The sequence below is a fragment of the Pleurodeles waltl genome, chromosome 1_1 (genome assembly GCF_031143425.1).
Source record: "Pleurodeles waltl isolate 20211129_DDA chromosome 1_1, aPleWal1.hap1.20221129, whole genome shotgun sequence".
NCBI classification, from domain to species: domain Eukaryota; kingdom Metazoa; phylum Chordata; class Amphibia; order Caudata; family Salamandridae; genus Pleurodeles; species Pleurodeles waltl.
The window spans coordinates 726959069-727031157 of NC_090436.1; positions in this window are offsets into that span (position 1 = coordinate 726959069).

Below are 72089 nucleotides of genomic sequence, written 5' to 3' on the forward strand. Positions count from 1 at the left end.
CAATAGCTGAGGACCACACCTATTACACACATACATGTAGGAAACATGGTTCATCGCAGCAGATGGCACACAACTAAAACACTATCACTCAACTAGGGGAAAACAGGCCTCATACATCAGGCAGGTGACATGCTTTTGCTTCAGGAACAGGAATGTATTACCAGACTCTTGGCAGCAGTAATTCCAACTACATACAATCTTTGCAATGACTATCTGTCACTAGAGTTACACATAAGCAGAACATACACAGTACAAGTGCCACACATATGACAAGCATCCAGCACATCACATCCCATCTACATGTCAGCCCTTTTCTAAAAACCTTACACACCCATGCGCCTGGTCAGACCCCACCTGTCTGAAGAGGTCCCTGGAATGCTGATATGTGTACCCTGAAATTCCCTCATCTACATACACACACTCACAAGAGTCATCCAGTGTGCCACACCCTTTCCTATGCCTACCATTGTCATAGTACCATCTCACTGCATGGAACTCAGCTCATATAATACACTGGCTTGGAGTTTTTAAGGCCTGGTATCACCTGTAGATTGATTCTCGGTTGAAAGGTACTGTAGGCCATTTTAAAGCAAATATCATCCGACAGGACTAGTGAGACACTGATGGAGGCCACACCAGTGATCCCCCCCATGCACACCACCCAAATTTACATGCCCCGTCCCTGCTGATGCCTCCTACAGCATAGATGTAGACATTTGGGCAATTACACCATTAAGCATTGCTACTAATGTTGCCGTGTAACACTTTATCAGGGTTCATGTGTCACCTTTAAAACAACACAGGACATACACAGTGTGACATGTCAACTGTCTACTCCTCCCTCTGACCAGTCCTAGTCAGACCAAAGTACCTGGCCCTCTGTACCATGTACCTATCTGTCACAAATGTGTCATGACCACATAGGCTGTTTGACAGGTCATGCAGTCCTCAAGTAACCAGCTTTTGGATGTCTCTCTTGGATGCACATGATGAGATGAATACACACCTATATTGTTGCTGCACACTAATGGAGGTGCATGTTTGCCATCACATGACAGTCCGGGCCACTGCATGTGTGTAGAAGTGTGTGTAACTGTAGCAGGAGACCCATCCTATGTAAATGTTGCACAGGAATTATTCCATGCAGTATGAGCATGTCTGAAAGTGTTTCATTACTCATGTCAGATTATTACATTGTGTTTGTATTTGAAATTGTTTGTCAGTGCACGGATTCTGAGCATATTCTTCCTTCCATGCTTTACAGGTAGACCTGCACCGTACACAGTGGGAGAGGTGGCTCGTTTTGAGGACCCCGACACCTACAGTGAGTGTTGACATGTGTGGTATGTTTTGTGTTTGCTGGTGATGTGTGATGGACTACTGTGTGTTGAACAGAATGCAAGGTGTGATGCGCTGCCCAATCATTAGTCTTGTTCCATTAGTGGGATTTCAGTTATTACTTTATTTTGAGTTGACCAATGCTTATCCATTTGTCTGATCTTGGGTCTGTAGGCCAGTCCTGTAGGGCCCTCTATGGGAAATGGGGTGAGTCATGTGGAATACACTAGTTACATTAAGAGTTGCACTGGGACTTTTCTCGGACTGAGTCTGCATGTCAGACTGACATTCTCCCAGATAGCTTCAGCAAATGGCTTGTCTGAAAACTGCTGCTTCCCTATTAACCGATGTACTGAGTACACTGTAGGTTGGATCTTCCGGGAGCATGTACTTCCACAAGTTGTACTAGAAGTGTGTGGGAGTAGAGTGCAACGGCCTAGGTGTGCATGCTATTCATGATCATGGGTGTTCTTGCTCCTCTGTGTCTTTTGAAAAATATGCCTCACTGGAAGTATGTGATGTTGGCCTAGGTCAGTACTTTTTGACATGTGTTGACCTTGGATAGGACAAGGTTTAGCTGACTCCAATTTGTTGATAGCCCTTACTGGTGGTGTGTGTGTGGAGGCAAAAACATGTTGAGCTTTCTATACACTCCTGGGTGTGCATCTATTTTGGGATTGTGTGTTGTTCTTCCCACCCCCCCCTCAAAGACAGGCATGGTTTTGTGAATAGGGTACCTAGGACTGAAGCAACCAGTATGTTACACATACTTGTGATTATATGAAATATGGTTTTGAACCTAGTGTACACACTTAGTTATGGCACATGAGTTCTATACTAGCAAATCCTATTACAAATTGCAGACCTTGAAGTTTGTGATTGTTATCACATACACTGACATATGCAGTCCAGGCAATAGGCGGAGGAGGTGCAGCATGATTGTTAGCTGCAACTGTAAGTACTTGGATGACAAGTTATTGCCAGTTGTTACCCATCATGTAGATTATTGTATATGCTATGTGTGAGATGACCTTTGTATGCAGGCTTCCCATGTACTTCCTCTGAGACTTTCTATGATCTGTATGGTGATATGAGCTGTTACAAGTACAGTAAATGTATTGTCAGATTGACCACTTGTGCTATTCCACACAATGCAGTTCCTATGGTAAATAGTTGCCCTTTGTCTTCACAGCTGCAAACATGAGTGCCGCACAGAGGCATGAATTTGAGAGGCGGGCCATGAGGTACCGACACATCCTGCAGGTGCAGTCGGGGTTCCGACGGTTGGCCCGTAAATGTCAGTCGGATCGGGCCTCCGGAGCATGGTGGGCTTCACCACAGGGTGGCCCAAGGTTGCCCACTACAACCACCACCACCACAACCACCGGTTCTCCCCAAGTGGCCCCAGCCAGAGCGGGGACAGTTGTCCCTGCCTCTGCAGCACACCCAGGCCCCAGCAGTGTGACAGCTGCAGGACAGTCCAGTGGGCTAGACTCAACACGCACACAGAGCACCTCTGCCGGGACCCAAACTGCAGCAGCACCTCCAATCGACCATGCGGCATTCCAGGCTTTGGAACGCAAAATGGACAAATTTATAAGGAAGGTGGACAAGCTTAGCCAGGATGTGGCCTACATCAAGAAGCGGGTCAGGTCTATCAGGCGGACCCTCCGGAGGGCCAACCTCTAGGACTGATATATTCAATGGACATAATTCCCTCCCTCCTCTTTCCTTGTTTTCATGATTAGTGGGCTTGCGGGATTAGTGTTAGGTTAGTATAGGTTGTTAGCTTAGTTAGTGTTAGGGAGGAGGGTGGGGGTCCTGATTCTTTCTACTTTTCCTTATTAAGTGTTTGGGTGGGTGTTTGGGGGTCAATGTTGGGGTTCCTGGGTGTTTAAAAAATATATATATATATATATATATTTAAAAAAAAAAAAATATATATATATGATTGTTTAGGATAGTATAGTATGTGTGTAGGTTAGTATGTGTTGTCCTGCATGTGTCCTGTCTCATAATGGTGGGTGGGGGGTTGATGTTTAGATCGATGCGTTATATGTGACGAGTAAGTTTAGCTTAGGTTAGTTAGGGACAGTTGTGGGTAATGAGTAGTCAGGTTAGATTAGTGTAGGTATGACTTTTCCCTTAGTTGCCTCTGGTGTGATTAGTTATGAATAAATATATAGATAACCCTTTGCATTATGTGTTAACTGCTACTTGATCATGGCCTTGCCATCAGTGTAGATAATTGTTGTTCTATGACATTTGTGTCCTATGCTACAAACAAAAACAAACTGAGGTGTAAAATGGCAGCTACCCCTGTGCTACCTTGGTAAGTATCCACCATTTGTTAGAACCACCAATCGGAGTTGACATGGATCACAAAGGATTTGTGTCGATGAGTATGTTTTCTACGTCACAAAGTGTGCTTCCAGACTTGGTATTGTGGGGACATTTTTAGGTCGGAATGCAGTGTGATGTTCAGGGACATCTTTGAAGATGAGGTCTTGTTAACAATCTTGTCTTCTTGTCTTCATAACTGACATTGATCATTTGTGCTAAATTTCAGCATGATTACCTATTTGGATGTTTACTCAGGAAGGTTGATTGATGCTGTGTTTTGTAGTGTTTGCTTAGATTAGACTGCATAGTTCAATGTGTTAGTATTGCATGGTGACAACATTTATCAGCCACTATTAGTTGACTTTGATTTCCCTTGATAAAGCATTATTCTGTACGACACAGCATGATGGTGTGTGGTTTCTCCCTTCATCAGTTATTCTCCTCAGGATGGGCAGGCTATGATGCAATCCTGGCCACTGCACAGATGTATCTGACTACATGATGTCAGGACAGTTGTATTGACAAGCAACATGATTGTCACACAGGCACATTTGTGTTATCTACTGCACAGTTGATGTGTCAAATTACACAGAGACATATTTGGTGTGCAAGTGCAATTTATTGATAAGTGCTGTAGTGCAATATGTACATTGTCCATGTTTGCTGAGTTCGTTCTAGTGCAATCTTACATGGTGATCCTACAGAAGGGGTGTGGATAATGCTCCTGACATGCTGGGGTGATGTTACAGACAGTGCAGAGGGACAGGATTTGCCGATTAGTAGGAGAGAGACATTCACTGGCAATGCTGACAAGTTATACAGTGGGTAGCAGAACAGTCATTGAGTATAGTTGTTGTAAGACTGGCATTTGACAAAACGTAGGACCTTGGTCAAAGTAGGCCATGGTGCAGGGACTAGTGCTTCCGGGTACTCTTCCGTGTGAATGTGATCTGTTCTATGTCTTCTTCTTCTGATGTGTGTGTTGCCTGCTTCGTCCTTGTTGTTGTTGGTTGTGAAGGGGCAACACACACCTCAGTGTTAGAAGACGTGGAGTCAGACATCCCGGTCGCTGCTCCCTGTGAAGGTCTTAAGGGCAGTACTGCAGCAAGGAGGGTCTGCTGGTTTTTGAGAATAGCAGCCACATCACAATGGTAGGCAGCCAGGTCGGCCCTGAGGGAGTCATGATTGCATTCGTGCATGCAGTGGAATGTTTGGGGTGCGAGGTGTTGTGGCAACTCCCTTACTGCAGTGGTGAATTCCTTGACAGTTTCTTGTAGTCCTTGCAGTATGGATGTTAGGGCTTGCATAGCTGCTGCCTGATCTGCAGATGACATCATGCACGAGCGCACCCCCTCAAGGCTGGCTGCCATAGTTTGCATCCCCACCCGCACCTCCTTGGCCAGCTCCCGCTGTACTCCAACTACAGTTCTTTCAAAGCTGGTGCCAGTGTCGTCAGAGTCCTCAGCTGTATTGGAGCTGGCAGGTCTTGCAATTGGGGTGGTGGGTGGTTCCTCTGCGCTGGCTGCTTGTTCTGTGCTCCTCCTTGTGACTGAAGGTGGGGTCTGGAGGGTTTCAAGGACCTTTTGGATGGTCTCCTGGGGAATGTTTATGGGCTCGTCATCCATGTCATCAGGGAAATCTGGGACAGGCTTTTCGGCAGGAGATCCATCTTCCTCTGCAATGAAACAGGGTACAATTGGTGTGTCTGTGTTGTGACAATTTTGACGTGACGTGCCTGCCTTTTGATGAATTCACTTTGTGATCTTGTTTTGTATTGATATCTGCTGTCCTTCAGATGGGCATTGTTATAGGCCTATGGCCCACCTGTGTGTCACATGTATGTTATTGAGTTATCATACTTGTCAGCCTCATCGCCTCTAGGTGTTGCTTTATGCCAAATAGAGAATAGCCACCATTTTGTCCTACTCGACCCTCCGTGTATATCCATTCTCATGGTGAGACCTTTCACTGGCTGTGGGTGTTCTGATGGTCCTGGCAGCACACTTGACTCTCAGGACCTGCCCCAATCCCTGATCGTTCACATTGACTTAATTGTAATTGACATGTAGCATATCCTATGCATGGCAATGTTATGATGTGATATGGATGTTGATATTGTTAATGTGTCCTGCTGATGTTGGGTAATGTGTGTTACATTGGATTGCCCTGATAGTCGTATCAGTGTCCTATTTCCCCCTCTGACTGTGCAGGTGTATTTCAGTGACCAGTTCCATGTGTCCCCTCCTCAATGCTGTTGTCTGAGCATTATGACTTTTGTGATGTTGCCTTGTTTGCCAAGCACGGGAAGGACCGTGACATATGCAGCATGGGTGTGTCCTTCGTGCTGTGTCACTCCTATTGTTGTTTACATTGGCTGATGTTTGTGACACCTATGGGCATTGACATTTGCGTGTACTGGGGCCTTTGTCTTGTTTCAGGAGATTGTTGCAGATGTCATCCTCACCCCCTAATTTAGGTATGTATGTTCCATGGGGAGGTTACTGCCATTGGCTACTTGAGCTGCACACAGATCAGAGGTGGTAGTGTCTCAACTGTTGTGGCAGTTACATTGCAGTTGTCGGTTTGGCTAGAGGATTGCTAATAAGGCCCTAGTTAATGTAGGAGATATGTTGGCTGACGAGTGCCAGGATGTAAGTTTGACGTAGTGGCCTTCCCTCCTGTCGAGGCTTTCCCTTTGCTCCATTGTTGGCATGACAGCATGCCCCCAAAGGACTGTTATTGGTGTAGTGTAATGTTGTGCCCCAGCTTCTGTCTGTGCAGGCCATGCCCCCCTGCCGTGCCCCTTTACCCATGCCACTCCATGTATATGATGACTTACATGCAATGTGTAGTAGGTATTTCCCCACCTGCTTACAGTCAACATTATTGTATTTTAATTCCCCATGCGACTTACCCTGCATGTGTGTTGTCTTGTGGTAGTCTGCGCTGTCCTGTCCTTGAATCCCTGTGACAATCTCCTCAGGGATGACGGCTGCGACCATCTCCTCCATGTGGTCCAGGGCCTCCTGGTGTGCTGGACTCCCACCTCCAGTCTGCAGTGCTGCCTTCCTGTTCCTGGCCATTTTTTCCTTTGTCCTGCGTTTGCAGTCATGCCAGCGTTTCTTACACTCGGTGACTGTTCTGCGTACTTCAGCCACACTGTTAATCTTGTCAACAATTTGTTGCCATATGGCCTCTCTCCAACTGATTGGCAACTTTGAGGTGATAAACAGTTGGTGCTGGTGTTCCGTCACCTCTTTAACCAGGATTTCCTGCTCCTCTGCACTGAAGAGACACTTTCTTTTCTTTCTATAAATGTCCTGGTTCTTGTATGGATCGTCCTGGCTGGTTCCTGGTCTGCTGTCATCTTCCTGGGGTCTGTAGTGGCATCCTGGATCCATTTTGGCTCTACTCTGGTGCACTTGCAGTGTTCGCAGGTTTTTTTGACGCTATTGCGTCAAAAAACGGCGCATATCCGGGTTGCGGTGTCATAAATCGACCCACAGTCATTTCCGCCACGTTAACGTCGTTTTCCTTTACGATTTGACGCCGCGATGTGCATCAAAAATAATGACTCCCACCTGTTGATTGCGCCGCCGCGCGTCAAAGTATAAATTTGACGCCCGCACGGCGCTACGAAATGGCGTTAGCCGGCGGTACATTTTTTGACGCAAAACTGCGGCGGCGCAGTTTTGTGTCAAAAAGTATAAATATGGCCCTTAGGTCTTTGTGAATTTCTCCCAGTCACACAGTCACAGCAGAGTCTGAATGGGCTATTAACTGGCTTGGCCGGGGAAGAGATAAACACAGCCCCACTTACACCTGAAGAGGCTGGTCTCTGCTTCCACACAATAGGCTTAATGATCCAGTATTGTCAGTGGAGCCAGCGAGGTGCCAGGGCAGGGGAGAGAGGAAACTCCCTGAACTTCAAAGAATTCTTCTAGAAATGTCTCCCAATTTCTAGGAGCAGGTCAACAGTGTATAAAAATAGGGCTCTCAGACCCACTCTTCATTTCACTACTGACCCTGAGGAAGGACTCTCAAAGCACTGCCCGCAGCTGTGACCTGCTGTGCACTCCCCAGACTGCTGCTGTACCTGGAAGGACTGCTTTGCTGCCTGGAGCCTCACTTGAACCTTCTGAGGCCAGCCCTGCTGTGGATACCTGCATCTTCTCCTGCACCCAGGACTTCAGAAATGACTCCATGGGCTGGTTTAGCTGGCCTCCTGTTCAAAGCCACAGGAACATAACAGACTCCCACCATCTTGAACACGCACCTGAGCCCATCCCTGAGTTAGTCCCTACCCCCCAAAGTGGTCTACTTCCACTCCTGGACCCTTGGTTGTCGTGATAAAGGTGACTAGATGGCCATTTTCTAAAACTGAGGACTTGGTATTTTGAACTTTAAATTTTAAACTTTGAAAAATCATAACTCTGGCTCTACAAATTGGATTTTGATGGATTTTGTGTCAAATAATTGTTTAAAATGTTCTCTATATTTCTGGTGTGGGATTTCTCTCACGTTGCGTTATCACTTTATCACTGTTTGTGCTGCATAGATACTTTATGAATTGCCTGTAAGGGGCACATTTATATCTTTGTTAGTGCCGAAGTTGCATCATTTTGTTTACGCAAATTCGGTGCAAACCTAATTCAATATTTATATTTTTATGTTAGACACGTTTAAAGTCAAAATATAGGAGTTTGCACCATTTTTTGGATGCATGCACCTACCTTGCATCAATGAGATGCAAGATGGGTGTTCTCATCCAAAAATTGTGCTACCCCATAGCCCCATATTTATCCCCTGTGCTAAAATGATGCACGGGTGGGAGGAGGGGCTAAATAATGGTGCAAAGCTTGCTGGGTCAGACCAGGCATTAGGGGACCTGTGGACCCATTTCCATGGTTAAACACAATGGAATGGGCCCACAGGTGCCCTCCCAAAACCCCAGGAACACCTGTACCCTCACCAGAGGGACACCAGAGGATAGGGGACCCCATCCCAGGTAAGTAGGGTAAGTATTTTTTATTTATTTTTTGCCTCCCTGCATGGCACAGAGTGCAATGGCCATGCCCTGGGGAAACTTGTCCCCTGTGCTGGCCATTCGGGTGGTGGGCATGACTCCTGCCTTTCTGTCTTACTAAAATATTTTTTTCCATATTACCATTGTCCGTCTATTATCAAATTAAGCTATAGGCTTGATTCACAAAAGTTCAATGTACCCGTGTATATGCACTGGGGTATATATTTACCCCTACCCCCAAGGGTACTTCTTTTTGCTATATACGAAGTGGAGTTACTTCTGTGTGTAAGCTTGCATATCTCCACTCCCTCACATGAGAGGGAGGAGCCTCCTACAACATAACTTCTGAGTGTAAAGCTACTGCTAGTATCTTTTCAGCTCTTGTTGGAGATTACATAGGGGGTTCTCCCTATTGGAAAATATAGGGAAATGTAATAATGTTTATTATTATTTCTTTTTAATAATTAAACATATTTTATTTCAGAAAATAAATGCAAATTATTTAAAATATGTGTTATTATCCTGGAAATCCTAGCATAAAATGTTACATCCCTAAATCACTAAAATAGCAATTTAATTTAATTTATAAATCATAAGTTTTAAAAAACAATTTTATGAAAATTACTTTCTATCACTAACATGTTTACTTTTAAATAATATTCATTAAGCTTTGTTAAAAGATTAATTAAGCATCCCTTTTACATCACTACATATATCTATCTGTGTAATATATATATATCTATATATATATATATATATATAGATATATATATATACATATATATATACATATACATATATATATAAAGCATTCTGATGGCAAAGTGATTTTCATTTAGAGAGGTACTGTAAGGGTGTTCCAAGCTGAGCTGTGGAGTGTGTTTTTAATGGATAGTTAAAAAAAAATGTTTGCAGTAGGTGTAATCTGAATAATATTGAAATCTATACTTTAAAAGCACTTTTTATCTTTAACCTAAATAAATGTATATGCACATTTTGCAGCTGCCTATATTATGTTGTGCGTAATGCATGTTTAAAATGATGACTTACACATTCACAATGCTTTCAGTGTCCTCTGGACCTCATAGTACTAACAAGCATTGATAATAAGTCTTGTTTATGAAAGAGCTATTGGCTTTGCCAATATGTTTCAGCCACGTTGTACAGCAGAGTGGCTGCTACTCAGCATGGCAAAAAGTTAGTGGCATAGAGGAGAGTGGTGCTGAGTGTCATAGAGTGGAATGGTGAAGAATGGAGTAGAGTGTTGTGGAGTGGCAGAGAGTGTCCTGTTTAGGAGTGGCATAATGTGGAGTTGTGTAGAGTGGCATACAGTAGAGTACTCTGGTGTACAGTGCATTGGTGGAGAGAGTTGCAGTGTATAGTGATGTAGAGTGCAGTGGCATTGAGTGCAGTGGCATAGAATTCAGCGGCATAGAAGGCAGCGTTGTAGAATGCAGAGGCATAGAGTTGTGAATAGTAGAGTTCAGTGGTGCAGAGTTGAATAGCGCAGAGTAGAGTTGCATAGTGTACAGTGACATAGAGTACAGTGGTGCAAGTTGGTGTAGAGTGCAGTGGCAAGTGGTGCAGTGCAGAGTGGACTATAGTACTGTAAAGTGCAGTTTCCTAGAGAGGAGTGATGTAGAGTAGAGTGGCATAGAATGCTGTGGTGTAGAACATATTGGCATAGAATGCAGTAATACAGAGTAGAGAGGCATAGAGTTTAGTGGCAGAGAGTGCAGTGTTGCAGATAGAGTGTCATAGAGTGCAATGGTGTAGAATGGCATATACAAAAGTGGCATACAGCACAGTGGTGCAGGGTAGAGTGCAGTGACATACAGTGCAGTTGTATGGTGTGCATTGGCATACAGTGCAGTGGTGTAGAGTGCAGTGGCATAATGGGGAGTGGGACCGATTTGAGTAGAGTGGCATAAAGTGCAGCAACACAGAGTAGATTGTTTCACAGTACAGTGAAGTGGCATAGAGTGGAGTGGTGCAGGGTAGAGTGTAGTTACATACAGTGGCATAAAGTGTAATGACATAGAGTAAAATGATGAGTGCAGTGGTGCAGAGTAGATTATAGTGATGTACAGTGGATTGGTGTAGACATGAGGGGCTCTGTTTCTCTGTAGAGTTATAGGGAATTGTGCATTGGCATAGAGTGTATTGGCATAGAGTGCAGTGGCATTGGGTGCAGTGGTGTAAAGTGCAGTGTTGCAGTGGTACAGTGTGGCGTACAGCAGAGTTGTGCTGAGTAGATTGGGGTGGCCTAGACATGAGTGATGTAGCGTATAGAAGCAGAGAGTGCAGTGAAATAGAGTAGAGTGACATAGAGTGCAATGGCAAAGAGTAGAGTGGTACAGAGTAGAGTGGCATAGCATGAAGTGTCATAGAGTGCAGTGATATACAGTGGAGTGGTTCAGAGTGGAGTACAGTGCAGTGGCACAGAATGCAGTAGCATGGAGTGGTGTAAAGTGGAGTGGTGCAGAGTATAGTGCAGTGGTGTGGAGTGGTGTAGAGTACATTGGCATAGAGTGTAGTGGTACAGAGTAGAGTAAAGAGGCATAGCGTGAAGTGGCATAGATTGCATTGGCATAGAGTGGAGTGGTTCACAGTGGAGTATAGTGCAGTTGTACAGGCTGCAGTGGTATGGAGTGGTGTAAAGTTGAGTGGTGCAGAGTAGTGTGCAGTGGTTTGGAGTGGTGTAGAGTGGAGTGGTGCAGAGCATGCATGGTGTAGTAGCACACTGCCATTACAGGCTACACATTTTTTATTGCAATGGTCGTTTCACTTTTGCAGACATACAGTTTTATTAATACAACTATAAAGTGCACAGAAGGTGTGTGAGAATTGCATCACCTAGTGTAATGACTTTTCTTTTTCATATTAAAGTATTAGTTTATAAAACAGTCCAGAATTAACAAACATTTTCTTCATTTGTGCTCCTAGTTCTGATATATTCTGAAATACTTGCACAATTCATTTTAATGCTGTCATGTAATAAAAAACATCTTTCCTACCTCCATCATCTAACAAGATTGTCACATGAACCCTCTCACTTTGAAGTCAAAGAAAGAAAAGTAAACACCAAGCTTCCACCGAAGACAGAGCCTGAGATTTGACTTTGTTCGTTGAATGCACTGCAAATGTGACCAGATTAGAACAAGATTTACTGGCCTATTTACAAAAAGGAAGCACTCGGAAGCAAAAATGTAAACATGGTTTGGGCATGGGAAGGGACAAACTCAAGTTGGACAGCCTAAAACAAACAAAGCTAGCAAATTGAAAGCAGGTAAATGTGAGTTACAAACCACAAAGCCAATGAGAAACAAAAGGCCTAATGCATTCCGAGGGAAGTTCTCTGAATATACTTAAAACTCCAGCTGCAGGACACTTTGTGAACATAGCTCAGTATTTTAGCTCAGTCCGTATCTTGCAGAGGTTTGGCCATGCCAGTCTCTCATGTAGTATAGAGAGAAATCTTCGAGTAGTCTCTATGTTGCAGGAAAGGTCTTTACACCCATCTTGTCAGTTTGGCACCAGTCACCATAGTATAGAACTCCTGGCACACCACATGTGGAGTTAGTGCTCAGTGGTGGCATTTTATGATTGTTTAAAGTGTTTGTAAGTAAGAAGTTGACCCAGGTGTAGATTGTAGTTTGCCACAAGGGATTGGAAATCTAGTAGCTCACCATTAACAAACAAATTCCCCAATTCTAAGATGCCTACAGCATGCCTCTGGCAGAGTTGTCCTGGGTGCAGGTGTCCTGTGTGAGTGGGAAGGCCTAGCAAAGGTAGTGCAGAAACATAGGGTTTCTTTGTGTTAGTGAGTTTATAGGTTCTAAATCTGTGCAGGATATCCCCGGATGGCATTTGGTAGAATAATCATTAGGAAGCACTGAGTAGTGCAGTAAGCCCTCCTTAAAGTCCTTACACATAAACCCCATCTTATGCAGGGGCAGCCAGACAGGCAGCAAGCGACCTGGTGGAGCTGTACAACGAAATAATAGCATTTTAAGTACAAAAGTGCTAATCCACCTGCAGTCACGGGTAGATTTAGAGTGGAAAGAGCTCCCCAATGGTGCCCCAGCACCAGCCAAATCAGATGTGTGGCATTTAAGAAGGAATGACCGATGATCAGGGAAAGGTTTTCAATAAAATACAATAATCAGGGTAACACGCCATTTTCACTAGTTCCACGTGGCCCACTACAGAAGGCGGAAGAGAAGACCAAAAAGCAGACTGAGCTCAGAGGGACCGTGTCACTCTGCCCAGCTTTCCATTGTGGAGACCAGAGAGGAAATGGTAGATAATAATCCCTACTTGTTCCCAGTTCAATTTTAGGTCTAATTGCATGTAAAGTGGAAAACACTACCATATGGTAAATAAAAGCTAATTGCATTTTAAAATCTCTCTGATGTTTTTACATTTTGTTTGTGCAATTTACATCCCAAATATTTTGAAGATTCTATGTGTGCTTTTAAACTTAGGGATTAGTCAGATCATTAGTTTGGTCTTGGCTCAATTGCAAAACCATTCAAAGACATGGACAAAGTGGTCAGTTGCCCAGCAGTACCTTGCAAGGGGTCTGGTCCCTGCTCACCCTGCAAAAGCACAAACAGCAGACCATTGAACCAGAAGAGTTTGCCAGAGTGTGTGGGTGCTGCTTGTTCAACCATTTGGCAGTGCCTCTTCTGTTTCTCTTATCTCTGCTGAGACAACTTTATAGGTGCGCAATTCTTTCTGATATTCTTGGTGGGCCTATCTTGTCTGATGTTCGGAACTTTCCCACCTTGTTTTTCTCTTCCTTATTTATCCACTTATTAACAGTAACCCGTTGAATAAGTTGCTATGGATCTCCCATCTAATCTAGATTTCATCCTCCTCTTTCCTTCTCTTTGATTGGTAGTATGGGCTCCCAGCTCTGAGATAAGTGTAGAGACCCGACGTACACTCTAGTGCTGTGAGACTACAGACAAGTTGTGGGTACCCCACATTCTGACATTAGGTGTGAGACTGTTGCCCACACTATCTGCTACGACCTCACTAATTGTTTTTGTAGCTTTAAAGTCCACCTGGGTTTGAGGCGAACCAGATGCTTTTGTTCAGCTTGTTTTAACTAGCATAATGTTACTTACCTTAATGTTGCCCAAACTGTTTGCAATGGGTTTTAACATTTCTCGAAACATGAACAGTTTGTTGCTGTTGCTTTCACTCCAAACATGATTAGGTAGATTTGGGTAGGGGTGATGGCCTTGGCCCGTGCTCTAAGGCTTCAATTTACTACTGAACAAGGATGTAATGTGCCACTTGACTGTAGCATACTACAGAGTGCTATGTAGAAAATAGTAAATAAATGCACTGATAATGGAGTAATGTATGGCATCTCCTTAGATGTGTCTGTAATTTGACATTTGTTCTTGTATTTTTGACCTGATTTTTAACCCTTGGTCCTGAATTTTTATCCTGAATTTTGACATTTTGTCCTGAATTGTTTACAGTCCTGTCCAGAATTTGCTTCCATGCCATGCACCCTAGATGGAAATAAGAAAACAAAGCTCTGCTAATTTGGGAAGATAGAGAAAAAGAAAGATCCAGGTAGAAGCCCAGGTTTCTATCTGAGGACACCAGTGTAAAAGCATTGGCCAGATCTGCAGGCCACCAATCAGTGGACTAGACTGTAATAATTGTTATGATGTACAATTAGAACAAATATACCGAAGCTACATCCTCCTCCTTCATGTTGCAAGCACTATCCAATGCAGAATATCTCTCTTCCCATACCAACTTCTTGTCAACACCAGGGCAGTGCGCGCTCTATTGGCGACTAGAATGCAAAAACCCAGCACTCTCAAAACAATGCAATTTATGCATTGTACTGATATGTTGTTGTTTAACCTTTTACATTACAGAGTTTAATCCTGAAGACTTATTTTTAATGTGTTTACAAATACTGTTCATTTGCAATGTATTGCTGCAGCCTTTCAGAGTGTGTTAGGGTGTGGTCCCTTTTCAGGGCCTTCCAGAGACTTTCCCTGCAGCATGTCTGGGTGTGGTTGTGAGCTGGGCCAAGACTCTATAAAAAGGAGCCAGCCCAGCTCCAAGTGCTCACTATTCAGCGGTCCCGGTGCAGAGCAGCAGCTACTTCCTGAGCTCCTGTCCCGGTGGCCTATTTGATCTTCCAGGACTCTGCCCTTCATTCTTCATTGGTGGTCCTTGTTCTGGGCGGTAAGACGGTGGTTGGGCTGACCTCCCGATGCCGTTATCGATAACTTTCATATTATTGGCCTAATTCTTTAATGATTAACAGATTACTTTGCGTGCTACCATTTCTTGACATTTGCATGGTGGCTTGCGAATCAGCAAGACGCACGATTCATTTCATGCTGATTTGATCTTGTTATTCATTGCGCACTACCATTTCTTGACATTTGCATGGTGGCTTAAGAATCGGCAAAAGACGCGCAATTCGTTCCATGGTGCTTTAATCTTGTTATTCATTGCGCGCTGTTATTTTTTGGCATTTACACCATGGCTTACGAATCGACAAGACGCCTGATTCATTTAATGGTGATTTAACCTTGATATTCATTCCGTGCTACCATTTCTTGACATTTTACATGGTGGCACTCGAATCGGCAAGACGCACGATTCTCTCTTCGAGCTTAATTCATGTTGTTCATTGTATGCCATTTATTCTAAGACATTTATTAGGTAATATTCGAGTTGACAAGTTGTGTGATTTGTTTCCTGAATCCATATTGTGTTATTCATGGTGCACAATCCTTTTATGGTGTTTACTATATATATGAAAATCTGCAATGTGCGCAATTCGTGTTGAAACATTTCAAGAGAACACAGAAGACCCAAGTTTCTAGATGCAATATTGCATGGTCCTAGTATGCATTCTCAAAAAAGGATTCATATGACTGGTTTAGAACTTATTCAGAATGTTTTTCCTGATTCTCATGTAAAGAAAAGTACTTGAATTTGAAAGTTTCATTTAATCCATCTTGATTCCCTTAAAGGTATCCGGTCATCTTGAAACTTAGTCATTTTAAGCCTAATTCTTAGGTTGCTCATGTTTTCAGAATGACTAGGCTTAGAGTCATAGTCTAGTATTGATTTCATGAGATGTAATTTTCATATTGTGTGTTTTAACCTTTTTCTTACTACAGGTCTCCTTCCCAGCTGTTCCCTTCCTAATCCCCTCTTCCCCTCTTGAACTCTCTTAGCCTCTGTGATTTATCTATCAGAGTCTTGGAGCTGTTCAGTGGTGGAAATGTTGAGAACTTGCGCAGGCCCCAAGGATCTGGTGACTCTGACACTTCTGTTGTAACCATCTATAGGGACTGATGTTGCGTTCTCCAGCCCTCTCTCACTGTCACTGTCAGTGTGTGTCCAAACATTCCATCACAGACCTGTGCACAAATATTCTTTCCTTTTTGTCTTCATCCTGCCCTGTGTGCCAGCAGGGTGGTCAATTATCCCTCCTAACTATACCTCTGTTTTTGGAGACATTCCTGCTCTTCTGACACTGCCTCTCACTCTCACAAAGACCTGCTGCTCTTCTGTCATCTCAGTTACAGCAACAGAGAAAGGTACTGTTCGCTCACCCCATTACCTCATCTCTCTGAAGCTACTTTTGCCTCTGCAGGTTTTAAATCATATTTTTTGCATTGTCCTCTTTTCTTTCTTCTACCCATCTGCGAGAGAGATGAACTGCTCTGCACACTGTTGTAAGACACTTCTGTAGAGAGACTGTGTTTCTTGTCTGCAGTCTTTCACCCTAGAGGCGTGCTTCTTTTTTTCTGCCTTATAGAATCGTGCTACAGATAAGTGACCACTGCATGCTTGGTCCTCTGTCTCCATTTCTACTCTGCTGCCTACTGTCATATCAAAAATATTTTGCAGATGTTGCAACTGCACAATAAGAACTATGGGCCTGATTACAAGTTTGGTGGTCCGTGAACCGCCAATGTGGTAGCATCAGTTCAACTGCATTGGGCTTGGTAGCCGGACCACTGTATTACCATTCATGAGGTCCCATAGAGGAAAGACCGCCGCAGTACTACCAGCACCGTCAGGCAGGCGCAGACTGCTGCAATGGAGAGAGAGGCTAATGAGGTCATTTGGAGAAACTGTTTCCGAGGGCATATTGTGATTTTGACTTCCGCTAATGTGACTGTGGAGATCCAACCACCATGTCACAGCTGGTGGAAATGGAGAGATTAAAGGAAGGAACCCACCTGCAGGTAGCAGTCCTGAGCTGCCATGGAGCCAATCACACACATACTGCCACAGCTGCTGCTCATAGATGGAGCCCAAAACCCCAGCTGCAACCAATAGTAAAACCATACACCTACCCGTGTTCCAAAACTCAACAACAGATTGAGGTGTCACTGTCCATCTGGTTTGTGGGTTACGATATGTGCACCAAGTACATTAGACATTGTGCCCCCCGACAGAGTTGCTCAAAACGAATGACCCATTCACAACCACATGACACCTATTTGGGACTGCACCACCACACTCAACAAAAACACATGTCTGCTCATCCCAGTGACTGGGACAGTGAAGTGTACAGAACATTGGGTCACATAACACCACCACCACATCACACATAATTAAACTGACACCCTCACATTGTTCACAAGCCATTGACTGTCATGAGATTGAGGACATATATATATGGATGTGTAATTTAACACAAATACCTGCTCCATGCAACATCCTTGTAATGAACCCACACATATCACCAACATTGCAAAACACTGGATGGCCAAATGTAGGCACACTATTTTTTTAGACAAATATCGAAATCTCACAATGGGAACATTACCTGCAGAATAGGGATGGGGCTTCAGGGGGACTCCTGGAAGGATACTTTCCTGGGACACATTTCACTTTGCACATGCCCCTAAAACATAATTTGCACAGGAACTGACCTTTCATATATTTCAATGACAACAAGTAGTAGAGCCAAGTGACATGCCAATCTGCAAAATGTGTAAGCGGAAGTCAAGAAAGCAAAGACATTAGCAACAGTATGGGTCACACATTTAGATGAAGTAGCTGGAAGGTAGCCGCATTAAAATGGACACATGGTCAGTCAAATGTAAGGGAAGGTGGCACAATTGAAGACCCTCCATGTGTGGACAAACAAAACTCTACTTTGTACACATGAGACAAATGTCAAATCTACACAATACATGCTGACATTGGCCATGCTGAAATTGGCCAAACCAAGATTAAATACTTACCACATCAAACAAAAACACAATGCAATGACACCCCAATTGGATCACTACCTACATATCCATTCATTGAACATCTACTCTTGTCCTCGGTAGCACCAGCGCTGCATACAAAGTCAGATGTTGCCAACCACAGCAAAAGGATTAGAAATCAGGGTGAAACACATACAACTGTAAGCATACAACAGGAGCAACAAAAAGGTAGAAAAGTCATGGCAGGACAAATAGGTACCCAAAAAATAATAACTTGGGTTTATTGGTTGGAAATGATGAAGAGCAAAGGCCATTGGTCAGTCCATATGTTAGTCCATGCACAGTATTGTGCTCTAGCTTCACACAGGTCGCTGTCAGAGACCCTCCATGGGAAGGAGCATCAAGTGGGTATGCAAGCACCTCAGGGATCATTCTTGGGTGGGTGGGCTCAAATTTGGGATGGGAGGGTTTGGGTTTCAGAAGGGTGGGCTTTTTCTTAGGAGGGGTAGTCTTCTCCTTAGGAGGGGTAGGCTTCCTCTTCAGGGTGGGAGGGGTATTGGTGCTTGCAGGAGAAGCAGGTTTGACAAGGGAGGGCTTACTTGGAGGGTGACGGAGAGACAAAAGACATAGCTCTGCATTGCTCTGATGCCTTCATGGAGCTATGAGTGATCAAAGAGGAGGCGCTGGTCCCTTGATAAAATAAGCCGTGAATTTGGGCGCCCGACCTAGAAAAGGAGATGGGAAGTGTTGCTCCCTATTTAGGACGGAATGGGGGCACGGCATGGAATGCGGGTGAGGTGAGTTATCAAATGACACAGGGAGAGTTGAAACTTGATTTACTGAGCACAGCACACATGCCAGGCAATGGTAGATGTGTACAAATAAGGGAATGTACTTTGGGGTCATAGTATCTATAATATGAGCAGGGCAGGATAATCCATCTGTAGTAGCTGAACCTTTGTGAAGTGATATTCAGGGCATTGACGGTTCAATAATCCTAACAGGGGGCATTCGAGGGATTACACCACAACCGCACATGTGGGGAGAGTGATACTTTGTGCTATTAATAATACATTTTTTGTTTAGTGTGTGACTACAGGGAGGTGCTCCCACTGAGCTCCAATTTAGGAGATAATCAATGAAAACTCAGTAAGTGAACACATATAATAGACATTTCTAGACCTCACTGCCTAGTGGGGATCATGTTGGGTTATGGTGTGGTTTATGATGGCTTTGAGATCTAGAGAATCTATGATGAATCCCAAATAAGGGCTGGCTACGTTTTTGTGTCGATGAAATCAGGCCATGGGGAAACAGGTACATGTGTTATCTATGGGACTGAGAGGCTATGCAAAGTGATGCCATATGCCCATTACATTTTCTTTATTTTTGTGGTTTGTCTTTCTGTTTTTGTTGTAGATCATCCAGAGTATGTGTGCTGATAAGGGGCGATTAAGTCCACGTTATCCTGTTGATTGAATCCATATGACAACAGGTAGGGGACATGATACAGGGGATCTATGTTCCTGATGACGGCTGAATGACCATCATGGGCAATGGATATTGCTAAAACATGTTGACGTATGACAGAGCTTTGGGGTGAATGGGTGATTGAATCCCAATATCACCACCATGAGTTCATTTTTAATCTTATCCAAGGGATCCCTGAATAAATATTAGGATCAGACACCTATGAGATAGTTTTAATGGTTGTGAGTGGTTTTCTGCATGATTGATCTCTGTATGTTCTGTGTTGTATTGTTTCACCTTCCCTATTGCTCCATCCCTGATGTTGGTGATCGTGGGGATGTGGGAGCAAAGCCGGATGATGAAGCATGCCACGAACAGTAGGTGAGGGCAAATTTTTAACAGCTTAGTTGTGCCTGATTGTTTGGTAGAGTTTCTTCTGTTGTGCTAGGGGCATCTACAGTGGTTTCTTGCCCTTTTTGTGACAGTGATTTATAGATTGGCAGGTTGGGCAAGGATATTTTTTTCCTCTTAACCCTCTTTTAGTGTGTGTATATTGGGGTGGTATCTGGGGTTACGCTGGATGTGGTGGCTGTGTCTGTGTGTGTTGTGGTGGTGCATGGGATATGATGTCTGGGGTGTGTAGGTATATGGGTGTTGAATTGGTATCTGGGTGTATGGTGGGTGTGGTGGATATGTCACAGGGTGTTGTAGCGGTGTCTGTGGGTATAGTGGGTGTGGTGTGTGGGTCGGTGGGGTTGTTGTTAATGGGAATGGTGGTTGTTGTGGTCTGTGTGCATGTCTGTTGAGTGCTTTTGTGCTGGTGTCTCTTGTGGTGCTTGTGTTTATGTGTGCTGCTTGTGTGTGTTGAGGTGAGAGCATGCAGATGTGTCTATGTGCTTTGGTCAGATAAGGGAATAGGGAATTTGGATTGGGAAGAAGTAGGTGGTGGGGAGAGGACTGTGGGGGGTGGACGGCTGCCATCAGCGAAGAGGCCAGAGCCTGAAAATATCTCTGTACGCCAGACATGGCACTATGAATGCCTTCCAGGTATGCAACCACCTGCTGGAGATGGCTGCCTTGCACCTGGATTTTTTTCAGAATGGCAGTCTGACCCACAGAGATGCTACTCAGGTGGTCAATAGCCTCCTCACTCAGGGCACCATGGGTAATGGGGGCAGGGGGTTAGGTGCCTGGGGTGAAGGAGATGCCCACCCTCTGGGGGGAGTGGGCACGGCCAACTTGGTGGGGAGCAACAGGAAGGTTAGAGATGGAACTGGGGGTGGTGGACAAGGATGACGCAGGAGCTGGTCCTGATGGATCCACCACTGCTAGCGAGTGGCTACTGAAGGAAGGATCAGAAGATGATGAGGTCAATCCTGTGCTCTCTGTGGCACTCCTTTCACCCTCCATGCCACTGGGTCCCTCAGTGTCAGTCGTCTCACGACTGGACGAACCATGGCCAGCTGCTTCCCCACTAGGTTTCGCCCTGTCTCCTCCTTTTGCCTGGAACGATGCTGAAATTAGAAAGGCAAATATGGTCACTACATGTTCCTAATCACACTTGAATAACAGCTGTGATTAGCAAACATTACCATGATGTACAGTAGTCCCCTGCCACAAGCTCCAGCAAAGTGGCTCCAACATTTGCGATGTGATATGCATACATGCTACATGAACTGTGAACAGTTGTCTACAGGAAATTCTGAATCACAGACAACTCCAATTGCATGGGTGAAGCTGGGAAATCGCAGTACCCACTGAACAAGTAGGAGACCTTATCACCTTCAATGGTTTGCCTCAGTTACCTGTTGTCATATATTTGTAGGGCAATGCCTTATTCATTGACACAGATCCCAGACAAAGTCATGCATCCAGCTAATCTTCATATGCGCAATGCCACATCATGAAAAAATGATGGCCAAATAATCCAGCCGAATTGCTGACAGAAGTACAGTAGCCTGAAGAAGGTGTCATAAAAACACCCATGTCACACTTGAAACAAGTCAACAATGGTCACTTCACTATGTGTGCCTTGTCTAAATGGACTTATGGAGGCTGTACTAACATTGCTCAGACAGATAACTCATCTTGCATGGAAATGTACACTGGAGACAAGTTAGGCAAAATGTCAGGCAGATATGTCTACAAAATCCACACCACAATGAATCAGCTAGCCCCAGAGATAACACCTATCTTGATTGATACTCCTGGCATACCATACTCTGATTGCACCACTATAAACCAATAATCCTTTGAATGTTGTTACACTTAAACAAACCTTTCCCATTTCACATGTGCAAAGCACTTTGCTACATGATTCTACATCAATGGCATCTAAATGCACATTATGGGTAAAAACTGTAGTCCTACCTGGCATGTCCTTTATTGCTACATCAGTTGTACCTGTCAAATCACATGCAATGATGGGTGAAGTTATGTGTGAGTCTCCAATCAATGGTGACACACTCCTGCCTGTGGCACCACATGAACAGTAGCCTCATGACATATGTCCAGTTCTAAACACATGTTGGCATGCACACACATTGGAGGGAATTCAGACATCATCCCATGAAGACAGGTAGAACATGCATGATACAGCAGAGAAAATGATTTGGCAAAAGTGAAAGGAACACATATAACCTCTAGGCACAAGGAATGATGGCAACAGTGATGTCACCAATGGACAATCTCCACTTACCAAAGGAAAGTATTGCTCTGTGACTGCACCAAAGAGCAATGTATTCTCTGTCACATGTATGATGCCCCCTTAACATGACAGACAGTAATGAGGCACCAGCACTTGTCACATAAGGAAGACAAGTGGCCTCTGGGGAACAGATGCCAATATTCTCACTTGAACAGATACAAGGCTGAGGACAGTGATGTAATATGTCATGTTGTTTTGACAGTCACACTGAAGAGGAGTGGACTGTTGAGTACAAATTACACACACAACAACAAAAAACGTGACCTGATTGATCACTTCACTCAGCCTTGTATTGGCCCTGGAAAGTAAATTGTTTGCAGACTGTACTCTGTTGTGTCCTAGGTCACTGGGCTAATATGCAAGGCACATCAGCATGCACCAACTTTCATACCTACTCAAACAGTTACTCTTCTTGTGTGTCACACGCGGCCTGTCCCCAATCTTCAGGGGGAGATGGCAGAACTTAACACAACAACTTGGCAATGTTATAGGCAGGAATATGCCCTGGCCTCTCCCCCTTGTAGCTGCTGTGCTCCCCTCAAATACCCATCAAGCTCCGGGTAGGCCACCACCAGAATGTGGGCCATTACGAGGGTCAGGCTCTGACATGTGCCACATCTACGTTGGGAGGACAGCCCCAACTGGACCTGAGTGATCTTCCGGGCCCAGCGTCTCAGGTCCTCCTACCTCTTCCGACAGTGGCAGTGCGCCAGCTATAAACCCCCAGGGCCGCACTTTCCAGGTAATGGCTCTCCAAATCCCTTTCTTCTGATGGGCCTTGGCCTGCATGGAATCAAGAGGCAAATCAAAAGGTTACAAGCCCTGGTTTTTGCCGAAATGGTTGTGTCACAAACATGTCAGAAACACCACGCACAACATTGTTAACTTGTCAACCCACCACAAGTGTAAAGCGCACATGCTGATTAGTACAGGGACATGACTACACACTTTTGGATTCATCTTCAGACTAACCCACTACCCTGCTCATGGCCTACAATGTCTAAGCAAGCCTACTGACATAAGGCAGCCCAGGCTCAAGCAACATGTACTGTGATGTGAGCCACAATGAAACACAACACACCATTGTGGCCTTGTGACAGGCCGTTGCTACAGCAAGCGGACCCGCCATGTCTGGAGGATGGAAATGGCACTGCCACTTCCGACCCAGAAGTGCAGTGCGTGACAACCAATCCCTTTTCACATCCGGGTGCTGAGGGGCAGGGGAAGTCAATGCGCGCCATTCTCGGGATTAAAAAGGAGGAAGGATCGGATGAGGGGGAAGTGACGAAAGAGAGGCATAAGAGGAGCAGGAGATCGGGAGAAGACAAAGAAGATGACCAAGGAAGAAGAGGAAATGCTTCGGCAGACTGCCAAACCAAAGTCCTTGCCAGAGACTCAGAGTCCCGAACCAGCGGCGCGGGAGGCACCCAGTGCAAGCTCCGGCCACGATTGGGGAAAAGCGTGGCCCCATCAGGTGCGTGGCTAGCCTAAACTGGGGGGAGGGAAGGGAGTACGGGAAGAAGGAAAGAACAGTGTTTTCTTGCTTGGTTTGGGGGGGTGGCGTGACGGCACAATCACAGAGGAAGGGACAAAGTCTATGGCTGACTACTTTTGATTTGTAGGAAGCATGGAGGTCTATATGAGGATACACGATCCGACCCAGGGGACAGGGTAAGGAAGCAGGACAAGGGAAAAAAGGACCAGAGAAGGTATATGGTCTAAGTGTTATTGACCAGAACGATAAAACAATAGATAAAAGCCGCCCGTGGGTTAGAGCAAATAAGGGAGAACTACGGGCCCAGACAGAAACCCTAAAGAAGAGAAGCGGGTGAATAGGGAAGAACAGATAAAGAGGACTTGGAAAATCTGTAGAAAGAAACCAAAAGCGCACCAAAGAAGAGAGAAAAAGGAGGAGGCAGCCAGAACAGGCCACAGGAAATTCGAAGGAGAGCCAGACAGAGATTCAGAGAGGGGAAAAAGAAAAGGGAGGAAAGAAAATAAAAATTGGAAAAACTAAAAATATGGCAAAGGACAGACTACTTACCTATATCTTTTTCGCTCTTGTCCCCACATGAGCCTCCTGGGAGCCCTGTAACGAGAAGACGAAGAGAAGAATTAGAGAGACATTCATCATATATACGGAAAAACAGAACTGCGTGGAAAAAATCTTTAAATTTAATAAAATTCACCATACCATCTGACCATTGGCTACTTGTCCTCATTGCGCCGCCCCGCTACAGGCCTTCTAAAGAGTAAACTCCTTGGGCCTAACTGGGCAGACACATTTACAGTCTGCAACATGACTCACTGCATACACTCCCCACAAGCAATTACCATAGTACAGACTTTACCCTAAGACATGAGTCACAATGAAAGGGGTGCAATGGTAGGCACAGAATGTCTCTTCCCTGTGCATGTGTGGACATGTGGCCTTTTCAATGTAGACTCATGCCATTTCAGGGTTGGTTTGTGTGGTATGTATTTGTAACACAAAACACACTTTTGACCCTATGTTGCAAACCTACAGTGATAGCATCCAACATAAAAGGTATGTTTGGGCTATTTTTTGTCATGTTACAAAGCTACTGAGTCACATGTCATGGCCTCCCTGGAAGCTCCAAACTATCTGCATTGTGGGTTTGTCACTTGTGCAATATACCTGTACTGAACAAATATGACTTATGTAAAGGTACAACATGGCTGTGGTAGTAAGGGACCTGTCATAAGTCAATGACAATGAAACAAAATGCACATATGTACTAGTTCAGGGATTTACCTCAGTACCCATTCCAAATCCAGTCAATGGACTAAGGCATTCAAGACAAGTGTTGCCACTAGAGCTAATACGGGCCACATGCTAGGACCTGCAGGTCTACAGGGAGTGGGCATAGTGCCATAATTGTTTAGCCACAGTAACTCTACCCCAGCCTGGACTATGTCCCATACTGGGAAATACATTTGACAGGCCTTGGTCTCTGCATGCTGAGCATACAGAACCTGCATGACACTCAAATTTCTCTCACTTCCATGCATGCCAGTACATCAATGTGGCATGTGGCTTGCGTGGCACTCTGAAGGGCACAGTGAGTCAATAATTGCCTTGCATACACAGTTTGGCAAGGCTTGAAGTGTGGTGAATGATCTGTGGCACACTGCTTACAATATCCTCAAATGACTCAAACCGTATGCATACACAGCTCATGCTGTCATGCAAATACATGTTGTTTGACATTTGCAACCATCATATTCATTGATGTGTCATTGTATGGCTGTAAAGTCGCCATACCTAGATATATGAATGCAACTCAAGGATGATCTAGGCCTCAAAACACATCACACAACACAATGTGATTGTACAATACATAGAGTACTTTTTCTACTACCTGCACCATGTACATTCAATTTATGCCACACAAAATGTGACATCAGGTACACAAGAAGTCTTATTGGCACAACGGGGGACACTGTAGCCTGTCAGGAGGGAAAGGATGGTGTTGAAAATAGTTAAATGTGCCTATGAGGTTCCTACCTGCTCCTCTGGTGAGCCATAGAGCTCACCATACAGGGAGAGGGCCTAGTGCATGAGCTTCTCCAGCTTCTCTGGAGAGAAGGCAGTGACCCTTTCACCTTCTGACCGTGCCATAATTGCTCTCAAAGGCGGCACACAGCAGCTGAAGTGGTGGAGGTGTTGATTGCAGCAATGTCAGGAGTCAAGTGAGTGACTTTGCAAAACGAGAAGTACACGTTTGCCACAGATGTGGTCATCACTGCCAACAGCACAGCCACTGGGCCGTAAACACCACAGGCACCAATGTTAAAATATGTCTGTGTCCTCCGTGGTTGAAATCACCCACCGCACAGGTTACTTCTGCCAGCAGCTGTGGGTGGTTCCTAATGTCCAGTGAAGTGGGTCATGCATCTGCAATTTTGGGGGGCGGAAATACAGTATTGGGCCCTGTTCAATGCGTCACAACACCAATATATGTGTCGGATCATCACAAATATCCTAAAGCAATCGTGGTGTGTAAGTTATACTGCAGAATCACCAGTGTAGTGTGTTGCTGCTCACAGATAGCATATGACAGCAGTGCACTGTCCACCACCACTGGCAATATTTTTAGCAGTCAGAACAGACTGTTAAATTTTGAAGGGCATTTGAGGAACATATAGTTCGGTGTTGCTCAAATCCATGCTGTGGACACATGTGTTCACAACCATGGGGGTCGCATTTGTCCCTTGTGAATTTGACAGCTTTGATGTGTACTGAGTGTAATGTATTTCCAGTCAGAAATGTTTTGTCACATGATTTTGTTGCTATACATCATGTATGAAGCTGTGGACACAGTGGCAAATGTTCCAACTCATATATGTACACATATAGGGACCGTGGGAGAGGGATGCACCATGACATCTTCATGTGAGCATTTCAGGGTTGTAACATTTTCAGGTATGTAATGCTGTTCAGATATACAAAGTGGTCATGGATTGTTCCAGGGATTGTAGGTCACAGACTTTGGGTGTAAGAGACCTGGGCCAAGATAGCTTGAACAGTGATAGAATGGCAGTTTAGAAGATTTCATTGGGTTTGTTCCTTGTCGTGTGGTGGCCATAATGCATCATGTGTGTCATCATGGGGTCAGAAATTATGTTGTTCTAGGCCAAAATCATGTTAATTAAGTTCACATTGGCTAAACACTCTTTTTGTATGAACTATATGTAGCTGCTGATGTGTTTCATCATTGTAGGCCAAAGTGCCCATGCCACATCACTGACATGTGTTTGTGTCATACCACCAGATGCAAAAGCACTGGACTGTAGTGACCCTGTGAACAGAAACTGTTGGACTGCTATCTGTCTGAGTCTTGCATGATATGATGTTAGATTAATTTTGTGTGGTAGGCAACATGGCTCCAGCTGATGACATCTACTACTTTAATGTTTGCCTTTTCTACAGGACAGTGTCTGATATATCCCTTCCTTCCATGGTCTGGAGGTTTGTACCTGTAAATTTGATCATTCACCCACTATGATTCAATCATGTATGATTTGCTATGTTTCAGACATATTGACAGGCTATGCAACGACCAACGTCATAACATTTATTCTTTGACAACGCACTTGTATGTATGTGTATGTATGGAATGGTTCTCAGCTGGACATTGTGTACATGAAACATATCCCATCATATGTTTCACATGATCTGACATATCTACCAGGCTAAATGTGAAAGTAAAACAGCAGACAATGAGTTTGTGATGGGTGAGCTTATTGCAATGCTATGAGTAATAGAAAATATTTGTGATATAAATTAACAAAAATATAACGTGAAAGGATCAGTCATGGTGAATGAATTCATTGGAGTGGATGCCACACCATTGGAAGTCCAGAGTATTCCTACCATTGGTAATGGAATGTGGTTCATGGTCAATCCACAGGGTGTATGTGTGGTACACAAAGAAGGACATTAAGGAAGAGTTTCATTGCTGGCATTGGTGAGTGTCTTGCCATCCGCACCTCCTGTATTCTTTGCTGGACATCCCCGCTTGTGAGGGGGGGATCAGCTGCTGCAGAGGCAGGGGTGTCTGTGGGTGTTTGTGCCTTTGACAGGGCCCCCCCTTCCTGGGGCTGTCACAGATGTACTTTGGTGTGATGTAGTTGCCACGCAGGAAGGGGTAGATGGTGGGATGAAAGCCCTGCTTGAGGTGGTGTTAATTTCTCTCAGCACCCCTGTTAGGGGCACTTTTTGTTGTTATGGGCATCCGTGTTTTCAGCTATGACCCTCTAAAGCTGCACTTGACAAATGATACACTTCAATTGAGAGTCAACAAACAGGTGGATTTGGGCAAGCGAACACCGGGCTGGTGGTCGGAATTACAGACACAGGGCCTCCTGTGAGTTGCAGTCAGGTCACTCCTTCTACTTCCCAAAACTTAACAAATGTTATCCTCCCAGCTGAGTACACTTCAATTCATAGTTAACAAACAGGTGTATGTGGGCAAGCGAACACTGGGCTGGTGGTTGGAGTTACAGAAACAGGGGCTATTGGGCTTTGCAGTCAGGTCACTCCTTGTACTTTCCACACTAGACAAATATTGGATATTACATATCTGTAGGCAGACTACATTTAGGTTTGAGCATACATTTATGTTTGGAAACATACCAATATTCCTATAATGATTGTTTGGTATTGAAAGACTTACAGGTATCATTTTGGCTTATGGCATGTGATGGGCCTTGGTAGCTGTGCTGTTGGGTACAACAATACACATTGACAGTGTTACATCTTAACTACTCTGGGTATTGAATATTGGTGAAGTTCATGAACAAAACAGTGGCAAAAGCTGAGCTGTGAGCATGTAGGACATTGCATTTTTGTGACAGTTTTTGTGTGGCAACTTACCAGACTCCGCCCCCATCAGGTATTCCTGTCAAGCCCTTTGAATGCAGGATGGCCAAGACTTTCTCCTCCTAGGGAAAGCATCTTTTATGGCACTGGGAGGGCAACCACCAGTCCTGTTGGCCTTGTTGGCCTCCATCTGTTGCCTTGAAGCCGGCGAATGCACCTTGCCCCTCAGGTTGTTCAACCTCTTCCTAATGTCCTCCTTTGTGTTTTGTAAGCAGGTTTGTGCCTACGGCATCCAACCTGTCAAAGATCCTTTGCCACAGTTCCATTTTCCTACTGGGAGGAGTATGCTGGACTTGGGCTCCAAACAATTGTGGCTCTTCTCTTATGATTTCATTCACCATGAGTCTCAACTCATCTTCAGAAAAATGGGGATTATTGGCGTGTGACATGGTGGACATCATTTCCAAGTGGAAATTTACACCTAGGTAAAGACTTGCATCTCTCCAGCCCCACAAATAAGGATGTGGAGCATTTTACAAATGTGTTTACAACACAAATGTTTTATATTCTACGAAGATGGCAGTATGTCTGCCACCAGAGCAGAAACCGCTGCCACAGAGATGGTGATTGCCTTATGGGATATTGTAGGGAAATATCATAAAGTATAAAAAAGTTTCTGATGGTTATATATGTATGTGTGTGAGTGTGTATATGAATTCAAAATGTCTATTATCAATCAGAAAGTAATTTTTTAAAATTGTACAGCACAGTAATTCCTCAAATGTAATGTACATTAAACACTTAAATATTTTAAATATATTCATTTCATTTATACATTTTAATATTTATACAATATTTAAACCCTCACTAACATTTTTACTTTTATTTAATATTAATAAAAATGGTTTTACATTTTCAAAAAGGTTTAAAATAGGAGAGTATTTGTATTTGATATTAGGAAATTAAAAAATACACTTCTAATAATTCTGTACAATTTATTATATATGTATATACCTATGTAATGCAAAATATATATATATATATATATATATATATATATATATATAGGTTATCTATCTATCTATCTATCTATCTATCTATCTATCTATCTATCTATCTAGATATCAATATTACCTACTGGCGGTTGTCAGTAGGTAGTTATATTTAGGACCATATTTCCATAGAAAAAGCATTTTTTTGACTTGCCTATTTCTTTGCCGTATATCTTCAGTTTGACAAATCTTCACAAAAGTTTCTAAAAAGAAGTGGCCCAGTGATTCTTGTTGCGCACAGGAAGTTTCGGGATGATCCATCAAGTGTGGGCCGGAGAAAAAGGGGGCTTAAAAAACATTGCATTTCCCATGTTAATTCCCATAAGACCTGTCAACACGTCTACAGCCTGGACCACTAGATGGAATTACTCCACATTTGACGGAAAGCTAGCTGCCGGTATGCAGACTATGCTTTTTGTTATTTGGTGTTAATCCATTCTGTAGTTTAGGAGATATTTAAGGGCAAATACATTTGTTTATCTCTTGCCATAAACAATTTGCAAAATTTGTGAATTATCGTGAATATTCATGCAAAAAGAAGCATTACAATTGGCTGATCGCAACCTGACTAGAAAGTTGCGACCACCATTTTATTTCACTGGACACGATCCCCGGTGGTGAAAATTCTAATTGAAAGTGGTATAAGGGGTCAAGGTGAAAGTACCCTGACCCCAGGGGTGTGGTACAGGTGTGTATTAGGGGTAAATTATAGGTTTAATATAATTTTGCATCATGGTGCACAATATTCGCAAACATTCATGATTTTTCACGAATTTCAACAAATTATTTACAAAATATTTGCAATTATGGAAAATTTAGAGAGAAAAACCACAGACTCATACATACACTAATTCATTCACTCATACATGTACTCAGATGCTCAGGCGCCCACTCACACCCCCACTCAAACACTCCTGCACCCACTCAGACCCACTCATAGACTCACACACCCACTTTCAGACCCACTCAGATACTCATGCACCCACACACACATCCACTGACAGAGACAGGCCCTGTGGCCAACCTGCACTGCACACAGCCAAAAGTCATGCGTGGCGTGGGGTTGGAATAATGGATAGTAATTAAAATGACTTTATGTTAAAAAAACAAAGAAATTCACAGAGAAATACGAAGGTTACAGGGACGTTATAGTTGGGCTCTGAACTTACTCATTCAAAACCATAGAAATTCAGCAGTCATAGTTAGATCTCTTTCAAGTAACTATAACTCGCACCCTAAGGTAACTATAACTCACGTCTTCGCTATGAACAGCTAAGTACTCCACATATTATGTCATTGATTAGATCTTGTATAGCATCTTTGATAACACTGCAACATTTGCAATAACATTATTGATAAGAAAACTGTGTATGACAAGAACACAAGTTATAGTTACCCTAGTCATAGTTATATATATATTTTTTTCACTGAAAAACCAAAGGTTACAGGGGCATTATGGTTAGGCTCACATTTTAAATCCACAAAACCATAGAAATTCACCTATGCCCTAAGGTAATTATAACCCGCGCCCTGCCATGGACAGTTATGTCATCAGAAATGTTACTGCAAATATTACATTGATATTATCAGTGATGTTATCAAAGATGCCATGAATGCCGTAATTTGTGGGTTAATTAGCAGTCCATGATGAGGGCGCAAGTTATAGGAACCTTAGGGTACGAGTTATAGTTACTTGAGATTACTGTAGCTATAGCAGGTGAATGTCTATGGTTTTGAAAGTGTACAATTTGAGCCTAACTATAACATCCCTGTATTACCTTTGGTTTTTCAGTGAATTTTCATGTTTTTTTAATTCTATTTCCTAACTATAACATCCCTATAACCTTTTTTTATAGTGAATTTCTATGGATTTTTTAACATGTAGTAATTTTCATCACTATAACTTATTCCAACCACCGCGCGGTGGTTGGCCACAGAACCTGCCCTGTGGCCAGGCCCTGAGGCCAACCCCCTATAAGCACACAACTTTGCACCATTCATGGACGTTCGCCTGTGTGCAGCAGGGGTTGCCTGCAAGGTCTGGCCTGCAGCCAGTCCATGAGGCCAACGCCATAACCACCCAACTCTCCACTGCACACATCCCTTTGATCATGCGTGGCGGGAGTTGGCTGCAACCTATCTTTCTGGTTGAAGACACTTTACAGGAAGTGGGGCTCCATCATTTTGTTTGTCTGTGGATGTACTGAATGGGATAATCCATCCCAGTCTCTTGGAGCCGTCCTGCAGGGTTGGAGGCCCCCTTTGATTTGATTCATAGTTTCACTATATACATGGACTCTAACTGACAGAGTTTTAAGGTCCTGTTTCCACCCCTTTTGCTCATTGGTGCATGGTCTAGTTAACGTAATGTTTTCCATTCAGTGCTGTGAAGTTGTGTGTAGTGTTTTGCCACTGCATAACTTAGGTCTTAAATAGAAATTGCCCTTATATGTTACAATATTCATTTTTTTAATTTACAAGTGGCGCTCCCCATATATTTCAAACCACATTCACATTTTAGTACATACATCACATGTTTACACCGGAGAGCTTGAACGGTTAAAACACCGGCAATGGCGGGAAGACCTTCGTAACCTAGGGCCAGATGTAGCAAGCAGTTTTGCCAATTCTGAGTCTATGGGAAAATGTGTTCGTACATATGGCTCCTAGACTGTTCTTTGTAGAAAATCTACTTACAGACAAAATGAGCCCGTGGTTGCAAACAGATGAGCCAAGGAGAAATTCACTTCGTAAATTAACTTTTATTATTTTGTTGAGTATTGTGCCTTTTCAATCAGCTGGGTCGCAAACATGAAAAAGTGCGTTTCACAGGTGCATTCATTCCATTTTTGGTGCCACTTCGTTTGGAGACAACGAAATTGGAATTGCAATGAGTCACGGCAATTTAAGCTGTCAAAGGTAATATAGTCCTGTGAATTATTAACATCATCCCTTTTCATGTGGCTTTAACATTTGTAAAGTGTTCTATTCAGTCAGTGCATATTTCTAGGGTTCTGAGTGATAAAAATAAAGATGTAAAGCAGATATGTCGTCATACTTATGTACGTGCCCTATAAGCAAACCTTTTAAATTGAAAGCTTACCAAAAACCTACCTTTGTATAAACAGAATAATTTTATATTTATTTTCATTACAGGGCGAGAAGAGGTATTTTGCTTTCTCTTTAAAGAAGCCCTGACTTTTCTTGGAATATAAACTTGACAAATTGTGACTCAAAGACAGCCACCTGCATCAATTTGTGTGCGTGCCCTGCAATCTTGTGCAGTCAGGTTAAATTGTCCTAAGTGTGGCTCAATTTTATGACTCACATGCCTATTTTTACTCTTACTTTCAACTTCCTGCAGGCCTGAAAGCACAGTAAGCGCGTCCATATGAAAAATGAGAACTTTTCAAGGCAGCAATGATTCTGCTATACTAGAAGCTACGAGAGAGACACAAGCCCAAATGGATAGATGAAGTGGAAGCAGGTACCTAATAGTTAAAAGGCGCTAAAGTGGTTTCAGGTACGTATACATGTTGCACCATTCCTGATAGCAGAACATGGGATAGCATCATTCGGTGTAAAAAGCTGTATTATCAATATACGATGTTGGTGATTTCAGTCAAAAATAAAACAGTAGAATTCTAAAAATACACTGCACATCCAAGGTTTACTGCGAAAACATGTTTCGCCTTTTGGTGGTGTACGCAAGGGGCTTTCTCAAGGTTGCAAATATTAATACAGACAAATAAAAAAGGATCAATTCAGTGTACAGTATAAATTATATTTGAGGTGAGAACCTGTGCCAGTGACAAAGCAATCAAGAGATGCACAAAAAGCTGTGAATATGAGTGCATGAGTTGTGTAACAATGTGAAAGATAAAGATAAGTTTTAAGAAAGAGTAAAATATTAAAAGTTTTATAATGATAGACCTATATGATGTCCACGTCTGGAAGAAATAGACTATAAGTAACTTTGATGTAATTATATTTATTGATGTATATTGAGGATTGGGGTTGGAAAATATGTAAATGGAACAAAAAAAAAACCTGTACATCCACCATCTTAGACTTGGCATCCTTGACGTATTCTCCCATAACACTTTTGACTCTGTTACCCAAGTTGTTGATTTGTGCTGGACTCTGTTTTTTCTGTTTTTACTACTCTGAGCACTTTACCACTGCTAAAGTGTAAGTAATCCTATATGAAATGTATGTGTAATTGGCTTCCCATGAATGGCATATTTGATTTACTAGTAAGTCCCTAGTGCAGTGCTCTAGAGATGCCCAGGGCATGTAAATCAAATGCTACTAGTGGGCCTGAAGCACTGAGTGTGCCACCCACATAAGTATCCCTGTAAACATGTCTCAGACATGCCACTGCAGTGTCTGTTTGTGCAGTCTTGAACTGTCACGATTCACCCTTGGCTTACCGTCTGTATCAGAGAGGGATGGTGTGTGGCCCTGGTTCCTGCAAGTCCTACTCTGACCCAGGTAGGGGTGACCCCTTCCGGTAGCCACGGTGCTGTTGACAATAATACGCCACCACAGTCCGTGCCCTCCAGATGGAGTCCCAGAGGAAAAACCCCAAGGGGAAAAAACCTCCAACAGGAACTCCCTGGAACAGAAGGAGGACACAAGGAATTAGCACTCAGAAGTCTGGAAATACTGGAAAGCAGAGGAAAAAACAGGAACAACTGGAGTCCAAGCGAATACCAGCCGGAGCATGACCACCTTAGCAGAAGTGTTGCAACGCAATGAGAAGAAGAATTGATTCCCCTTATATACCCCTAGACAGGAAGAAGTAATACCATTATTTTGGATTGGGAAGGGGCTATAGCAATAGATAGGAAAAAGCACCATAGTAAAAAGGGAACAGATGCATGCAGGGAAAAGAGAGGTGCAAGGTGTGCTGGGAAGAAGAAGACATGGCTCCAGGAATAATGAGGAGGAAAGGAAGGCCCTGAAATGGGGCACACGGTGAGTTTCTGATGCTGGGGGGGGGCACAGACACCCCACAACAATACTCGCGTCGCGGTCGAAGAAAAGGGCTGCTGCAGGCCCCGTGACTCCTTACACGGGCTGCGGCTTCTACCGCGGCCCGGCCAGGAGACGCCGCGGGCTGCTGCGGCGTGACATGAACTGCCAATACGACTTGGCAAGTGTACCCACTTGCCAGGCCTAACCCTTCCTTTTTATACATGTAAGGCACTCCTAAGGTAGGCCCTAGGTAGCCCCATTGGCAGGGTGCAGTGATGTTAAAGGAGGGACATGTACTTATGTGCTGACAGTGAAATACTGCCAAATTCGGTTTTCCCTGTTGCAAGGCCTATCTATCTCAAAGGTTGACATGGGGGCTGCATTTAAATGTTATTAAAGCGCAGGTTCCATCTGGGAGCAGATAGGAATATGGATTTTGGGGTCGCTGAGCACACAATTTAAAAATACATCTTTTAGTGAAGTTGTTTTTTTAGATTGTGTGTTTGAAAATACCACTTTTAGAAAATAGGCATTTCCTTGCTTAAACCATTCTGTGACTCTGCCTGTTTGTGGATTCCCTGTCTGGGTCAGTTTGACAGTTGGGCTTTTTACACCTATCTCTAGACAGTGACACAAAGAGAGCTGGGGTGTAGCCCGCATATCCTGATGAGCCATCTGTGCTGGAAAGGAGGGGAGGAGTGGTCACTCAGACCTGAATGGGCCGTGCCTGCCCTCACACAATGTAGTCTTCAACCCCCTGGTCGTGTGGCAGGGGCCTGGCCTGGACAAGAAAGGATCTTACATACACTTGAGACTTTACTTTGAAGTTTGCCAACTTCAAAGGCAGAAAGGGGTATAAGTATTGGACCCAAAACGCCAGACTTTAGATTACTTCAAGGATTCAAGAGGAACCTCTGCCTGGGGAAGAGATGAAGAGCTGAGGAGAAATGTTGCCCTGGCCTGTGACTGTGCTGTGTTGGGCTATTGAGCAGTTTCTGCTACTGCCTGTGCAAGGGGACAGAGACTGGACTTTGTAGCATTCCTGCTTGAGAGGTAACTCCAAGGACTTGGAGTAGAGATTGCCTCCTGTTCTGAAGCCTCAGGGACAGCAAAGGCTTCACCAACCAGACCTGAGTCTATGTGTTTTGGATTCTAGCTTGACAGATGGTGCCATTCCAGTTCCTGGACCCCTGGGAGTGAATTCATGGAGAAAAAACTGTCTAACGACACCGGGCGACGCAATGCAACTTTCGCAAAGGACATCGCTGCCTGGAACCGTGACGCGGCTTGCCCCAAGGCCGCGGACGTCACTGAGTGTGATGAATCTGACAACCCGGTGAGCTGACACCGCTACCCTGGAACCGCAATGCGCCTGCCCTGAGGCCGTAGAGCTCGTAGACCCTGTAGGCATTGCGTCTCTGCAGCTGCTGATTCTGCCTGACTCCACTGACACCGGAGTGTCCAAGGTCTGTGACGACCAGACGCCATCACAGCGCCTGCGGCCCTGTGATATCATCATGACCCCGTTAGGTTGCCCTGGAGCATTGTGACTCTGCCGGACTCCATATCTGCCGAAGCCAAGGGACCGACTTCTCATCTGATGCCGCTTCACCTCCACCGCCCTGAAGTGAGGACCCCACGCTGCTGCCCAATGTCGCTGTCCTTCTGCCCCCGTGACACCGGAACCAACACCACATCGGACCCAGTGAAGCTGCTCTCCCCGACTCCGTGCACTGGCTTGTTTACTACTTGTTTCTAAAGGTACTGTACCTGGGGGTCGAATGACTCCGTAAACGGCACCATTGACGTCGCATTGTAGGAAACGACTCGTTCACAATGCCGCACAATACCAACTTGCAGTATTTGTGCCTCAAGGCACTGTTTTATGCTTTTAAATGCTAACTTCATATTTTTAACTGTATATTGTGGATTTGTATAATTTTTGGTCTTGTTTATTTAGATAAACTAATTATTATTTTTCTAAACCTGTGTTGTGTCATTCTGTAGTGATTCACTGAATTACTGTGTGCTTTTGTACAAATACTTAACACATTGTCTCTGAGTTAAGCCTGCCCGCTTGGCCAAGCTACCAAGGGCATGAGCGGGGGTTAACTGAGTGTTATTCTCCTTTACCCTGACTAGAGTGAGGGTCCTACTTGGACAGGGGGTAACCTGAATGCCAACCAAAGACCCCATTTCTAACATTGGTGATCAGCGGTGAGGATCTGAACTTCTTTTTGTACTTGACATACAGTGATTAAGTGTACACTACTATTTCCAGTGCAGATCACTACGTGACCATGTACAGTTTTAACTTTTGCTCTATTTTGGACTTTTTCCGTACTTCCATATTTTTGGTGATCCTTGATTGACTTTTGAACTTCATTGGGAACTCTTTTTTCTGCCTTTGGAAATTTGCACTTTTGTTAATTCTTCATCATGTCTCAATCTGGAGATGCATCAGCTGGAGCTGTCTTTGACTTAGGGAAACTGGAGAGCTATACAGTACAGTGGCCTAGCTGAAGCAGTTCTGCACAAATCTTGCCTGTCGCATGAAGGGCTTCACCAGAAAGGAGGAGCTGCAGAAGGCACTGAGGGCCTGGGTGACAGCCAAGGAAACTGAGGGGCACACAGAGGAGGAGGATGAGGAGGAGCAATCCATACACCATGGTATAGTGGGTGGGCCTGTTATGTCCAGGGAGAGGGTCTCCAGGGCAGGTAGCAGTGTGTCACCCAAGGGTCTGACACCTGAAGAGTTACAGGACAGACAGGCAGAGAGGTCTCTCCAGCTGGAGTTGGAAAAGTTTAGGATGCAAAGGGAGATGGAAGAAAGGAGGATGGCCATAGAGAAGAAGAAGACACTGCTGGCTCCTGAGCTCAGCTTGAGGGAGCTGGATCAGAGGATCAAGTCCGGCAGGGATGGTGGCAGCAATATCACAGTGCAGCCTGAGAGGAGGGTGCACATTCCTAAAGACCTTGTGAAGGATTACAAAATGGAGGCCAACATATTCTTGTGGTTCAAGGGGTACGAGTCTGCTCTCCATATGAATATGGTCCCTGAAGCTCATTGGGGGGGTAGGTCTGTGGAAGCACTTTGAGGTAGAGGGAGGGATACTCTGTCCTTAGGGGATCCTCAGGGGCTCACTTACTCTATCACGAAGGTATGGTCTTACCCCTGAGCAGTATAAGGACAAGTTTAGGTCCTATAAGAAGAAGGAATCCTAAACATGGTTGGAATGTGTTGATTCTTTCTGCAGGTCACTGGATGGTTGGATGAAGGGCAGTAAGGTGACAATGTATGAGGGGCTTTACAACTTAATTGCATGGGAGCACTTGTACAGTGTATGTTTTCCAGAGCTGCACCAGCACCTGATTGACAGCAAGCTAACTGACCCCAGGAAGCTTGTGCAGGAAGCAGACCGTTGGGAGAGCACCAGGGTCCAAAAGAGGTATGGGGAAGACCACGCCAATGGTGGGCAGGGTCCCTCTCAGAAGAAGGGGTGGGTAAGGGCAAGCAGGGAGAGTTCTCTAAAGGTCCCCAACCTAGTTCCCAGGGTAAGGATTCCCAGACCCCCAGTGAAAAGAAGCCATGGTTCTCCAAAGGGAAACCTGCGGAGGTGGGTCCTCGCAAGTGCTTTGCATCAATATCACATCTTACTATTTGAACTGACACCCTCACATTGCACACATGCCATGGGTTGTTGACATATTGAAGACACATATGTATGGGTGTAATGGACCCGAACATATCACCCACATTGCAAGAGAATGTAAGGTAAATGGGATGCACAATATTTTGGGTGAAAATTAGCCAAAGCTCACAATCGAACAATACTTTTTGAATATGAATGGCAGATTCAGGGGGACCCCAGGAAGGATGCAATCCTGGAACACGTCACTTTGCACATGCCCATAAAACAATGTTTGCACAGAAACGGGTCCTTTATGTTTCACAGGGACAACCAATTGTAGAACTAAGGGCCATATTTATACTCCGTTTGCGCCGGATTTGCGTCGTTTTTTTTACGCAAATTCGACGCAAAACGAACTCCATATTTATACTCTGGCGTTAGATGCGTCTAGCGCCAAAGTCCATGGAGTTTGCGTAATTTTTTTGCGTGGACACCTACTTTGCGTTAATGATATGCAAGGTAGGCGTTCCTGTCTAAAAAATTGACTCCGAGGTATGTGCGCCGTATTTACACTCCCAGGCAAAAATGACGCCCGGGAGTGGGCGGGTCAAACAAAATGACGTCCAGACGCTTTTGCGTCGTTTTTTTGCACCTGGTCAGGGCAGGCGTTAAGGGACCTGTGGGCTCGGAAGGAGCCTAGAGGTGCCCTCCCATGCCCCCAGGGACCCCCCCTGTCACCCTTGCCCACCCCAGGAGGACACCAAAGGCTGGAGGGACCCATCCCAGGGAACATAAGGTAAGTTCAGGTAAGTAATTTCTTTTTTTTTTTGTGGCATAGGGGGGCCTGATTTGTGCCCCCCTACATGCCACTATGCCCAATGACCATGCCCAGGGGACAGAAGTCCCCTGGGCATGGCCATTGGGCAAGGGGGCATGACTCCTGTCTTTGCTAAGACAGGAGTCATTTCAATGGGGGTTGGGAGTAAAAAAAAATGGCGCAAATCGGGTTGAGGCGAACATTTTGCCTCAGCCTGACTTGCCCCATTTTTTGGCGCCCAAGCTCCATATTCCCCTACGCCGGCGCTGCCTGGTGTACGTCATTTTTTTTGACGCACACCAGGCAGCTCCGCCGGCTAACGCCGGCTAACGTCATTGAATAAATACGGCGCCCGCATGGCGCTTCAGAATGGCGTTAGCCGACGTTAGATTTTTTGACGCACAACTGCGTTGGCGCAGTTGTGCGTCGAAAAGTATAAATATGGCCCTAAGTGTCATGCTTACGTGCTAAATAGATAAGTGAAAGTCTAGAAAGCAAATACAACAGCAACAGCATGGGTCACACATGTAGAGGACATAGCTGGAAGCTACACACATGAAAATTGACACATGGTCAGTGAAATGTATAGGAAGGTAGCACAATTGTACTCCCTCCATGTGTGGACAAACAAACCTCTAGCTTGCACACATGATACAAAAGTATGATCTACATCAGGGGGACAAATCTAACACAATACATGTTAACATTGGCCAAGCCAAGATTAAATAATTACCACATCAAACACAACACAATGCAATGACACCTTAATTGGAATACCACCCACATATGTATCCAGTGAACATATACCTTTGTCTTGGTTGACACCAGCACTGCCCTCAAAGTTAGATCTTGCCAACCACAGCAAATGAAACAACAATCAGGGCAAATCATACACAACTGTAGGCATACATCACACTTACTCAAGAACAGCAAAGAGGTAGAAAAGTAATGGCAGGATAAATGTGTACCCAAAAAAAACACCTTGGGTTTAGTAACTCAGGAGTAAGGAGAATTAAAAGCCATTGGCCAGTCCATTAGAAAGTATCTGCACAGTGCTGTGCACCAGTTTGACTCCAATAACTGCCAAAGAACCTCCACAGGAATGGGCATCAAGTGGGCATACAGGCACCTCAGGGATCATTCTTGGGTGAAACTAGGCAGATTTGACATTGGTGAATTTGGGTTTGAGAGGGGTGGGCTTCACTTTGGGAGGGGTGGAAGTAACTTTGGGAGGGATGGGCTTAACATTTGGTGGAGTGGGCTTCTTTGGGGTGGGAGGGATATGGCTCGTTCCTGGGGGGAGGTGCAACAGGGGAGGACTTGGATTTGGAAGGGATGCGTCAGGATGTGGGTGGGGTTCTTTTAGGTTTGGGAGAGAGTTTGGATTCACAGGGGTAAAAGCAAAGTCAAAAACGAAACTTTCTTTGGGAAGACAAGTAGGGACTTCAGAAGGAATTAGGGGCAGGGAGGTTGAGGAACTGGTTTGTCAGCTGTGGATGTTGATGCTGCTGATGTGTGCATCTGGCGCATTCTTGGGTTCGGGTGGTGTTGCTTGCGTTTGGGAGTGTGGGTGTTTGTATTTTTGGGGGGCTGTGAGGTAGAGGTGCTGGATAATGTGGGAGTGGTGGCTGTGTATAGGTGTTGGGGTGGAGTCTGGGGGTATGGTACGTGCAGTGGCTGTGTCTGTGGATGTTGGGGTGGTGTCTGGGGTATGGTGTGTGTGGTGGCTGTGGCTGTTTGTGTTGGGGTGATGTGTGGGGGTATGGTGTCTGTGGTGTATGGGTCTGTGGGTTTTGGGGTGGTATCGGAAGGTATGGTGTATGTGGTGGCTGTGTCTGTGGCTGTTGGGTGGGCTCTGGGGGTATGGTGTCTGTTATGTTTTTCTCTGTGGGTGTTGGGGTGGTGTCTTTGGGTATGGTGGGTGTGGATCTGTGGGGATGGTGTCTTAGGGAATGGCAGGTGTTGTGGTATGTGTGAGTGACTGTTGAGTGCTTGCATGCAGGCGTGTCTTGTGGTGCTTGTGCTTAAGTGTGCTGCTTGTGTGTGTTGAGTTGGGTGTGTGCAGATGTGTCAGTGTGCTTGGGACAGATAGGGAATAAGGAAATTGGATGGGGAAGAGGTAGGTGGTGGGGGAGCATTGTGGGGGATGAAAGGCTTTCATCAGTGAGGAGGCCAGAGCCTGAAAAGATCTCTGCATGCCAGACATGGCACTATGAATGCCTTCCATGTAAACAACCTTCTGTTGGAGCTGGCTGCCCTACACCTGGATGGCATTCAGAATGGTAGTCTGACCCACAGAGATACAGCTCAGGAGGTCAATAGCTTCCTCCTTCAGGGCAGCAAGGGTAACGGGGCAGCGGGTCACGTGCCTGGGGCGAAGGAGACACCCACTGTCCTGGGTGAGTGACCACAGCCAACTGGGTGGGACGCAACAGGGATGGTGAAGATGGAACTGGGGGTGGTGGACAAAGATGGAACAGGAGCAGGTCCTGATGGGTCTACCACCACGAGGAAGTGGTCACTGGAGGAAGATGATGAGGTCGATCCTGTGTTTTCCATGGCACTCCCTTCACCCTCCGGGTCACTGGGTCCCTCAATGTTAGTTGTCTAATGACGGGAGGAACTGTGGCCAGATGCTTTCCCAGTAGGTTCGGTCCTGTCTCCTCCATTCACCTGTGCTGGTGCTGAAATTACAAAGACAAATAGGGTCAATACACTTGAACAACATCTGTGATGAGCAAACATTACCATAATGTACAGTAGCACCCAGCCACAAGCTCAAGCAAAGTGGCCCCAACATTTGCAACACCATATGCATGCATGCTACATGAACTGTGAACAGTTGCCTTTAGGAAATTCAGGATCACAGACAACTCCAATTGCAAGGGTGAAGTTGTGCAATCACAAAATAATGGAGCAAGTTGGAGACCTTATCACCTTGAATGGTTTGCATGTAGCATCCCTCAGTAATCTGTTGTCACAAAATAGTATGGCAATGCCAAGTTCAATAAGTAAGTTAGTAATGCGATATCCCACACAACCTGTATTTCTTCTCTATTTGCCCTCAAGTATGAATAAGCTACTCCCAGGGAAATCACCTCTCTTGATCGGTACTCCTGAGAATACCCTACTCAGATTCATAAGCATGAGAAAGGTGGCTGTGGTGTAAAAGTCGCCGCACTTACCCCAAGTCCCCAGTGTTCCTGTAGGTTTCCACACACAATGCTCAACCGGCAGTGACATGTAGGGAGATTCCCTACACCAAAATACAATAGGAGAAACTACCCAGAGCAAAATTTAGTTAATTTATATTTGTCCTTAAATTGGTCCAACGCAGCAGAACACTGGTGTTTGAAAGTATACAAATCAAACAGGATAGTAGTTGGTTTGGTAATACTTTATTCCAGATGAAGCATAGGAAGCCGACACATGCTTCATCAAGGACGACTTTTTTTAAGACTGATTGATTCAATAAAAAATAATTTTGTGGCAGCAAAATCAGTTAGTCCAGTAAAAAGGAAGCAATGTTAGTCTTGGCAATGAAAAAGTATCTGACAGTGAAAGATGAGCACTCCAAGTGGTAATTGTGCCGGTGTGGGAGCGCTGGTCACAGTAAGTATGTGGAATAAAGTAGACCTATACTTTGTGTGTGAGGGAGGCCAAGATAAGTCCACTACTCTAAGTGCAGAGCATGTCCCAGTAGCGAGTAGTGGCAGGGACTGTATAGGACTACTTTATTCCACATACTTACCATGACCGGCGCACCCACACCAACTCTATTATCACATATTGGACTTATCAAATACCAGTATTCAACGTCATTGGACTAATCTGAGACACTCATAAATGAACTATTTTTTGTTCCAGGTAGTTTCTCCAATCAGATTGCCTGAGTAAAAGCCAATACTTCATTGAACGTAGTAGAAGCCCAGGGATACACGAGTACCTGTAGAAGGCCCTTAACATGTTGGACAATGGGAAGGCACATCACTGTCTCTTTTTGTCATGCAAACACAGATGCCCTTGGATGAATGGTTGTACATAACCACATATGATTCCCACATTGCTGCAAGTCACTTCCTGATGTATGTCAACAGTTAGGAAATGGAACTTCAGCATTTAACATGTGTTGCACACTTAGCTAAATGAGTCTACATCCATGGCATGGAATTGCACATTGAGAGTAAAAACTGTAGTCCTAACTGCCATGTCGCACATTGCTTCTGCAATCGTCATGCCAAATTACAAGGAATGATGGGTGAGGGTATGTGTGAGCCATGAATCAATGGTGACGCACTCCTGTCTGTGGCACCACATGAACTGTATGCTCATCACATATATCCAATTCAGAACATGTGTTGGCATGCACACATATGTGAGTTAATCAGACATTATACAATGAACACAGGTAGACCATGCATGAAACAGCAGTGAAAACGGTGTGGCAAAAGTGAAAGGTACACATGCTAACATGTAAGCACAAGGAATAATGGCAACAGTGATGTCACCAAAATTATGTCAATGGACATTCACTACTTACAAAAGGAAAATATTGATCTGTGACTGCACCCAAAGGGCAATGTATGCTCTGTCAGGTGTATGATGGCCATCTTCACATGGAAGACAGTAGTGAGGCACCAGCACTCGTGTCACACTAAAGACCAGTGGCCTGTGGGGGACAGATGCCAATATACTCACTTGAGTAGACACATGGCTGAGGGCAGTGATCTATTACTGAATGTTGTTTGGGCTGACACACTGAAAACAAGTGGACTGTTGGGTACAAATGACACCCACAACAACAAACAACATGACCTGATTGATCACTGTACTCAGCCTTGTGTTGGCCCTGGAGAGTTAATTGGCAAGGCACATCAACATGCACCAATTTCCATACCTATACAAAAAATACTTATCTTCTATGTCACACATGGCCCATCTCCAATCTTCAGGGGGAAATGGCAGACTCTAACTCATCAACTTGGCAATGTAACCAACAGGAATATGCACATGATTCACACCCTTGAGCTGCTATGCTCCCCTCAAACGCCCATCAAGCTCATCGAATGCCACTGCCAGAATACAGCCCATTAGGGTGGTCAGGCTACGACGTGCACCCTGCCCACCTTGGGAGGACAACCCCAGCTGGGCCTCTGTGATCTTTCAGGCCCAGATACTCAGGTCCTCCCACCTCTTCCTACAGTGGGAGCTCTGTCGGCTATGGACCCCCAAAGACACACCCTCCGGGCAATGGGGCTCCAACACCCCTTTCTTCTGATGGACATTGACGTGTGTGGATGCAAGAAAGAAATTACAAGATTACAAATCCATTTCTTTGGCCAAATGGTTGTCACACACATTTCAGAAACACAAAGCACAAAAAGGTTATAATTGTCAACACACCACAGTGTAAAGCACACATGCTGATAAGCACAGGGACATGACTACACATGTTTGGAGTCATCTGCAGACTAACCCACTATCCTGCTCATGGCCTACACTGACTATGCAAGCCTACTGACATCGGGTAGCTCAGCCACAATGAAACACAACACACCATTGTGGACCTCTGAAGGGTAAACTCCTTGGGCCTGACTGGATAGGCACATTTACATCCAGCCACATTGGCTCAATGTATACAGTCCCTACAGGCAATTATCATAGTACAGACTTCACCGTCCGACTTAATTGACAAAGAAAGGGCTGCCATGGGTGGCACAAAAAGCCTCTTCCCTGTGCATGTGTGGACATGTGGGCTACCCAATGTAAATTCATACCACTTCAGGGTAGGTTTGTGTGGTATGTACTTTTAGCACAGAACACACCTTTTACCATATGTGGCAAGTCTACAGAGACGGCATCCAACATACTAAGGTATGTTTGGTCTTACTGGTTGCATGTAACCAAGCTACTGAGTTACATGTCATGCCCTCCCTGGAATCAACCGACTATCCACATTGTGGGTTTTTCACTTGTGCAATACGCCTGTACTGGACAAATATGACTTATGTAAAGGTGACAACAGAGCTCTAGGAGTAAGGACCCTGTCATAAGTCAACGACATACATTGACAATGAGGCAAAATGTACATGTGTACTAGATCAGGTACTTACCTCAGTACCCATTCCTAACGTAGTCAATGGACAAAGGCCTTCAACGAAGTTCTTGCCACTGGAGACTCATTTTGGCCACATAACAGGATCTGTAGGTCTACAGGGAGTGGGACCAGTGCCACAGTTGCATAGCTACAGTAACTCTTCTGCAGCCTGGCCTATGTCCCACACTGGTAGATACATTTGAGAGGCCCTGGCCTTTGCAGGCTGAGCATACAGACCCTATATTACACTCACATTTCTATCACTTCCATGCATGGCAATACATCACGTGGCCATCCTCTATATGGGTTGATGCTCTGAAGGGCATAGTGAGTTTTAAATGGTTCTCATACAACAGTTTGGCCAGGCCAGATGTGGGCTAAGTGATCTGTGGGACTATACACATTGCTAGATTCCCAAATGACTCAAACAGAATACATACGCAGCTCATGCTGTGATGTACTTATATGCCGTTTGACATTTACACATACACAAAAGAGGTGCGATCCCAGCTGCATATAGTGCTTGAAATCCTATTTCAAGAGGAGAGAAAATCACTCACAGTCTCTCCTTTCATCTGCCTATTTATCCATAACCATGGATTTGAACAATTCCAAAAATTGGAGGAGGAAGGCTCACTCACGTAATGTGACATGCTTCATCATAGCCAACCTCATCACACCCTGGTAAGATGGTATTACCAGGCCAGACTCAACCTCAAGGGGGTCTTACCTGAGGAAGTTCTTAGATATTTATTATTCTGGACAAATTACCGGGATCCAAATTTACAACCATCATCTACAAAGATATGTAATTTTATGGCTGTAAAATCTCCTTGCTCAGATGTATGAATGCAACACAAAGATAATCTAGGCCTTATGACACATCACACAACACAATGTTAATGTGAAATACATAAAGTACTTTTCTCCACTGCCTGCACCATGTGCATCCCATGTATGGCACACAAAATGTGACAACAGGTACCCAAAACGTCTAACTGGCACATAGAAGCACATTGTAGCCTATGAAGGAGGAAAGGATGGTGTTGAACAGAGTCAAATATGCTTACAGGATTCTTAACTGCTTCTCTGATGAGCCATAGAGCTGACCATACAGGGGAAGGACCTCTTCAACTAGCCTCTCCAGCTCCTCAGGAGAGAAGGCAGAGGCCCTTTCCCCTGCTTGGCCTGGCATGATTGCACCCAGAGGTGGCACACAGCAGCTGAAGTGGTGGAGGTGTTAATGGCAGGAGTGCCAGGAGTCAAATGAGTGAACCTGCAAAATGCGGCATACATGTACGCCACGTACATGGTCATCTCCGCTAACTGTCACAGTCATTGGCCTGTGACCATCACAGGCAACATTAGCCTATGGCTGTGTCAGCCACATTTGAAACCGTCCACCACATGGTCAACTTCCACCGCAGGCGGTTCCTAATGTCCAGTGAACCACTTAGGCAGTTGGAAATACAGTATTGGGCCCTCATAAATGCACTACTACTACATAATCACCAGTGTAGTGTGTTGCTGGGCACATATGGCATTTTACGGTGGTACACTGTCCACTACCACTGATGGTATTTTTGGCATTCGGAACAGACTGTTAAAATTTGAGGAGCATTTGAGGAGCAGATAGTTTAGTGTTGGCCACATGTTTAGACAACCATGGAGGTCACATTTAGCCCTAGTGTAGTTGACAGCTGTGATGTGTAATGGGCATAATGTATTTCCAGTCAGAAATGCTTCGTAATATGATTTTGGGGCTATACATCATGTATGTTGGTGTGGACACTAAGGGAGAGGGAGGAGGTGACAACCTCCAGTGTACTGTCCATTGCCAGTCCTTCAAAGCATGGAAGAACGCCACATCATCAAACAGTGCTGTATGAAAGGGCAAACAATTGTGGATTTATGTCATCAGTTGGAGTCAGATCTGATGCCTGAAAACTCTAATCCAACATGCCTACCACCCATTCTTCAACTCATGGCAGTATTACACTTCTTGGCCACAGGGTCCTTCCAATATTCAGTGGCCATAACTGGTGGTATGTCCCACCTTATCTTCAGTGGTGTGCTTAGGCAGCAATGAAACACATTGACAGCTATATTATGCTCCCCAGATGTGGTGATTTTAGCTAATGTGAAGGCTGACCCCCATGGTTTTGCTTGCCTCCAATATGTGGTGGGAGCCACTGATTGTGCACATGTTACCTTGGTACCACCACAGGCAGTGAACAAGTCTATCGCAACAGGAAGTACTTCCATTCTATCAACGTGCAAGTTCCCTACTTGTCAGATCTCTTTATCTCAAACGTCTGTGCCCGGTTCCCAGCTTTAGCCCATGGTTCCTTTGTACTGCAAACAGCACCATACCCCAGCTGATGTCACAACTGCAACTAGACTTGGCTGGTTGGTAAGTCACATATGTCCTGAATTTGTGTGTTTAATGTCAGGTGCTACAATCATGAAGTGAGTGACTCACCGTGGCACATATGTCTCATTCCTAAACAGGAGACTCAGCATATTCAAACTGTCCTTGGTTACTGACGCCAATGAGGAATCCAGCTCACCAGGGTAAGTCCACTTCAATGATCCCCATGAAAGAGCACAGCGGGCAGTGGAGCAGGCTTTTGTGCTCCTGAAGGCCAGATTTTGTTTTCTGGACAGGTCTGGGGGAGCTCTCTTCTACTCACCCAGGAAAGTGTGTCAGATCACTATAGGCATGCTGCATGCTCCATAACATTGTCCTGCGGAGAAATATCCCTTACATCCTAGAGGAGGGGGAGCCTGCGATGCCACTGAGTGAAAATCCTGAATGCCAAATAAAGATGATAGTGGTGAAGAGGAAGGAGCTGACTTGCTACAAGATATAATTGACAGCTTCTTCACATGAGTGTAAGTATGTCATGAGATGTCCTGACTTTTACTGTACAATGAACTGTAGTTCTGATAATGTGTAGAGTTTATAACTGGAAATAGGGAGCTGATGATCAGCCAAATTCAGCCAAAGGGTGTTTGATGAGGTTGCTTTTGATACATCCATATCTAGACTATGCTGCTTTGTTTGTGTCAGATTTATCACAATGTACTTTGTTCTCCAGATGCTTACTACGTGACGTGTGCCATTTGTATGGTTTTATAACTATACTCCTTCTTTTGTTCTTGGTTCAGGTACCTTCACCATGAAATCGTCATGTGGGCATTTCAGAGTTGTGACATTGTCAGGTGTATGATGCTGTTCGGACATACTAAATGGACATACATTGTTCTTGAGAATGTAGATCACAGACTTTGGGTGTACAAGACCTGTGCCAAGACAGCTTGCACAGTGACAGGATGGAAGTTTGGAAGGATCCATTGGACTTGTTCCTTGTTGTGTGGTGGCCCTGATGCATCATGGGTGTCACCATGTGGTCAGAAAATATATAGTCCTAGGAAACTGTCATGTTAGTTTCCCTTCACATTGACTAAACACTCTTTTTGCATGACCTGTATGTAGCTGTTAATGCGTTTCTTCATTGTAGGCCAAAGTGCCTGTGATACATCACTGACATTTGTTTGTGTCATACCACCAGATGCCAAATCACTGGACTGTAATGACCCTGTGATCAGAAACTGTTCTACTGCCATCTGTCTGAGTCTAGCATTATGATGTTGGATTGCTTTTGTGAGGTAGGCAATATGGCTCCAACTGAAGACATCAACCACTTTAATGTTTGCCTATTCTACAGAACAATGTCTGATACATCCCTTCCTTCCATGGTCTGGGGGTTCTGTACCTGTAAATTTGATAATTTACTAGGTATGATTCAATCATGTATGATTTGCTATGTGATAGCCTGTGAGCTGAACAATGTAATAATTTTTTTTTTATTTGACAAGACACTTGCATGTATGTGTTTGTGTGGAATGGTTGTAATTCTGAGCTGGACACTGGTGTACATGCAACATATCCCACATTGAACAAGTGCCTTCGAATTTCATTGTATGGTTCACATGGTCTGAAATATCTACATGGCTAAATGTTATGTTTAAGACAGCAGACAATGAGTTTGTGATGGGTGAATTTATTGCAACTACATAAAAAAAGTTGGGACAGAAATAAACAAAAAATTAAAGTTAGGGGGTCAGTCATGGTGAATGAAATCATTGGAGTACATGCCACAATATTGGCAGTCCAAAGTCCAGAGTACTCCTCCTATTGGAAATGCAATGTGGTCCAGGATCAGTCCACAGAGCGTGTGTGTGAAACACAAAGGAAGACATTAAAGAAGAGGTTTCTTGCTGGCAGTGGTGAGTGTCTTGCCAGACGCACCTCCTGGATTCTTGCACGTATGTCCCTGTTTGAGGGGGATCAGCTGCTATAGAGGCAGAGGTGTCTGTGGGCTGTTGTACCTCTGGCAAGGCCTCCCTTCGTGTGGCTGCCACAGATGTACATGGGCCTTATGTGGTTGCCCCAAAGGAAGGGGAAGATTGAAGTGGGGAAGCCCTGCTCATGGTTGTGTGGATATCCCTCAGCACCACTATTATGGAGGCCATGTTGAAATTGTGCACCTCCATTTGTTCTCATTATGCATGTCCCTCTGCAGCTGCTTCATTTCCAGGAGTTCATTCAATACCTGGCCCATCACTTCTTGGGACTCCTGATAGGCCACAAATACTTAGCTGATGGTATCCTGGTCATGAGTGATGGCAGTGGACTCACTCTGCCAGCACACAGCATCCCTCCCAGGGACACTACCCCCAAAAGCCTGTGTCCTTGAAGCAGGGTGCCCTCGCCAACTGGGTCCCGGAATCTAAGGCCCTGATTTATACTTTTTGGTGCAAAACTGCACCAACTCAGTTTTGCACCAAAAAGTTTAGCATCGGGTTGCACCATTTCTGTGCACTAGCCGGGCCCCATATTTATGGAATGGTGCAAGCCGGAGCAAAGAGTATGCTAGTGGCAAAAAAAAATGACTTTAGTCAGGTTGGGCTGGCAGTATGGAAGAAGGGGTTTTTGCACCAAAAAATGATATTAGGCAGGTTAGAGTACAAAAATGACTCCACCCTGCCTAGAGTCACTTTCTGATTCAAAACCATCCATACCACATGACTCCTGTCTTAGAAAAGACAGGAGTCATGCCCACCACCCCAGTAGCCAGCACAGGGAACCAGGGTTCCCTGGGCATGGCCAATGCACCCAGTGCCATGTAGGGGGGCCATTTCAGGGTCCCCAATGGCACTTTAAAAAATAAAATACTTACCTGTAGTTACCTGGGATGGGGTCCCCCATCCTCCGCTGTTCCTCTGGTGTGGGTGGGGGTGTCCCTCGGGCCTGGGGAGGGCACCTGTGGGCTTATTCCATGCTGTTCCACCATGGGAATAGGCCCAAAGGTCCCCTAACGCCTGCCCTGACCCAGGCGTAAAGAAATGGGGCAAAGCAAGATTTGCCCCATTTTTTGACCCCTCCTTCCTCCTGTGCACCATTTTTGCACAGAAGTATAAATATGGCGTTAAAGCCATAGAGTAATTTTTTGCACAGAAGCGCCTACCTTGCATCTCATTAAGGCAAGGTAGGTTTCCAATTTCAAAAAATGACTTTAACTCCATAAATTTGGCGCTAAATGGTCTAGCACCAAAGTATAAATATGGAGTTAGTTGTGCACCGAATTAGAGTTAAAAAAAAATGACACTAATTCAGTGCAAAGAGAGTATAAATATGTCCCTAACTGTCAGAATTGTTGGGTTGAACCTCAGGATCCAGGACTGGGGGGCACAAGATGGTGGAAAATGTGATGGGTACACAGGTTGTGGGGTGCGTTGTTGCCTGTGATGTTTATGCACAGGGCTGGTAGGTGTAGATGTGGGCACAGTGGGACTCACTGTTGCCATCTGACCAGGTTGCACAGATGTGCCATGTTGGAAAATGGGTTATTGGTAAGGGCAGGTAAGTACCTACACTTAGCAATAGGCCACTAACCTCCACTTAAGTCCAGTTATGTCTCAGTAAATTAAACCTAGCTCAACCCTTGGTAGCTTGGCAACGAGCGACAAGGCTTAACTTAGGAGACAAAGCGTAAAGCATTCAAACATCACACAACTGTAATTAAATAAAACACAGGAAACAGTTTAAAAATCCAAAATCAATTTATAAAAATAGATTATATTTTTATCTTTGAAAGGCACCAAAACAAATAAAATCGGATAAGGGGAACCGGAGATATGAATTTTTAAAGAATTAATGCTTTCTAGCGCATAGAAGTAACTAGCGCTCAAAGGGTTAAAAAAGGTCACACTGGAAAAGAACAAAGTCCAGAGTTCAGGCCACCCATGAGGTAACACTATCACACTTATTTCAGAAGTGTTTGATTCAGGAAAGTAGTCCACAACACCAGCCAAGGGTTCAGAGGCTCTGGTGTGCCTCTTCGGGTCTGGGACGACAACTCCCACAATGCACCTCTTCAACTTATGGAGTTGCTCCAAACGTCTCCAAACCTTTGGATCTTCTTCCAGAGGTCCTTTTTGTGTCCTTGAAGTGTCCACAACTTGATCCAAGGTTCCAGAAGCTCTGAGTTGCTCCTTTGGAGTTGGGACTACAATTCCCAGAATTCACCTGGTCAGAATCCTCAAATGGCCACTGGACGCTGGTCAGCTGGGCTCTGCTTGCAGGACTTGATGCAGGGGACTCTGGGTAGCTCCTTTGTACCTGTAGCAAACAGGGAGTCCCTTCTTGAAGCAGTAGAAGATAGGTAAAGTCCTTTTAGTGTTGAAGCCCAAGTGTGCAGCTGGTGCAGTCCTCCAGAGTACAGTGTACAAGTGCAGGTCAGGGGTCCAGCAGGGCAGTCATTCTTCTCCTATAGTTCTTCCTTGTTGGAATCTGATAGGGATCTGCGGTGTGGGTGCAGGTCCGCCAGTTTTATCCTTGCTCCTGGGTGAAAAACAGGGGGGTCCTGGTTCTCCAATCAGGTGCAGGGTCCTTCCCCCTGTGATGACCACTTCCTGGAAAGTGTGACAAAAATCAATCCCAGGGAGCAACATTCCTCAAAAATCCATCATGGCTGAAAGTGATTTTTTGAGGTTACATCTGGCTGAGCCCACCCACTGGTGTGGCTAAAAATCCTAAACACCCCCCCACCCTCCTGCCCTTCCCTAATATAATCAAGGGGGCACCTAATTGTCTGGGTTTGCAGGATTAACAATTAATTTGATACCAAACTTCTGGTATCTGTTAATTAAGGGGACTTTAAAATTAAAATAAAGTCTCCCCATTCTAGCCTATGGAGGCCACTCACTACAATGAAGGAAAAACAAATTTGACTGTTTTACCTCACCAGGGCTTATAAAACTAATTTTATAAGGTCCCTGCTTATAGTTACATGGCACCCAGCACTAAGGGCACATAAGGCACACCTTAGGGGTGACTAATATGTAAAAATAAGGTAGTTTAAGACTTTAGAACTACTTTTAATTCCAAAGTCGAATTTGCATATAACTTTAATTTAAAAGCAGCCAGCAAGGCAGGCCTGCCTTTAAAATTACAGTGGGCACCTCAGCAGTGCACCTATGGGTGCACTACCTATGCTGGGGTTCCTAAACCTACATGTCCTACCATATACTAGGGACTTATAGGTAGGTTGGCTTAGCCAATTATAATTAGCCTAATTTGCATACTGATTTTACACAGAGCACAGGCCCTGGGACTAGTTAGCAGTACCCAGGGCACCATCAGATTCAGGAAAACACCAGCAAAAAGTGGACAATGGGGTCAAAAAGTTAGGGGGGCTCTGCAATCAGCCCTGTTCTCTCACATGCCAGGACGGTCTTCCATGTCCACGAGTGTTGTGATCACTGAGGGCTTCATCTGGGGGTGGGTTGGGAGTCTGGTGGACAGTCTCTGCCCAGGTGCTGTGCCAAATCAACCTGTTGTGAAGTACAGTACATTGCTATTGGTGAAAGTGTAGAATCCACATCCATAGAGACCTAGGAAATGGTTAGTGGGTAGGGTTTCCTATTGTGATATATTTCTATGGCATTGAAGTTGTTGACAAGACATTTGTAGAGGTTGCAAAGACAGTTTTAGAATTGAGCAGCTCACTAGGTGTGCTTAACAGTTGCATTTTAGATTAAGGAATAAACATGACATCTAACAAACAGTTAAGCCAACACAGTGGAGAAGTAATGTGTATTCACCCATTCCAAGGCCTTGTAGTGTATGATACAGGCAAACACACAACTTGGTTGTATATGTAGAAGTAGTCATCATGTGAGCAGTGCAGAATCAAAGGATTACCTGCCACTTCCAATCAATTAATGCCTTACAAATAATTGATGTACACACCTAGGGGGGTCATTACAAACCTGGCGGACGGTATTAAAGGTGCGGTAATACCGCAAACAGGCCGGCGGACAAAAAAAGGGAATCATGACCCTGGCGGAAACCGCCAACAAAGACAGCCACCTTAACACACCGCCCGCCACGGCGGTACAGACAAGCAGTGCGGCGGTTACCGCCAACAGACAGGCGGGAGACAATGTACCGCCCACACTATTACAACCCGCCAATCTGGCACCTTTTCTGGGGCGGATGCACCGCGGATAAAAACACGGTGGAAACAGCTTTTGCTATGGGAAAACGCTCACCTGAACACATCCCACGAGGAAGGAGTACACCATGGAGCCCGAATTACAAATCCTACCTGCCCTTGTTTTTCTGCTCCTTTACGACCAACAGCTACGTAGGCGCAGAAGATACCGGTGAGTACTACACCTACGACATGGGGGAGGGGGGAGGCAAAAGTTAGGGGGACACCCACCAAACACCCCCACCCTCGCATATCACAACATACACACCAATGCAGTCACAAAAATCACAGTAACAACCCACAATCCCCCCGGAAGAATGCAAAGGCAATGCGAAATTCGGGCAAACATTGTAATGTGCCAATATACATGTCATACAAAAATATACAGATATACATATCTCAAAATCACTCTTATTTACACATACAATCCGAGAAGTAGTGCAGATATGTACACAACAATGTCCGTGCACCAACAGTCCAAAAATGCATGGGCGAGGCCCACAATAGATACCTGACCAAAATCGGAGAGAATACTGCCGGGGCATCAGATAGAAACACTACAGGCACCTCAGGGGGGAAGGGAAGGAGGGGCACCTCAGCCAGATGAATGCGAAGCCAGATCCACGACGGGACTCCATGCCCATTGATGTATCCTGGGGAGTGCAAAGCCACAGTCTCTCAAGTCACTACAGTGGGTGGTTTGCCCACTGTGCCATCCTGGGGAGTGCGAAGCCACAGTCTCTCAAGTAACTACAGTGGGTGGTTTGCCCACTGTGCCATCCTGGGGAGTGCGAAGCCACAGTCTCTGAAGTCACTACAGTGGGTGGTTTGCCCACTGTGCCATCCTGGGGAGTGCAAAGCCACAGTCTATCAAGTAGATGCAGGTCTCCACTGGTTGTGGAGGAGGACTGGTGCCCAGACTGGATGAGTCTCCACGTGAAAGTACCTGTTCTGTCACTGTCCCAGCTGCACATGGGATAAGGATGGCTGATGTGGCGGTCCATTCATTCCTACACGGTGCATACCCTGTTCAGCGGTGCTTTGCCATGGCGTTTCAGGACTGTTCAGCTGTGGTTTGCCATGGCGGTCTTTACCCTGTTCAGTGGTGCTTTGCCATGGCGGTCTTTGCCTTGTTCAGCGGTGCTTTGACATGGCGGTCTTTGCCCTGTTCAGCGGTGCTTTGCCATGGCGTTTCAGGACTGTTCAGCGGTGCTTTGCCATGGCAGTCTTTGCCCTGTTCAGCAGTGCTTTGCCATGGCGTTTCAGGACTGTTCAGCGGTGCTTTGCCATGGCGGTCTTTGCCCTGTTCAGCGGTGCTTTGACATGGCGGTCTTTGCCCTGTTCAGCGGTGCTTTGCCATGGCGTTTCAGGACTGTTCAGCGGTGCTTTGCCATGGCGGTCTTTGCCCTGTTCAGCGGTGCTTTGACATGGCGTTTCAGGACTGTTCAGCTGTGCTTTGCCATGGCGGTCTTTGCCCTGTTCAGCAGGGCTTTGACATGGCGTTTCAGGACTGTTCAGCGGTGCTTTGCCATGGCGGTCTTTGCCCTGTTCGGCGGTGCTTTGAGATTGCGGTTCTGATACGGACATTGGTGTGTGGCATGACGATCTCTACACTGGGCATTGGTGTGTGGCATGACGATCTCTACAATGGGCATTGGTGTGTGGCATGACGTTCCATCATTGCCCAGCGGGCTGTGGCATCCTGGCCCCTCATGGGCTGTGACTCCGGCGGTGGTCTCCTGACCAGTGACGATACTTGTGCCCTCCTGGGCAATGACTCCGGCGGTGGTCTCCTGACCAGTGACGATACTTGTGCCCTCCTGGGCTGTGACTCCGGCGGTGGTCTCCTGACCAGTGACGATACTTGGGCCCTCCTGGGCTGTGACTCTGGTGGTGGACTCCTGACCAGTGACGATACTTGGGCCCTCCTGGGCTGTGACTCTGGCGGTGGACTCTGGACCAGTGACGATACTTGGGCCCTCCTGGGCTGTGACTCTGGCGGTGGTCTCTGGACCAGTGACGATACTTGGGCCCTCCTGGGCTGTGACTCTGGCGGTGGTCTCTGGACCAGTGATGATACTTGGGCCCTCCTGGGCTGTGACTCTGGCGCACTTCTCTGCCGTGACACTCACAACAGGCTGAGCAGACTTCCTTTGGAACTTCCCCACCTCTGTTGGAGTTACAGCTGACTCACCAATCACCTTCGATCCCATGTCACTTGTTGTCCCACCAGGAGTCTTAAGACGTCCCTTCGTCCACTCTCCATTTTCAGAGCCTTTACAGGGGGTGGGCTGCCAGTGCCTTAGCTCCAGGTCCTACTGCCTGCCCTGGTGGCCGGTGCACTCCAAAAACCTGGAACACGCACCACTGGTACTGGAGGCTTTTTGGCTGAGGCGCTATGACGGGACTGATGAATTGGAGGGGGGGGCAAAAAGGTCAATTTGACAGAGGGACAGTTTCTGATGAACACTGGGATTGGTAGCTGGAGGGGGTCTGGGAGTGGAGGAAGAGGAGGTGGTTGTAGGAGGTGTCACTTTAGGTGTTTTGGGTGCAGGTGCAGGTACTGGAGGCTGTCGTGAGGTGGCTGGATGTTGGGTGAGTGATTGCCGGCGTTTGGGTACTTTGGGAGGGGGCGTCACAGACACATTGGGAGAGGACACGGGACGTGTAAATGGCAGTGGAGGTGGTGAGTGCAGGTGAGCGGCTTGTGGTGCTGGGTGTCCAGGTGCGAGTCCTAGTGCCTGTAGATGTGGTGCATGCAGGTGTGTGTGTAGACGAGACTGGGAGGGAGAAGAGGAGGAGGGGGACACAGTGGAGACAGTGGATGTTGCTGTGTCTGTATGTGGGTGAGGCTTGCGTGAGTGCCTGTGGTGTGTGTGGTGCCTATGTTTGCTTGAGCTACTTGTGTGTGTTGACTTGTGTGCATGCTGGTCTGTAGGTGTGCTTGGGATGGGCTGGGGTACAGGAGATTGAGTCTGGGTGGAGGACGTTGGAGGGGGGAGGCTAGACACAGGGACAATAGCTGCCATCAGTGCTGAGGCCAGATATTGCAGGGTTCGCTGAAGGACTGCCTGACCAGAATGAATGCCCTCCACGAATGCATTACCGTGTTGCAACTCCCTTTCTACACCCTGGATGGCATTCACAATGGTAGACTGACCAACAGTGAGTGACCTGAGGAAGTCAATGGCCTCCTCACTGAGGGCAGCAGGGTTGACTGGGGCAGGGCCTGAGGTGCCTGGGGCGAAGGTGATGCCCACCCTCCTGGGTGAGCGGGCAGGGGGCGAATGCTGAGGGGCTGCTGGGAGGGCGGTGCTGGTAGGGGGGGTGGTGGCTGTACCTGTAGAAGTGGGGCGCACAGGTGGTGCCGCCACCACAGGGGAGCTCCCATCGGCGGACGAGTCCGTGTCGCTGGTTGGTGATCCGGTGGCCGACGTGAAGCTCCCCTCGCCCTCCATTCCACTGGTGCATTCAGAGTCTGTGGTGTGGCCCTCCATGGCCATATGGGATGCAGCTCCCTCGTGCTCCGGTGCCCCTGTACCTCCGCCTGATGATGCTGATGTACAAAAGGACAGGGAGAGCAGGAAAAGGGGGGGAGGCAGAACAAAGAGAGTTTTAGTGCATGGCATGCCGCTACCTTTGGCGGAAAAGACAGACGCAGCAGCCCCCTGCATTACGCCGTGCTCCTGACCTCTGCACATGCAATTTCTGGGACATGGCCTACATGGCAATGGTGGGAATCTGCGCACATGGATGCCACTGGGGCAACTATACCTCAACTTGGCACTCTGCTGAGGTGGGGTTCAGTGCCACATGGCCTACATTACGGAGGGGCCTTGCCTACCTAACTCGCCCTGGCCTAGGGACACCCACAGCCCACCTCCCCCACCCAGACCCCTCCACTGCACGCAAAGTCCGCTGAATGAGGTTGTACTCACCCCCTTGTGTCTGCTGTGATGTCCTCAAGCGCCCATCCAACTCCGGGTAGGCCACCGCCAGGATCCGGAACATCAGGGGGGTCATGGTGCGACGGGCACCCCTCCCACGTTGGGAGGCCATCCCCAGCTGAGCCTCCGCCGTCTTCTTGCTGCAGCGGCGAATGTCCTCCCATCTCTTACGGCAGTGGGTGCCCCGTCTCTGGTGGGCCCCCGGGGTCCGGACCTCCTTGGCGATGGCACGCCAAATGTCCCTCTTCTGGTGGGCGCTGACCTGGACAAGGAAAGAGGAAAAGTCATTACCAACTGCACCGTCAATGTGAGTGGCCCCCTCCCTACTCTGGCCATGTGGCCCATTCATTCCCATGCATAACTGTTCTATGTACTCTGCCCCCTTCCCTCTTCCACCCAGCCCTCTCCACCCAGGCCTAGCCCATACAACGTGCTCCCTGTGTACTAACCTGTTGGTCTGGAGGACCGTAGAGTAGCGTGTACTGGGGGAGGACCCCATCCACAAGTTTCTCCAACTCCCTGTGCAGTGAAGGCAGGGGCCCTATCCCCAGACGCAGCAGCCATCGTCGCTTCCAGACCGAGGTCACAGCAGCACTAGCAGTGTAGGTCCTCTCCTGTCGAAGGTCAGGTATCTAGTGATTGAACAGATAGAAAATGGCGGTGACGTCCGCGGCGGTGCGCATCATCACCGCCGGCGCACCTGCTCATTGGCTCATGGGACCCATAGGGTCCAATGTTAACAAATGCAGCATTGCGCCGCGGTCTACGACGGCCTACCGCGACGGTGTGCAACACCAGCGCAGTTACCCCACAATCCCATTTTCCCAGTTTAGAGGTCAGGCAGCCGCCATTTCAGGGGCCCACATGGCTTCATTTACTACTGCGTCACGCATAGCTAGGCCTATACTCAACACACATACAGGAAGGCTTTTTTGTCTGGTGTAGTCTTGTGTGTAACTGTGGGCACATACCTGGAGGAATAGTGACTGGTTCTTCGCTGGTGTCCTTCTTAGGCACCATCAGCTGGGACATATGAGAAGATGGCGGAATCCTCCGGTGTACCGACCGCTGGTGGACCTGTTGACAATGGAAGAAAGACATATCATCGTCACCTACCGGTTTGACCGTGCCGCAATCCAGGAACTATGTACCCAGTTGGAGCCAGACCTGATGTCACCAATCCGCCATCCGACTGGAATCCCCCCTCTAGTGCAGGTGCTGTCAGTGCTCCATTTCCTTACAAGTGGGTCATTTCAGACAACAGTGGCCATGGCATCAGGGATGTCCCAGTCTATGTTTTCCAACGTGCTGTGCAGAGTGTTGTCTGCCCTGCTGAAACACGTAAGGAGATACATCATTTTCCCTGAGGTGGATGATTTGCCTACAGTGAAAGGTGACTTCTATGCCCTTGGATATATCCCCAACGTCATAGGTGCCATTGATGGGACCTATGTAGCTCTGGTCCCCCCGCAGGAGTGAACAGGTGTACAGAAACCGGAAGAGTTATCATTCCATGAATGTCCAGATGGTCTGTTTGGCAGACCAGTACATCTCGCAGGTAAATGCAATGTTCCCTGGCTCTGTGCATGACGCCTACATCCTGCGGAATAGCAGCATCCCTGATATGATGGGTCAACCCCAGAGGCACCATGTATGGCTATTGGGGGACTCTGGTTACCCCAACCTTTCCTGGCTATTGACCCCAGTGAGGAATCCCAGGGCAGAGGAACGGTACAATGATGCCCATGGGCGGACTAGGAGGGCAATCGAACGCACCTTCGGCCTTCTTAAGGCCAGGTTCAGGTGCCTCCATATGACAGGTGGATCCCTATACTACTCACCGAAGAAGGTGTGCGACATCATCATCGTCTGCTCCATGCTCCACAATTTGGCATTGCGACGCCAGGTGCCTTTTCTGCAGGAGGATAATCCAGATGACGGTGTTGTGGCAGCTGTGGAGCCAGTGGACAGTGATGAGGATGAAGCTGAGGATGAAGAAAACGACAACAGGGAGTCAGTCATACAGCAATATTTCCAGTGACACACAAGTGAAAACATTTTCTGGTTTAACATTACATTAACTTTCACACGTCTACCTCTATCCTGTACCTACATTTCACTCACTATTTGTTAATTGAGTTGTACCCTTCCATTTCAGTTTCACAAGTGTGGTAACCTACGTGTCAACTGCTTGCATCCTTCAAGGGTTTGTGATGTGTGACATTGGTATGTTAGCCTTACAATGGGTAACCCATTATGACACTGTAATAGATAATACAAAGTTCCAAATCATAGACTGACTCAAGATTTTTTGGGCTTTCAAGGGTGTTTATTTAAGTGCTAAAAAAATCAAGGAAGGTTGTAAAATGGGGATGGGTGATGGTGGAGGAATGTCCATGGCAGAGTCCAGTCTATTCGTCTGACAGGTGCACTGCCCATCTGGGCATTGGAAGTGGAGCTGGGGCAGTTCCAATCTGGACAGGGTGACAAAGTGGGACAGTGGTGGGACAATCAGGGTGGACTTATTTCCTGGCGGGGGTCTTGCCATCTTGCTATGTCCTGTTCCTGGATCTCAGGGACCGCTTGCGTGGTGGTTGTCCATCTGCAGGGGATGGGGTGCTGGTGTGGTGGTCCTGTGGCAGGGCGTCCTGTCCACTAGCGCCGGCGGAGGTGGTGGGCAGTTCGTCGTCCTGGCTAGTGTCAGGGGCCCCTTGGAGTGCCACGGTGTCCCTCAAGGTCTTTTGAATGTCCGTCAGAACCCCTACGATGGTGCCCAGGGCGGAGCTGATGGTCCTGAGCTCCTCCCTGAACCCCTAATACAGTTCGTCCTGCAGACGCAGGGTCTCCTGCAACTTGTCCAGGACCGTCGCCATCGTCTCCTGGGAGTGGTGGTATGCTCCCCTGATGGAGGATAGGGCCTCGTGGAGAGTTGGTTCCCTTGGCCTGTCCTCCCTCTGTCGCTCAGCAGCCCTCCCAGTTCCCCGGTGTTCCTGTGCCTCCGTACCCTGGACCGTGTGCCCACTACCACTGCCCCCAGGTCCCTGTTGTTGTTGGGGTGGTGGGTTAGCCTGGGTGCCCTGTAGTGGTGGACACACCGCTGATTGACCTGTCCTGGGTAGGGAGGTTTGGGCCCGCTGGGTGGGTGCTGTGCTGGTGTTACCAGAGGGTGGCAGCTCGGTGTTGGGCTGTGGCTGGGCAAGGGGAACCGACTGTCCTGAGGCCCACGATGGTCCGGGCTGGTCATCAGGATCCAGTGGGGCAGAGCTGCTGTCGTCACTGTGGACCTCTTCTGGGAGTGGATTGGTGTTGTCTGGAACCTCTGGTGTGGTGACGTTCCTTCGGGTTCCTGCAGGGGTATAAGAACATGATTATTGCATCTGTGTGTGTAATGGTGTGCAATGGTTGGGTGTGCGTGATCCCCAGTGCAGGCATTCCTGTGTGGGGGCTTGTGTGGTGATGGTTGGGGGTGTTCTGGGTATGTGCAGTGGGCATGCTTTAGTGAGGGGTGCCCATGCTTAGTTGTGTCATGCAGGGCTTGGTGTTGGGATGGGTGCTTGGTGTCATGGGTAGATTAGTGAGGATTTGGGGTGATAGGGGAGGGTGTGAGGGTGGGGGTGTGTGATAGAATGCAGGTAGGGTGGGGGATGTGATAGTTAAGATTTGACTTACCAGTGTCCCATCCTCCAACGACTCCTCCGAGGCCCTCAGGATGCAAGATGGTCAAGACTTGCTCCTCCCATGTTGTTAGTTGTGGGGGAGGAGGTGGGGGTCCGCCGCCAGTCCGCTGCACCGCAATGTTGTGCCTGGAGACCGTTGAACGCACCTTAGGTCGTTCCACCTCTTCCTGATGTCCTCCCTATTTCTTGGGTGCTGTCCCACAGCATTGACCCTGTCCACTATTCTGCGCCATAGCTCCATCTTCCTGGCTATTGATGTGTGCTGTACCTGTGAACCAAATAGCTGTGGCTCTACCCGTACGATTTCCTCCACCATGACCCTGAGCTCCTCCTCAGAGAAGCGGGGGTGTCTTTGGCGTGACATGGGGTGTTATGTGTGATGTGTGGGGTGGTGTATGTGTTGATGAGTGTGGTGAGTGTAGTGGTATGTGGTGTTTTGTGCGTGGATGTTGTGTGGGTGATGGTGTTGTGTGCCTCTGTGTGATGGGGTTGTCAATAGCTGTGCTGTCTCTCTGGCCTTCTCTCAGAATTTCTGGTTGTAGGGGTTTGTGTGTGATGTGGGTGTGTATTTTATATTGTGTTGGGTGTGTGGGAGTGGTGTGTGTATGTGTATCAGGTGTGTGTATTTTGAATTATCCAATGTGGCTTTGTTTTGTATATGTGTGTGTATTTTGAGCGCGGCGGTGTGTACCGCCAATGGAATACTGCGGTTGAAAGACCGCCGCGTGGATTCGTGGGTCGTAATAGCATGGGCGTGTTTCTGTTGGCGTGGAGGTGGAGGATTTGTTTCCCCCAGTTTATCGCTGACCTTTGGTGTGGTGGTGTTGTGTGGGTGTCTGAATTTCGGCAGATTCCGTGATGTGTGTCATAATAGCTGTGGCGGTCTACCGCGGCCGCGGCGGTGTATTGGCGGTCTTCTGCACGGCGGTAAGTGCCTTATACCGCCAATGTTGTAATGACCCCCCTAGTAAGGTGTCATCCATGCTATCAGTAGTTTCATTTGTGGATATCAGGACAAAATCAAGCTAGGAAGACAGACATGTCTCTGAGTTAAACATTATATGTGAATTGCTTAGTCCATGATAAGTTAACATCAGTTGTGACATGGGAAACAAGCGAATATGGGCAAGAGCACAATGACCTCTTATTTTGAGAGACAGAAACAGGGCCCCATGGTAGTTGCAGTGATGTCACTTTCTGACTCCCAACACTAGACAAATGGTAAACTTCATAATGACTGAACATCACTTGTGACATGGGGGTGGAGTAGAAGTCTGGTCTGTCGGCGAGGCCTACCCAGGGGCTATGCCAGCTCGACCTGTTGAGTTAGAGAGAACATTGTTATTGGTTGAAGTCTGCCATCTGCCTCCAAAGGTTTGGTGTCACAGGAAGTGGAGACATTGGACATTCTTAAGTTGTAGGTTACCCTATTGTGCCACATTACCATGGTATTGGAGTACTTGACATCTCATGTGTGAAGCTTGCCTAGACTATTGGACTCAAGCAACTCAGTAGATGTGCTGATCATTTGCAGTTTGGATGAGGGAATAAAATCAACATCTTACCAACAGTAATGCCAACACAGTAGAGAGGCAACATGTGCATTTGACCATTTGGAGGCCTAGTTGAATGTGATACAGAAAAGCACACAGCTTTGTTGTATCTGTATCTGCAGTCATCATATATGGAGTGGTATGTCAATGCGTTTGCTGCCACTACCAATCTGCTGATGCAGCTTAAGGCCTTTGGAGTACTTGGTGCACAAACTTGGTAATGCGTCATTCCTGTCCCCACTAGTTTAATTTTGAGATACCAGGTGAAGATGGAGCTAATTAGAATGACACGTCTCTGAGTTGAGAATGATCTGTATTTTGCTCACTCACAGGTGAGTATGGTTTATTTAAGAGTTCACACACAGGTGTCTTTGGAAGTTGCAGTCAGGTCATTCCCTCTACTTCCACCACTTGACAAACGTTGGGTTTACATATCTGTTGCCAGACTGCATTTAGATAGGAGCATATATTTGCATGTTGAGACATACCATGAGTCCTGGGATTAATTTTTGTTATTGAAACACTTATAGGCACCATTCCAACTTATGGCATGTGATGGCCTTCGTAGCTGTAATGTTTGGTTTAACGATGTACTTTGATAGTCTTACATCTCAGATACTCAGGGTATTGAATGTTGTTAAAGTCAATGAACGACACTCCGCTCCCCCGGTTATTCCTGTCAAGACCTCAGGATTCAGTGGGGCCTTCTCCTCACAGTGAAAGAGTTTTAATGGAGCACTGGGAGGGCCACTGTCAGTTTTGTTGGCCTCCATCTGTTGCCTGGAGGCCAGTAAATGCACCATCCCAATTTCCTCCTTTGTGCGAAGGTAGTGCCTAAAGCATTCTCTCTGTCAACAATCCCTTGCCACAGTTCAATTTTCCTACTGAGAGGAGAGTGCTGGACTTAGGCTCCAACCAACCAATTGTGGCTGTACTCTCATGATTTAATCCACCATGACTCTTAACTCATCCTATGAAAAATGTGGATTTTTGGAGCGTGACATGACTGATAATAAAGTGGGGGACAGTGACATAGTAAACAAGACAAGTGATATTTGGGACGAAAAATAAAAAAATAGTGTGTGTAAGGGGAAAAATGGGATGGGCTAAAAGGGCTGCCTTATATGACAAAAAATAAAAAAAATTGTGTGGTCTTTGTCCTGTGCTGCAGTAGAGAGGCAGAGGATCATGGTGTAATGCTATGTGTATTTGACCACCAACTCCATCTTGACCACTGTCTCCATTCTGTGCTTAGCTTCAGGTGCTGTCACAGTGGTGGCACAGGGTTTTTTCCACACCGAGCACCATAGTGGAACAAAACAAGGGGGATGTGGAAGGTAGATGTGATAAGAGAGCCTCAGCCTGCGAATATTTTCATCAAGGAAAAGTACAGCTTCTCTGGAATGCACATTGGGGCAGGGCCCATTCCTTTGTGTGTTTTCGAAGCAGACCGAGTATAGCCAGCGCTTGAATTTCATAACAGAAGTGAGGGGGAGATTGCCAGAATCTTCCTCTTGAGTTTGTTTAAGGTATATAAGGTGGGGAAACTTGGCACTAAGGTAGAAGGAGCTTGTCTGAACGTGGACGCACAGTTGAAGATCCCATGTTAGGAAGACCTCCTTCCTCAGCCGTCCAGGCTTCCTCAGTTTATTGCTGGCAAGGATGAAGAATTCAACCGACATGGTGATGCATTTTCATTCTTAATTATCTAGCTTGGCTATGCATACATATATATTCACTGCATACATTCATTGTTGATGTATTGCACTTTTTCTCTCTGCCATTGTTTAACTGCTGTGAGTACTTTGGCACCTACATGTGTTTTACTGCATTCGAGTTAAATGCTCATGTTTGAATTTTCATGTGCTTTTCTTTGATATCTGGGAAGTGCATTAATAAATTCAGTTCTAAGACTAAGAGGGTTATTATGACACTGGCTGTCACCACACTGCCAGGTCACGGTGGCTGTCGGACCAGTGCGGTCGTGGCAGTCCAACCGCCACATTATGACCGTGGGAGAGCCGCCACGGTCCAACCGCTGACACCGCTAGGCTACAACCGGCCTGCAGCCTGGCTGTCCCGGTGGTTGTAATCTGCCACGGCAGCGCTGCCCTGGGGATTAAGAGTCCCCATCTGCCAGCCTGTCCATGGCGGTTTACACGGCCATGGAAAGCCTGGCTGAATGGCGGATTCGGGGGGCCCTGCTGTGGGCCCCTGCACCAGGCCCCCATGCACAGCCCATTGCGCATTCCACTGACCGAATTACGGGCAGTGGAATGCGCGATGGGTGCTGCTACACCCGCTGCACTGCCACTTTGCAGCCGGGTACATTAGGAGTCAGCTGAAATATTAAGGCCCGGTTCCCCACTGGGCCGACAAGTGGAAACGCTGTTTCTGCCGGCCCAGCAGAGAACTCAAACTAGAGCCGGCGGGGTTCCACATTCCTTGGCATCATTTCCTCTAAGTTTGAAGTAGAGCAACACACATGGGCCCTCATTATGACCCGGGTCGGCGGTGAAGACCACCAAATTACGAGTTTAGCTGTTTGGCAGAAGCTAAACCTCCAATACCCTGCCCGTCCTGCCTCTTTTCTGCAGTCTGCCGGGCTGGAGGTGAGAACCTCCAGCATGGCAGATGCCGTGCTACCGCTAGTGGTATTAAAACAAGAGAAAAAGCTGGCAGTCTTGCATCCTGGTGACAGGAATTAGCATTCCTGTCGCCAGGATACACGCGCATACAGGTCCACCTACCCGCACACATGCACCAACATACTCCCAGACACAAACAAATACACCCCCACTCACCCACGCTCCAGCGTCATACGCCCATTCACTCTGACATACATTCACAAACACTGCACTCATGCACGCACACATTCACTCCGCCTTCCCTCCTCCCCAGCGCACATATTCACCCCCTTTCCCCAGCGCATACATACATTTACACTTCCCCCCTCTTGCACCGCAAACACCCACTCACTGGCTCTCCCCGTCCACTGACACACATGCACCCACTCTCCCCATTCACTCACACAAACACGCACCCCTCCCCGTCCACTTACATACATATGCACACGCATACATGCGGTCACCCCTTCCATCCACTCAGTTTCACTCATGCGCTCAATCACTCTCACCCACACACACTCATGCACTCACCCCATCCACAAACTCTCACCCCAAACCCATCCACAAACACTCCCACAACCCCCACACCTCATCTATAAACACTCACACACACCCCTCACCCTCTCCACAATCACTCACACATGCAGACAAGCACCCACAAACACCCCCTACCCCCACATTCACAACATTTACTCACACACTAACACACACCCTTCCCCTGTCGGATGATCTACTTACCTCTTCCGTCGAGGAGATCGTCCGGGAGGGGACGGGTCCCCTGCTGTCATTCCCGGCAGCCCCTCATCATCAGGACACTGCCACACCGTGTTACGGGTCATACTACAGCGCACAGCATCCTTTTGGCGTAGTGATGCCGGCAGTGGAACTGCCTCTTCACCGCCGACAGACAGCACAACTGGTGTTGGAATTCCACCCGATTTCAGACAGAATTCAGAAATCAGTCGTAATAGGGCAGTCTTAACACCGCCAGCACTGGTGGTCTTTCGGCGCCTGCGGCATTCGGCAGTCTTACGAAAAGACTGCCAAAATCGGAATGAGTGCCATGGTCTGTGAAAGGGTGTGTTATAGTTTAATTTGCAGGTATATCCACTGGCCCCATAATTGTCAGCTGTGTTGTTTGTTAATTCAACAAATGTGCACTTATCTGTTACTTTGATGAACGTGGTCCACTGTGGTCGACCGCCATTGGTTGACCACTACAAGTGGACCGCCATGTTGTCAGTGTGTTTGTAATAGGCTTGGTGGCTGGCCGCGGTGCTGAGGGTGCTGGAGTATGGAACACCACAATAGCAGACCGCTGCACGGCTGGTGGTCTGCACCAGCACAGCAGCCTTTTTGGGACCACCGCCTTGGTGGTCTGGCAGTCCGACCACCAAACTCGTAATCAAGTCCATAGTGATTTTCTAAGATCCTAAACTTATTCTACAGCTAGTCAGATGGATTGGAAATAGTAAGTGTCATTCTTCCAATTTGAAATATTTTCCGTACTGTTGCTAAAATTGGAATGGGAATGGTAAATCTGACCACTCCAAAGTCTAACACTTTCCCTACTATTGCTCAGCTAACATTTGATGTACTCTGGTAGGAGTGAGAATAGCTATTCTGGTCCCTCCAAAGTCCAAAATGTTTCCTAACTTTGCTCAGGCTGGAGTAGGAATAGTTAATCTGATCCATCCAAAGTCCAACGCTTTCCCAACTGTGTCTTTGTTTGAACCGGGAATAATTAATCTAACCCTTCAACAGTTCACTACTTTTCCTACTGTTGTTCAGGTTGGAGAGCGAATCAGGGCTGGAAAGGTCTTTTCTCCCATCAATCATTGCCCCAGGTAGGCAGCAGCGATTATAGATTGGTCTTGAAAGCTTTGGGCTGCTATTGGTGGATCTGTCACCTTTTCCAGCTCCCCAGCATAAACTCCAGCAGGAACTGGGGACTTCGAGAGAGAGAAAAATAGGGGAGAGAGAGATGGATGGATGTGGAAAGAGAAAGCAAGGAGAGACAAGGGGGTCAGGTATCAGCATTTCTGCCAGGGCTCAAGCCCTTATGGGAATAATAAATGTGGTCCTTCCAAAGTCTAACTCTTTACCTACTGTTGCTTAGGTTGGAGTGAGAATGGTAAACCTGACCCCTCCGAAGTCTTACACTTTCCCTACTGTTTCTCACGTTGGAATGGGATAGTAATTCTGAAAACTTTGAGGTCCAACACATATCCTCCCATTGCTCCAGTAGGAGAGGGAATTGTAAATGTACTTTTATTTTATGTGTGTTTTTCATTTGTGTTTGAAAAGAGTCGTAATAGTATATTTTATTTGTATTTTTTAAATGTATTAAGTTTGAGTTAGAATTGTATTTCTCCCCTTGTATCCAATGATGAGTTCAACTAAAAGTTAGAGCTGTTCTAATAAGAGTCAAGCTAGTTCACAATTGTTGGAGTATCCAAAGCTTGATTAATTAGAATTACCTCTATGGTAAACCAAGCACTCTGTATGAGAAATTGTCCATGAAAAAAAAAAAAAACTAGGTCAAAATGGATCCTTCACTTTTGTATGGGGCTTTTCAATAGAATGCAGATGTTGTGTCTCAGCTCTTCCCTGTTCATATTCTGCTAAGCTGAAGAAAGTAATTTCCTTCTTAAAGTGTTGAAAAATATACCTTTCATTTAATGACACCAAAGTAGATAACCTTATGAACTGGAAATGCAAAAGCAGAAAAGATAATTATGATTGTATGGCACACGATTAATTTCTTTGAGTGAAGGAGCATTACGAAGGATACTCAGCATGTTCATTCAACACATCAGCAGGGATCCTAGATTTGAAGTGAGATCTTGCAGACTAGGCGCCTGATTACGAGCTTGGCGGTCTTGGGACCTCTGTGGCGGGGGTGACTGATATCCTGCTGCATGGTTGGTGGTCCGACCACCATATTACGATGCATGCAGTTGCATAGACAAAAGACTGCCGCGGTCCCGCCCACATCGTCAGCAAATCTAGACCACGGCATTAGGGAGATAGGCTAATGCATCAGTCAGTTGGTGGATCGCCAGTGTTACTGCCGGACCACTGACGAGGTGCCTTCCCACCGACATGACAGTGGCGGTCCTACCACCACATCTGAGCTGGTGGAAAGGGAGGGATATAAGGCTGAAACTCATCTGCAATCCGCTTCAGACATCCTGTGCTGCCATGGAGATGATCACACAAGTACTTCTGCTGCTTGTGCTGCTCAATGACACCCAAAACCGACATCGTTGTGGAAGCAACCTACAGTAAGCTAAACACTTACCCGTTTCAATCAACTCCACAGCAAATAGATGCCCAGCCATGGGCCTGGCATGGGGTTTGTGGTACGTTGGCCAGACATATTTTGTGGGCCCCTGTTCGGAGTTGCACTCAATGTATGAACCAGTCACAGCTCTATGTTGCCCTCTTTGGCCAGGTCACTGACACTGCACGGCCACACTCTACAAAAGTTGATATGTGTGCACATCCCACTATCAGAAATAGTGATGTGTATATTAAATTGTGTCACACAACAGCAATTCCTCATCAGTATCACACCTATTAATCTATGTGACACCGTAACATTGCTCACATGCGATGGCCTGTTGTGATATAAAAATACATCTATATGGATGTGTCATTGAACTGAAACAGACCTTCTCTGCTCAATTTCTGTAATGGACTTCTACATATCACCAACATTTCAAGGTGATGTTAGGTAAATGGGATGTAAAATAATTAGTGTGAGAAACAATCAAAGGTCACCATGTAAAGAATCCCTGCAGAATAGATATGCCTCTGCCAGGGGGACCCCTGGAAGGCTGGCGCCCTGGGCCAAATTCCACTTTCCACATGCCTTAAAACCACTATTTGCATAGGAACTGTGGTTTGATGTAGTTTAGGAACAACCAATAGTATAACCAAGTGCCATGCCTATTTTGGAAATGTGTAAGTGCATGTTGTGAAAGCAAATATAGCAGTAGCAGCATGGGGCACACATTTAGATAAAGTAGGGATAAGGTACACACACGAAAATAGACACATGTCCATCAAAATGTCTCGAAAGGTATGAGAATTGAGCACCCTCCATGTGTGGAAAAACAAATCTCTAACTTGCACATATTAAACAAATGTCCAACCTACATCATAGGGAGAAATTTGGCTCACTAGATGTTAACATTTCCAAACCAAGATGAAATACTTACCATAGGAAATACCAACAAATGCAATGTCAGCCCTAATTGGATTACATCAAACATATCCATCCATTGAACATTTCCCCTTGTCGTGAGTGACTACAGCACTGGTTCCAAGATCAGATCACACGAACTACAAATGGATCATCAATCAGAGTGAAACAAACACAACTTTAGTCATATACCCCAAAGTATCCATGAAAATCAAAATGGTAGAAAGATAATGGTGGGTCTAATGTGTACAAAAACTAGCAAAATCTTTTTTATGGAAAAAAATAAACATGTGCTGAAGGTCAATGGCCAGTCTAGTATGTGGTCCACCACACTACTGTGCCACCAACCTTGCCTCTCAGAACACTGCCATGGGAACCTCCCCAGGAAGGGGCATCTACTGGGCAGTCAAGGCCCCTCAATAATGTCCTTTGGGAGCAGTGGAGTCAGTTTTAGGATGGGTGGATTTGCTTTTTGGAGGGGTGGGCCTGACTTTGGGAGGGTGTCCTTTTTTTGGTTTCTTTGGGGTATGGGTGGGTTCCATGGAGGGGAGTCAGGTTTCACAAGGGAGGACTTAGATGTGGATGGGTTGGGGTGTGTATGAGGTCCCTTTGGCTTTGGGAGGGGGCAATGGGTATGGTGTTCTGGAGGTATTAGGGGTTGTGAGGTTGAGGGAGTAGAAGTGTCAGGTGTGTGTGTGTGTGTTTTGTTGGTGATGCTGTCTGTGTCTGAAATATGGTCTCAGAAGGTCAATACCCTCCTCGCTCAAGGCAGCGGGGGAAACATGGGGAGGGAGTGAGATGCTTGGAGCATAGGAGACAGCTCCCCTCTTGGGTAAGCGGGCCCAGCCAACTGGGAGGGGAGCAACAAAGAAGGTGGAGATGGTAGTGGGGGCCGACAAGGATGGCATAGGAACTGGTCCTGTATATCCGGCCACCACTAGGGAGTGTCCACTGGAGCTTGATTCAGATGACAACAACATTGAGCCTGTGTCCTCCATTCCATTCACCTCACCCTCAGGGCCACTGGGTCCCTCTGTGTCTGTAGTGTCACAACCGGAAGTACCATGGCCAGCTGCTTCCCCACAGATGTCGACCCTGTCACATCCACTTGCCTAAAATGATGCAGAAATGACAAATACAAATAGGCTAATTACATGTGCCAGAACAAACTTGACCAAAAGCTTTGATTTCAGAACATTACTATAAAATACAATAGACCCCAGCTACAAGGTCCTCCAAAGTGGCTCCACCATTAGCAAGGCCACATGCATGCATGCTACATGACCTGTAAACAATTGCCCACAGTGAAGTAAAAAATCACAGACAACTCCAATTGCATGAGTGAAGTGCAATCACAAAATCCATGCATCAAGTACAAGACTTTGCCACCTTGAATGGCTTGGCTAATGAAGCATACCTCAGTAACCTGATGCCATCGAATAGTACAGAAATTCCAAATGTATTCCTACAAATTCCACACAAGACCCTGCAATTAGCAAATGTTAATATGCCTAATACCACATCATGATGAAAATATAGTCAACTAATACAGATATGTTGCAGCAAGATGTACAGTTGCAGGTATAAGGTGGCATGGAAAAACGCATGTCACAATGTAGAAACTTCCCAATGGTAACTTCCTAATATGTCCATTGTCAGAATAGTCTCACGAAAGTTATAACAATGTAGCTTTGCTATGTAAAACAAGTTGCACAGTAAAGTCGACTGGGGAGAATCAGGGCAAAATGTCTGGGATATTTGTCTACAAACATCCACAGCATAATGAATCAGCTAGGCATAGGGAAATCACCAGTTTCTATTGGTACTGGTGAGAATACCATTCTAACATTGCATAACTAAATGCCAATAATTCATTGAGGCTCAGGGAATCTCCATTACCTGAAGAGATGGTTTAATCTGTTTCTCAATAGAAAGGCACATCACTGTATCTTTTTTCATGCAAACCCAAACTCCATTATATCACTTAGTGTACACACTCACATTTGATTGCCATATTTCTGCATCTCACTCCCTGATGCATGTGAACAGTCAGTTAATAAGCCTTCACCAACTAACATAAGCATGTCACTTACCTAAATTAATCCACATCAATGGCATGGAAATTCATTTTTGCATTGACACGTATGTGATGGAATCAGACATCATGCTATGAAGACAGGTTGATCATGTGTGAAAAAGTACTGTAAATTATGCTACAAAAGTGATAGGTACACAAGCCAACATATAAGCACAAATACTGATGGCAACAGTGATGTTTGCTAAGTCATGTAACTGTATATTCCCCACTTATCAAGGTGAAGTATTGCTCAGTGACTGCACCCAAAGTGCACTGTATGCTGTGTCACATATAAGAGGGCCACCATCACATGACGCACAGTAGTGAGATAGCATGACTCTTGTCATTCTGAAGAAAAACGGCCATTTGGGTACAAATGCCAATATACTCGCTTGAGCA